Source organism: Galeopterus variegatus, unplaced genomic scaffold (assembly GCF_000696425.1).
Source record: "Galeopterus variegatus unplaced genomic scaffold, G_variegatus-3.0.2 Scaffold1650, whole genome shotgun sequence".
NCBI lineage: Eukaryota > Metazoa > Chordata > Mammalia > Dermoptera > Cynocephalidae > Galeopterus > Galeopterus variegatus.
In genome coordinates, this window is record NW_007727761.1 from 154,291 (window position 1) to 225,969 (window position 71,679).

At 46.7% G+C, this 71,679-nt stretch overlaps 1 protein-coding gene and 1 pseudogene across 1 annotated transcript in view; one reads left to right on the forward strand and one right to left on the reverse strand.

The window, feature by feature from the left end:
* Window positions 1–41,144: 41,144 nt before the first annotated feature.
* Window positions 41,145–49,507, reverse strand: LOC103594949 (annotated as a pseudogene).
* Window positions 49,508–71,676: 22,169 nt separating this feature from the next.
* Window positions 71,677–71,679, forward strand: part of NKD1 (naked cuticle homolog 1 (Drosophila)) — an 85,058-nt gene continuing 85,055 nt past the window's right edge. Inside the window, exon 1 of the mRNA XM_008578252.1 lies at window positions 71,677–71,679. This exon is cut by the window's right edge and continues 340 nt beyond it. Coding sequence (XP_008576474.1) covers window positions 71,677–71,679 — 3 coding nt within the window.

Sequence of the window (71,679 nt, forward strand, 5' to 3'; positions counted from 1 at the left end):
GGGGGCGCGCGGGCTTCCTGCGCTGCAGCCGGGCCCCAGGCCAGAGGGGGCCCCCTGCCCCGCCGTCCCCCACCCCCGTGGAGCGCTTTGTTGAGCGCCTACTGTGTGCCAGGCGCTGTGCTCCGCAGCTTCACGTGTGTGATATGACCTCCCACTACAGCTACAGAGGCAGGCGGTGCTGTGATCTCCACTTTACAGGTGAGGAAACTGAGGCTCAGAAAGGCCAAGGACTTGCCCAAGGCCTTCTGGGCCACCTGACTACCAGGACCTCTCTGCAGCCCTGTCTTTAGCCGCCCTTCCAGCGCTCTGGCATCTTCCTAGGGTGCCTGTGGCCTTTCCGATTCGAGGGCACAATGGTTATAGTTTATTATAAACGTAGTGGCTGGCATGTCTTGAGCCCCAACCGTGTGCCATACATATGCCAGTGCTCCATCTGCTCACACGACCCTGTGAGGTGGGCGCACCCATTGTTATCCTTGTTTCAGGGAGGTCAAGAAACTCACTAAGGCCACACAGCTAATAAATGCCAGCGTCAGAACTTGAACCCAGGGCCAGCTGGCTCCAGAGTCCTTCCTCTGCCCATCTGATTCTGCCCCACTTCCTACAAGGAGCCCTCCCAGGAGGCCCGAGCTCAGGGCTCTTGCCCTCAGCAGACGAGCCAACAGAACTGTCATCTACACCCTCACTACATCTCATCTTGCTATGCGGACATCAACAGCACTGCCATCACTCAGGATCTTGTTAGAAATGCAGAACCTCAGGCCCCTCTCCAGACCTGCTGAATGAGAATCTGCATTATAAAAGCTGGCCACTGATTCGTATGTACATTAAATTTTGAGGAGCACTGTACAGTACGGACATTTTGACTAAAAGCCTGCTATTGTCACTGTTTGGGAAGCTGTACCTCTCTCATCAGACTGGGAGCTCCTCAAGGCAAGAGCTGAACCTTCTCCATCAGATCAGAAGAGCTTCCAAGACAGTAGCTGTGTTTCCCCCAACAGACTGGGATCTCCCCAAGGACAGGATGGGTCTCCCCCACCAAACTGCATGTTTGGCCGAAGCAGAGATGGTTCTAAGGTCCCAGACCAGGGTCTTACTTGATGCCCATGGTGGCTCTACCTTGTGAGTGGAAGCCTCCGCAGCCAGCAATGGGTCTCCTCCCTCAGACCTGGGATCCCCTGTGAAGCATGGCTCGCTTTGGGGTAGGGAGGCACCTATAAGGGGTGGCTGGTGTCCTTTTTTGCTCTCCTTGCGGGTGGAGAAGCCCAGGGTGGAGGCGTGCCCTCAGCATTCACCCCAGCACCCTCCTGACCCCCTTCCTGGCCCCGGGTGTGCCTGTTAGAGGCACCTGCAGGGGTGAGGGTGGGCCAGAGGGCAGATGCCACAAGCTGGACCATGTGTGCTGCCTGACACCAGGCCTCTCAGGGTAAACATTTGTCCTTGTGTGTCACCAAGGGACCATTCAGGCGGCAGGAAGCCCGCGGGTGGGCGCAAGAGTGAGCCTGCTGGTGTTACGAAGGTATTTTTAGAGCTTTGACTGACGACCCTTTATTAAGCTGTCGCTGCCTCCCCCCGCCCCCCCCCCCAGCCCCTTCTAGCCTGGACAAAAAAGAAAGTGCATTGTCATTTTACTAAGACACGGGTCCTGGCAGCCCTTCCTTGGTCCCTCGCTGACTGGACAGGTTATTTCTTGCTGTGTCTGGGGTCCAGGCGCCCCTGCTGGCACTCCCAGAGTGCCCCGCAGCCTGACCCTTCACACATCTGGCAGTGATAAATGGCTTCAGCGTCACCGCCATCACCTTGCACACTCTGATCCCGCTCACTTTGTTCTCTCTTTAATGCCAGTGGGCGGGTGGGGGAGGAGGGGCTCTCTCTCTTCTTTCCTGCTCCATCAGCCGTCTCCTGGATACTTGCAGGCCTGTGCTCTGATACCACTTGAAAGGGACCGAGACACTCAGTTATCTGGTCTGGGAAGTCCGGCCTGGGAGTTGTCTGTGCCGACTGGTGGAGTTTGGAGGGGAAGAGGGAGGCAGGAGCACACGCCTGTGTGTGGATGTGTGTGCGTGTGTGTGTGAATTTGGGGGTGTGTCAGTATGTGTGCCTTTTACCTACTATAGCTTTATAATTTATTTTGATCTCTAGTAGGGCAAGACCACCTTATTCCCACTCCCTGCACAAATATCCTCTGTTCTTTTCAAAAGTTCTCTTGATGACTGAGTGGTTGCACTCTTAAGAATATGCCCAACAAAATTTGTGCATAAATGTAGACCAAAAGACAAGTACCAGAATGTTATTTGCAACAACTCCAAACTGGGAAAGGATCCAAATGCCTGTGAACAGTAGAATAGATGAATATATGGTGAGATAGTCATATAGTGTGATACTGCACAGAAATAAGAATAAATGATCAACAACAATATGCATGGATTGCACAGTCATGATGTTGAGTGAAAGAGCCAGACACAAAAAGAGTATGTATGGTATTACTCCATGTACAGAAAGTTCCAAAATGGGCAAAACTAGACAATTAAGATAGAGGCCAGAGAGCGATTAATTATCCTTAAAGGGGAGAGTGACTACAGGCAGGTACAAGGGGGGCTTCTGAGACAATATGCTGTTTCTTGATCTGGGTCCTGGTTACATGGGTATCTTCCTTTTGTAAAAATTCACTGAGCTGCACATTTATAATTTGTGTACTTTATGTATGTTATTCTTCAATCGATGGTTCAAAAACTTATATTTTGTTCTTCTTGTGTTATAGTCCTCCACAGGATTTTTTAGAATCAGCTTATTGAGTTCAGTGAAAATTCTGTTGGGGTCTTGGATGGAATTGCATCATATTATACATTAACCGGGGAATTTTGCTTACTTTATGATATTAATTCTTTTTCTCCATGGACATGGTATACTGCCACTTATTCAGATCAACTTTTATATCCCAGTAAAATTTTATGATTTTCTCCAGAGTCCTGTGAATTTCTGGTTGGGTTGATTCCAAGGAAGCTTGTATTTTTTTGTTGTTGTTGTTGCTGTTATTGTGAAGGGATTTTTCTTCCTCTTATGTTTTCAAAACATTTTTTTTATTGTGGTAAAATATACCTAACATAAAATGTGGCATTTTAATCATTTTTAGATATACAGTTCAGTGGCATTAAGTACATTCACATTACTGTGCAACTGTCACCACCTTCCATCTTCAGAACTTTTCATCTTGTACTGAAAGTATACCCACAGGCAACAACTCCCAATTCCCACCTTCCCTCTGCCTCTGGAAACCACCTTTCTACTTCCTGTCTTTATGAATTTACCTAGTCTATGTAGGCCATATAAGTTGAATCATACAATATTTGTCCTTTTGTGACTGGCTGATTCCACTTAGCATAATGTTTTCGAGTTTCACCCATATTGTAGCCTGTGTGTGAGAATTTCATTCCTTTTTAAGGCTGAATAATTCTATTGTGTGTATGAGGGTGCTTCAAAAAGTTCATGGAAAAATAGAATTAAAAGATAATACAAATCTTTCCATGAACTTTTGAAGTACCCTCTTACATATCACATTTCGTTTATCCATTCATCCATCAATGGACATTTGGGTGGTTTCCACCTTTTGGCTATTGTGAATAATGCTGTTATAAACATGGGTGTACAGATGTCTGTTTGAGTCTCTGCTTTAATTTCTTTTGGGTATATACCCAAAGGAGACTTGCTGGATTCTATGCTAATTCTGTTCAAGTTTTGAGGAACTGCCATACCATTGTCCATGGTGGCTGTACCATTTTACTTCAAATTGGTTTTTTGCTAGTGTGTAGGGAAGCTATTGGGTTTTTGAACATTGGCCTTGCAGTTGAGCACGTTGCTGAGTGAGCACCTGCACGAGTGTGGGTGTATGTGTGTGTATGGAGCAGTGACGCTAATAGGTGGTTCTGACTGCATGACATAGAAACCCCACCTCAAGCTGGCTTAAGCAGTGAAGAGCTTTATTATCTCACCTGCCCAAGAGTCTAGAGGTAGGTGGGCTCTGGGCATGATAATCAGTAGTTCAATGGTGTCATTCTTTGTCTTTCTATTCTGCCACCCTCTAAGTCAGGTGGTTGTAAAACAGCAGCCTGGAACAAGAGGGGCCACAGACATCCTTGACCACATCCAGCAGGACAGAGCAAACTCCCCAAGCATGGACTGTAGCTCTCTGCCTTTACAAGCCAATGACTCCAGTAGCCCAAAGGCAGGCCTCAGAAGGAAGTTGCAGGTTCAGGCCATTAGAAACAAAGCACACAGAAGCAGGGGACAGCCGGGCAGAGAGGTGATGGGCGTCCGGGGGGCATCTGTCCACAACAATGGTGTCAGTGAACTCAGCGGCTGCACTCAGGTGGCACTCAGAGTCCACCTACCTATTGGTGTGCATGCGCAGGCTGGCTACTTTCACATGCACAAGGGAGCAGTCCCAGCTCCTGGGTCACTTCCAAATCATGACAGTATCTGGCCCATAGTACATCTGTACATCTCATTTATCACAGAAGCCGCAGCCCACTTTTACTCATTGGCCAGAATTGTCCTACAGGCCGATCCTGAAACCATGGGGAGTGAGCTTACAGTGGTTGGCCTATTAGTCAGTTTTCTGTTGCTTATAACAGAAGACCCCAAACCACGTAATGTATAAAGAAAACAGGTTTATTTCTTTCAGTTTTAGAGGCTGGGAAGTCCAGGGGTGAGGGGTGCATCTAGTGAGGACCTTCTTGGTGGGGGATCTTGGCAGACTGCCGAGGTGGTGCCAAATATCCCATGGCGAGGGCTGAGCAAGAGCACATTTCCACATGCTCTCTTCCTCTCCTTATAAAGTCCCCAGTCTACTGCCTGATAACGTATTAAATCATTAACCCATTACTCCATGAATGGACAAATCCATTCATGAGCACATAATCCTCATGATCCAATCACCTTGTAAAGGACTTTCCTTTCAAATGCCATATTGGGGATTATCTTCCCACATGAGTTTTGGAGGGGGCACACATTCAGACCATAGCAGTTGGTTAGACTGTCCTAACTGGACATGGGGAGAGGACACCTTTCCTGGGCTTGTGGTGACATGGAACTCAGCCTTAAAGGAGGGAAAGAAGGAGCATGTTCCCAATTGGGGGGAAATGTGGAGCCAGAATGAGCAGAAATATGGCCGCATCTGGCAGAGAATGTGTACATTTCATCTGTATATTTCTTGATCAGAGAAGCAGGCCTTAAAACATGGTTCAAGTCTGAATCCAGTGATTCATTTGCTCAGCAAATACATTTTGAGCACCTGCTCTGAGCCGGTCCCTGTGCCAAAATCAGGTGATACTGAAGCAAATAAGACCTAGCCCAGGCCCTCGTGGCACTGCTGTTCAAGAGGACAGGATTGCCCGTCTGCAGGTATTGTTGACTGCCCAGCTCAGATGGTCAGGCCACGTCTGTCTCCAATACCATTTGTCATACTCCAGGGCAGGGACCCTCTGCATGGAGTGCTGGCGGTGGCTGGCTCAGGGGGAGGCCCTCCCAGGGATGGTCTTGGCAGAGGGAGCTGCCCTGGCCAAGGCCTTGCCTCTTTTCTGAGGCAGTCCACAGTCAATGAGTGGTCCAGGTGCAGTACAAAGGTCAGGACCCTGCCTCAATCTGGGACAACTCTGTAAGGTCTTTGGGATTTCCAAGACTTCTGTGGGGTTGGCGGAGGCCTCTGTTCTAACTGCGTCACAGTCTGACTTCTCCCTCTGCCCAGCTTGGTCTTCTTATCCTCGGGCGGTGGATCTGAGAGTACTCCCCGACCATCCTCCTGGCTGCAAATCCCCTTTTCATCCTGGGGACCCAATCTAAAAGAAATTGTTAGTACTAAATCGTAATGAAAGAACTATTTTAGAATTTTCAAATTTCTCATTGTACATGTATGTGCACACACACATTGTCTTCAAAAAATTCATGGAAAGTTGAATATTATCTTCTAATTCCATTTCCCACAAACTTTTTGAAGTACTCTTGTATATATAATATATATGTACATATATGTGTATACATACATACACACACATTGGGGGCATTTATTTTTTTAAATTAAAAAAAAATTTTTTTTTTCCTTTTTGTCTTTTTTACTGACCGGTAACGGGATCGCAACCCTTGGTGTTGCGCCCGCACCGCGCTCAGCCAGTGAGCGGGAACCGGTCTCCACATGGGATCCAAACCCTCAGCGGGAGCGCTGCTGCACTCCCAAGCGGCGCACTCTCCAGTGCGCCACCGGGCCAGCCCTTAAAAAGTTTTTATTAAGTCAAAATTGATTATACAAATTTTGGGGGTTCAATGTTGAGATATGTTGATCAAATCAATATCACTAGCATATATATTGTTACAAATCATAATCATTCTTTATGCCCCTTGTCCAATCTCTCCCCATCTCCCCTCCCTCCCCCTCCCACCACTGATAACCCTAGATTTCTTTTCTCCTTCAGAAAGGATAATGATTACTCTGTTGATTTGTTGCCTAGATGATCTATCCAATGCTGAGATGTGTGATCAGGTCCCCCAATATTATCATAGAGCAGATGCTCCTTCTGTCTCTCTGAAATGGGCTTTGTGGGGAGAGACGTCCTCTTCTTTTCTTTATCTCTACTGGTGACTTTCCTTGTGTCAATGCACTCCAGTGGTTGGCGGACCATCTGCATGATGGTTGTGGCGTCTAGCCACTTTTGCAGCAGCCACGGTTATTGTGGTGGCTGTGGTGGGCCACCCACATGGAGGTGATGTTTTGGGCATGCTGCTTTGTGCTGGCGGTGTGCCTGGTTGTGGGGAGTGTCCGGTCCCTGGCTCCATACCTTGGGTCCCCAGGCAGGCCCTGAGGCGCTGGTGCAGTATGCCTGGTTGTGGGAGGGGGGTCTGGCCACATTGGGGGCATTTAAAATGTTGGAGAGTGAGGGGAAAGTATTGTTAATTTAGATGACAAAGGATCAAACTAGGTATATTCAGTGAGTTTGTCTCTTATACGAGGGTACTTCAAAAAGTTTGGGGAAAGATTCATGTTATCTTTTAATTTTATTTTTCCATGAACTTTTGAAGTACCTGCATATAGATAAATGTACAACTCCCATTTAAAAACACTGCAGTTTTATAACAGATGGCATTAATTGAGTATTTGCTACTTGCCGGGCACTCTGCTAAGCACCTTACATGCCCATCTTATCGTCACTATGGCCATATGAGATAGATACTATTATTATCGACATTTTAAGATGAGGAAGGTGAGGCTCAGAGAGGTTAAGTAACTTGCCTAAGATCACATAGATAGGGGATCAGCCAGGGATTGATCAGGGAAGCACAACCTTTATGACTGACTCAGAAAAACAGGTTTGATGGGCATTAGACCTTCTGCCATTGTGCAGGCTGTTGCCTCTGTGTGGGGGTTGAGGCTGATGTTACTCTAAGCCACCTGGGAGGGAAAGGTGCATTTAGATGAGAGCAGGACAGAGTGGAGGCAATGTCTGTCTTCACCTTCTTCAACCTCAGTAACCTGCAGGACCTGGAGAAGAAGCTAGTGCAATTCCCCACGGAGTTGCAGACACCTGGCATGGACTGGGAGTGCTGAGGGAGTTCTGAAAGGAGCTGGAGAAACTGGGTGCTGTCCCTGCCGGTGAGGTGAGCCAACAGGTCAGCAACCACGTACATAAGCTGCCACAGGCCTGGAATCCTGCACAAACATAGAGCATAAAAAATATGGCCACTGTTTCCCTTCCTCCTTCTAGATCTCACGCAAAATATCTGTTTGGGCCAACAGGAACTCAGAGCCATATGGAGACTCTGGGAAAATGTGGTTCCAGCTCAGCTAAGTTGACACCATGCCAAAGCACCATCATAAGTGAGGAGCCAGAATCCAGACTTATCTGTCTTGTGCCAGAGACCATAGAGCTTGATTGTTACTTTGTCAATCAGGGGTGGGTGGGTAAGGGGCTGATGGAGGTGTGCGGTTGCACATGCAAATGTGACCTCGGGATTGGTCAGGTAATATAAAGTGGGTGAAGTGATCTGGGGGAATGGTGGGGAGTGGTGGAGACTGTAGCATCCTGAAGAACCGTCTAAAGGGGGTGGCCATTCCCCAGCTCCAGCCAGCCAATTTTTGGCATTCAGGAATGTGGGCATGATGTAGCCAGATAACCTGTTTTTTTTCACTATTAACTGGAAATAATGAATTTGGTGTGTGTGTGTGTGTGTGTGTGTGTGTGTGTGTGTGTGTAAAATCTGCGAGTTTGAATACGTTGGCAACCAATTTGAGTTTTCTAGACATCACTCTGCAAGCCAAACACCATCTGACGATGGATTGGTTTTAGTGTCTCTGGGCTCCCAGTTTGTGACCTTTGACCTTGGAGTCTTCTATCTTCTATCTCAGCAGACCCTTCTCACCGTGCTGCCTCGACTTCTGAAATGCTGCTGGCAGAATATTCCTCCATTTTCCCAGAAGTCTGGGGGCAGCCCCGACCTATGGCTCTAGCCCCCTCTCCAGGATGGTCACAGCAACCTTCTTTTTCCCTAGTTTCCAGCCACACCTCAGTGGGGAGATGTCCTGACCAGACTCAGCCACACAGAAGGGTCTAACTGGATTTGAGGCAGGGACTGGAGTTTCTGCATCCCCTCCTGCTGCTTCTAGTCCCCTGTCTTCCGCATCCGCCAGCTCTGCGAGTGCCTTTTCTCTCTCCCACTGAAGAAGGTAGGTTTTGTTCTCCAATATGAAAACATTTTTATGTTTACACCTGCACACTTATAAATGCAGAAATGAACTCGTGTAAACTATTTCTGTGATGCTCTTTTTCTACTTTACTGCTTGGCACTTCCTCACTGTCCTTTCTCTTCCCCCCCTTGACCCGTCCTAGCAAGCTGGTGGTATCCTTCCATGTTTTCATCCATTCTCCTGTAATCATGTAAACACATAACACACCCAGGTGTATACACAGTACATATCCTTTTCTTTTTTTTTTTTGGTGGCTGGCTGCTATGGGGATCCGAACCTCGACCTTGGTGTTATCAACACTGTGTTCTACCCAACTGAGCTACCCAGACAGCCCCCCACATATACTTTCATAGAGTCTTTTTGATCATTGTTTCAATTATCAAAATGAGGTGTGTATGCTCTTCTGCATTTTGCTTTTCTCCTCCTGTGTTGTGGAAATCCCTTGGTCTAGCTCTAGTTGGTTCTTTGTGCTGTCTGAGTAATATTCTAGGGTGTGCCATGCCATCCTTCAGTCAGTCTTTTCCTACTGATGGACACTCGGCTTGTGCATTAATTAAAGTGAGTTAAGGCTATACTGTGGCCACAAGGAGATCCTGAAACTGCAGCATCTTAACAAAACAAGGGCGTTAACTTCTTGTCCCTATCCCAGTGTAGTGTGTTTGGGCAGCCCTCTCGTGGTCTCCTCCAAGTGGTGACTCAAGGATCCAGCTCCTTTAATCTCCATCACAGGGTCTCGGTGGTCTCCACAGACTGGGAAGAGAGAGACAGGGCATCTTGCAATGGCCACACATCCCTTCTACCCCCAGCCTGTTAGCCAGAAACCAGTCACATGGTCTCAACCAAACCACCAGAGAGGCAGGAAAATAAGGTGTTCCCCACGTGCCTGTTTCTGCCACACTTTATTTCATTTTCTTTCATTCTGAAAAATGATTTAATAAACATCTTATATCACTTGTCCTCAGAATGTGGTAGTTTAATTTCTATCAAATAGATTTCCAGGGTTAGGATTACTGGATCAAAGAAAACATTTTAAGTGCAAAATTTTAATGTATCTCTTTAAGTTTTAATTGAAGTTGCCAGATTTCCTCTCAAAGAGTCTGTAATAATTCACATTTTTAGCAACAAAGCATGAGTGTAGCTTTTCCCTAAATTCCTGCCAGCCATTGTATTATTGTTCTTTTAATTTTTCCTCTGTGATATCTCATTGTCCGTTTAATTTGCATTTCCCTGACCACTAATGAGTGTGAGCATCTTTTCATTTGTTTGTGGCCATTTGGCTTCATTCTTTTGTGAATCGCCTATTCATGTCCTTTGCCATAATTTCTTTTGGGTTATTTGCCCTTTTCTTTTCAATTTGTAAGAGCTCTTTGTATATTATAGATGGTAACCCTTTGTCCTCTGCATCACAAATATTTTTCCCCAAATTTGTCTATTACCTTTGCTTGTGGTATCTTTTGCCTTACAGAAGATTAACATTGTTGCGTGGCCAAATATGTCTTATTTCTATGTTCTGGGTTTGCACTCTTGGAAGATCTGTCCTTTCTTGGGTCCTTTAAGAAGCTGCTCTCCCTTTGTGGGCTGTGAAGTGTAAGAGGCTTCCCTCCTCCCCTCTCCTGGGTATTTGCCTTGTTATTCCTTGTCACATGATGACCAATGGTCCCAGACCTGACTCCTATAAAGCTTCCCAGGCCTTTGGTAGCTGAGCTTTCCAGGTCACACAGAGGCAGGTCAGGGAGGCAGGGTATACCTTGGAGGGGCCCTGGGTTTAGAATCTGAGACTTGGGTACCACAACTGGCTTTGAGTCACCTTTGTGACTCAAATGGCTGAATCACCTGTGTGACTCAAATGACGGAATCCTTGGTCTCTTTGGCCTTCAACTGCCACATCTGAAACATGGGGCATAACCCTTTCCTTACTGACGTCTTAGGGTGCTGTGAATCTCAGGTGACAGAGTGGAGTTTCAGGTGAGATTTGAAATACTGCAGCAATAGTGTGACAACTGAGTGTTTCTGAGTCTTGACAGTGAGTGACTTTACATGCATCATCTCATATAATCCTCAGCAATTCTACGACATAGATATCATTACCCTCTTAGAAGTAAAGAAACATAAGTTCAGTGTGGGTAAGTTAAATACCCCAGGTTGCACGGGAGATAAATGGCAAAGCAAAAATTTCAAAATTTGAGTCACTTCACTGTGTGTGTGTGTGTGTGTGTCTATGTTATATGGAGCCTGCTGAGGAGAACTTTACATTTTTTGAGAGAGACTCTGGGGAGCTTGAAGGTTGATATGAAAAGCATGGGAAAATTTGCAAAATAACCTGAGTATTTCCTGGGAGGACTGAAACCTGTCAAAGTGGACAGGGGTGGTGTCCAAGCAAGACTGGGAACAAGAGGGTATATGAAGTCTCTGATATAACATTGTCCCAGGCAGAAGGGGGCAGGACAGGTGGGGTGGCTGGGAGGGGCTGGTCCCTGAACTGAGTAAGTGGAAGACTGGCCATGACAGATGCTAAGAAGTCATGGGTCTGGAGCACAGGGCGCTGAGGTGGCTCTTAGGAGTAGGGGCAGGGGCTCAGCCAGACTCACATTGGGCTGTGGCTGAATACCTTATCAGTGGACAGCCAGATTGGGATGAGATGTGGCTGATGCCTCCACAGACTCGAAATCCCCAGTGGCAATGGCAGGCACTGTGATCACCCCCTCCCCACATAGTCTCTCCCTGCTTTCCTTGCTAATAAAACCCCAAGCAAGTGGCCATGTCTTCAGGGAAGACTGTTCTCCTAGTAGTGGAGGTCAGTCTTGACCAGACTAAGCCAGTCATACAGAGTAATGCCATTCTCCTAGGGAGAAATGGGCCTGTGATGCCACTCTGGACAATGAGAGGAGAAGTCAAGGGAGGGGCCCTTCTTGGCCTCTAAAACAAAGCTCAATGACAGGATATTTCCTTTTTCCAGCTTTGGCTATTTTTCTGTGAAGACGTGATTCTTGGCACAGCTGCAGCCATCCTGTGACCATGAGGAAAGGACCAGCTCTCTAAGGGTGGCAGAGCAGAAAAAAGCAGAAATGTGGTGGTTAGGAGGGACGATGCAGGTGAACCAATGGATTAACCAAACCCAGAAGGCCTGACAGCTGGACTCGTCATTTTGTAAGATGATACATTTCTCTTGTGTAGGCCACTTTGAGTTGGATTTTGTGTTAATTGCAGTCAAATGCATCTCTCTTGGTACATTTTTCAGGAGTAGAACCAGTGTCAGAGTGGGGAGGGGAGGGAGACATTATCTAGTTCAGTGGTTCTCAAGTGTTTTAATCTCAGGACCACTTTATATTCTTAGATTTATTAAGAACCCCAAAGAACTTTTAGTTTTGTGGGTTATAGCTACCAATATTCACTATACTAGAAATTAAAACTGAGAAAAAAAAGTATATATTTAATAATTTTTAAAAAGTCTTATGTTAACAGATCTAACTTTTTTTTTTAATGAGAGAGAACTAGATTTTCCAAGACAAAAAAGATTTAAAGAGTGGCATTGTTTTTCATTTTTGCAAATCTCCTAATGTTTGGCTTAATAGAGGACAGCTGGATTCTCCTATCTGTTTATGCATTAAATTTGTTCCAACATCACATGTCACATAGCCTCTGGAAAACTCCATTGTGTGCTCATGAGAGAATGGGATGAAAAGGGCAAACGATGTCTCAGCATTTGGAGTAGTTTTCTGGACACTGCTGTAACAAATCGCCAGTGTTTGGAGTAGTTTTCTGGGGACTGCTGTAACAAATCGCCATAAACTTGGTGATTTACAACAGCAGAAATTTATTCTCGCACAATTCTGGAGGCCAGAAGTCTGTAAATTCCAGTGTGGGCCAGGCCATACATCCGCCAGAGACTCTAGGGGAGATCAGCCCTTTGCCTCTTCCAGCTTCTGGTGGCTGTCCGCATTCCTTGGCTTGTGGCTGTGTTGCTTCGGTCTCTGCCTCCATCTTCAAATCACCTTCTTTTCTGTGTGTCTGTCTTATAAGGAAACTAGACATTGGTTTTAGGGCCCACCCAGATAATCCACACTGATCTCCTCATTTCAAGATCCTCACTTAATTACACCTGCAAAGACCTTTTTGCCAAATAAGGTCATATTCACAGTTTCTGGGGGTTAGGACATGGGTATATCCTTTGGGGGACCATCATTCAATTTTCTACATTATTGGTATGAAAATAAGTTTGACTGTGGAACCCTCGAAAGGGTCTTGGGGACTCCTGGGGTCCTTGGGCCACACTTTGAAAGCCAGGGGTCTAGTTCAATGGCTTCCGCACATGCATAGGTAGGTCCCAAGGCAGACAGTGGAAGGAAGCCAAATATGCCTTGCCCAGTAAACTGGTGAAAATAAAGTTTGTAAGTAGAGTCCTTAGAGGAAGGAGCCGGAAAATGGGGAAGAGAGACGTCCAGCGTGAGTGAGGACCAAGACCAGATGGAAGACTGGAGGTGGTGAGAACGATGGCAGGTGAAGGGCTTTTAAATATAGGGATGCATAATTTGGGGTTTGCTGTGTGGTGCCAAAACTGATCAAGGTTCATAAAGAGCTTTGTGTGAGTGAGGCTGGTGGAGAGAGGGGCATTCAAGAGAAGCGGCTGGGGCTCCTTTCTGGGGCAGGGCTCAGAACTGGACGTGGAGGCAGGACGGTGAAATGACCCATCACTTGACCAGGTCAGATTGGAACTTGGAGGGCAGGAGTGATGGAGAAAACCTAACAGAACCCCCACAGAGTGCAAGAGAGGGGGGTTCCCATCCCTGAGGCCCTGAGGGCTGGTGGAGAGATCAGCCTGGCTGGTTGGTAGGCAAAGCAGATGGGCTTTACATCCCAAAGGACAAGGCACCTTGACGAATGCCGAAGTTGTCTAGTTGAACAATTGGGACCAGGAACCCAGGAAAGAGACAGCTCAGACTCCTCCACATGTCCCACTTCCCCAAGGGGCCCCTCTGGAGTCTCAGGACCCCTAAGGCATGTGAACCATATTTAAAACATCACAAATTTAGTCCATCCTCTCTCCATTTTACAAACAGGGAATCATAAAGAAAATAATTGATGGTCATCATATCAAACAAATGCAAAACAAACAAACAAACAAACAAAAAAACCCCCCAAACCCCACAAACTCTTTTATATCACAAAAGTCATTTTTAGAATGGAAGAAAACAAAACTGGAAAATATCTGTGGTATGTATGAAAGACAAGTGGTGAATATCTTTAACATGCAAAAAATAAATCTAGTAGAAAGAAAAATAGGCAGAGACATGAATAAACAATTTAGGAAAGAAATACAAATGACTAATTAATATGAAACAATATGTTCAATATCACTGCTATGATCCAAATGTTTGTGTCCCTCCAAAATTCTTATGTTAAAACCTAATCATCAATGTGTTGACAGGAGCTGGGGTCTTTGGGAGATGACATTAGAAAGGAGGCTCTGTCCTTATGATCAGGGTTAGTGCTCTTATAGAAAAGGCCCCAGAGAGGTGACTTATGCCCTCCGTTCTGTGAGGACACAGCAAGAAGGTGCCATCTTTGAACCAGAAAATGGGCCCTTACTGGATACTGAATCTGCTGGTACCTTGATCTTGGACTTCGCAGCTTCTTGGACTGTGAGAGATAAATTTTTGTCATTTTTAAGCTACCCAGTTATGGCATTTTGTTATAGCAGCTCCAATGGACTAAGACTCACTAAAAATTGAAATAAATGAACAAATATCTATAATGAGCTGTACTTTTTCACATATCAGTTTGGTCATGACTAGCAATTAAAGTAATCTTTAGTATCCAACTTTGGCCAGTGTGGAAGGGAAATTGATCCTTTGGATTGTTGGGGTGAGAATTAATTGGTATAGTCACATGAAGGGCAGCTAAAAAATGTGAATCAAGGTGCTAAATGTGCCTGCCCTTTGATCCAGCAGTCCCACTTTTAAAATATGAATGAGAATCCCGATTTCAGTGGATTGTTGAGAGGCTCAAGTGAGCTAACCCATAAGGGCCGACCCCGTGGCCCACTTGGGAGAGTGAGGTGCTGGGAGCCCAGCAGCGCTCCCGCCGTGGGTTCGGATCCTATATAGGGATTGCCGGTGCGCTCACTGGCTGAGCGCAGTGCGAGCGACACCAAGCCAAGGGTTGCGATCCCCTTACCAGTCACAAAAAAGAAAAAAAAAAAAAAAAGCATTTAACACAGTGCCTGGCAGAAAGGGCTTGAGAAATATTAGCTGTCCTTCTTAGGAATTTATCCTAGGATATAAGCTCCCATGTGGAAAATGATGTGTATACAGGGAATGTTCCCTGCCGCATTGTTTTCAACAGCAAAAAAATTGGAAGTAAACTGATTGCTCACTAAGAATTAAAAAGGCTAATGCCGGGAGGGCAGTGCTCTCTGCTAATGCCGGTGAACCTGAAAAGGTCTGAGGGTCCTTGGCCGACACCTCCTCTTTGCTGCTGAAGTCTGATTCCCTCTCTTATCCCTGGCAGATCAGCTGCCAAAGGGAGTGCGTTCTCTGCTGCCTTGCACTGTTACTCAAACCTTTTTTTTTTGGCTGCTGGCCGTTACAGGCGTAGAACTCTGGACCTTGGTGTTATCAGCACCATGCTTTAACCAACCGGGCTCACTGGCCAGACCCCTTAAACCTTTTATTGTTGGCTTTTTATGTTTGTTTATTGGTTTATTCAATATTTTTTTGAGGTACAAGGATGTCCATCACGGCGTTTTTTTAGAAAACATTTTTTTATTGAAACATATTGATTGCACATATTTATGGGGCATAGAGTTATATTTCAATACCTGTATACAATGTGTGATGATCTAATCAGGGTAATTAGTGTGCTCATCATTGCAAACCTTAATCATTTGTTTGTGATGTGAACATTTGATCTCCTCTCTTCTGGTCATTTGATAACATGCAGTGAATCATTGTTAATTATAGATTCCTGGGTGGAGTGTGCCCCAATAGGACTGATTTTTTCCTATCCAGCTGTAATTTTGTGTCCATTAACCAGCTTCTCACTATTTCCCCTCCCACCTCTCCCTTCCCCACAGTATTGTTGATAATAGCAAAAAATGGGAAGCGGCCAAAATGCCTGCAACAGGAGATTGAAGTCAAGAATGATTCTTCCATGTGAGAAAGGGGGGTTAGAGAAGAATAATTAAAGACAAAAGAACATGTTCAGACTATGGGAAAGTGAGAAAAATGGGTTACAAAACAGTATTCACGGACAAAATGCCTAGAGAAAGAACCCTGAAACCGAAGAGCTCCTTCTATATGATTCCACATAATGTTAATGTTAAAAAACAGGCAACATCAATCTATGCTATTAAGAGTCAGGATGGTGGTCACTTTTGGGGGGTAGTAATAATTGGGAGAGGACCCAAGTCACTATCTTGTGAGATGCTAGTAATGTTCTGGTTCTTGATCTGGAAGCTGGTAACACAAGTGTGTTTGCTTCGTGAAATGTTCAAGCTGTCTCCTTGTGAGGTGTGCCCTTTTCTGTATGCATACTCTGCTTCAATAAAGAGTAAAAAACACCCACGGCATTAGACTATGATGTCATCTAAATACATATGTACATATATATGTATAGAAACAAGTCTAAAGGGACATTTACTCTATTATATCTAAAATTGTTTCTGATGGTGGAATTAAGTCATTTTTATTTTCCTGTATGTGTTTATCAATATTTTCTACTTGTCTTCAATGAGTATGTATTATTTGTATAATTAGGGAAAAATACGCATTGTTAGGAATTGGTTGTAAGGGTCAAAAACCCAACTCAATCTTATATATAAAAAAGTGTGATTTGTTGGTGTATGTGAATTGAAAAGTTTGGAAATGGATTTGGTTTCAGGACTGGAGTCTATATAGTGACCCAGGCTTTAGGCAAATCTCTTTATGTTGTAAGTGACAAACAGTTCAAATTGATATAAACAAAAATGGGGAATTTGTTGCCTCTCATATAATTAAAAAGTCTGTGGGAGTATTTTGTTTCAGGTATGGCTGGAGTTGACTGCTTAAAAGATGTTATGAGCTCTCTCTCTCTCCCGCTCTCTCTTTCTCTGGCACCCTCCACATTTTTCTTTCTTTCTTTTTTTTTTTTTTCCTTTTTATCTTTTTTTCATGTCCGGCAACGGATCGCAACCCTCAGTGTCGCGCCCGTACCGGACCGGGACCGGCAACGGGATCGCAACCCTCAGTGCTGCACCCGCACCTCGCTCAGCCAGTGAGCGGGAACTGGTCTGTATGTGGGATCCGAACCCTCGGCGGGAGCGCCGCCAAGCGGCGCACTGTAGCAGTGCGCCACCGAGCCGGCCCCATCCCTCCACATTTTTCTGATGCTTTCTTCAAGTTGGCCTTATTCTCAGACAGACTCTCCCCGTGAGGTGGCAAACATGGCCCTAGCAGCTGCAGGCTGACGTGCTTCTGGCTTAGCAACCCCAGTGGACCAAAATCCTGCAACAGAGTCTTATTGGCCCAGTGTGGGTCACATGACCCACTCTAAACCAATCATTGTGGCCAAGGGATAACACTCTGGCCAGTCTAGATCATGGGCCCTCCCCTAGAGCTACAGGTGGCTGAAGCTGGTTCTCCAAAGAAGATCAAAGTTACTAGAATAATGGAAAATGGATATTATCCAAGTCAAACTAACAGGTGTGCTCTCTGCCCAGGGATGTTTGCTACTGCCCATATTGGCACCACCCCTTTGGGTTTCCCTGACTTGAGGACCAAGCAGGGCCAGCAGCTCTGAGCACACAGTTAACATCCTTTTTGGGGAAGACCCAAGGCTGTCACCACCAAAGACTCACCCTGAGTGGGGCTATGAGAAGAAAGAGCAGAGGAAAACTGGCCATCCTTCCCCTCTGGGGTGGCTGGTGCCAAGTCTCTGGCTGGAGTTTCTCTTAGAAGACTGGATCACAAAGCTCTGAAAATGGGTGTTTGGGATGGAAACACAGACACACAGTTAATTACAGCATCATGGTTGGCGCCACCCTAATTAAGGCAGCTCCCCGGTGGAGGCCAAGATTTAAAGTTCTCTCTTTTATAGTGTTTGGTGGCAAGCGGGAGGCCCTGTCCTCTCCCCTCCCTCTGATGCATTCCCTTCTGCCTGGCCAAGAGCTGGGTGGGGGAGAGTGGCCAGGCTGGCAGGCAAGTGAGAAAGGCTGTCTAGGCCCCAGTGGAGGAACCTCACTGCCCTCGCAGGACAGGGGGCAGGACGAGTGGGGGCGGTGTAGGGGGCAGAAATGTCAGTCCTGGCTCTCTCCTGCTGGGAGGTGGTGGGCAGGGCAGGCAGTAGTGTTTCATCTCGAAAAGAAGGGTTAGGATTATTTTGGCTCTGGGACCTTCCAGAAAGTGGGAAATGGCTCCCAGAGGGCATTGGTGACCTGACTGGCCAGGAGCACAGTCAGATCCCAATGTCTGACTTCACGAGAAATGGGGAACCTGGTGTCCTCAGCCAGACTCCCGAAGTCCTTGGAACCCAGCATGTTCTGACCCACCCTGATGTAAATAAAATAGGAGGGCACATTTATTGCCAAAAAATATATTAAAAACACCATAGAATTTTTCTTGAAACTGACAGAATTTCCCTCCATTATCCACAATATAGAGTTGTCCAGTTCTATTATGGAGTTCATTGTATGACAGAGCTGGCAGGGACAAAAAAGTTATTTTATAGGTGAAAAAACTGAGGCCAAGAGAAGAGAAATTTCCCCCCATCCCAGAGTGTGTTAGATTAGCGTTAATGACACTTGACGAATAGATCTCATCGTGAGTTCCAGTGCGGAATGAGTGGACAGCTGGAGGTGGTATTGATAATGATTCTGAGGTCTTTATCTTGCTCAGTGGGGAATAGACTCTTGGTTGATTAGTGATGTCTGCCATGGGCACTGGAAGGGACATGGTGATGCACATGCCAAATTTTTGCCATCTCTGTCTAAATGTCAGAGGGGTGCTCTGACATAGGCCGTGAAAGTAGGCAATCTTGGATGCTTTTGGCTAGAGAAATGGAAACAGATTTAAACAGAGAGGATGAAATCCACGAAGCTCTTCAATGAACTGCTGCCAAGTTGCTATGAGGGATTTATGCTCAGGATTACAAAATGGGAACTCCCAAGGATTTTCACTTTAAGGAATCTTCTGGTGAAGCTTAGGCTGTGTCTTTGTAATCCTCCCTAGTCCTCAGAGCTGTGAGTCCTCTAGGCCTGTCCTCTTTGAGGGGCTGTGGGTCTGTTAGGATTACAAAATGGGAACTCCCAAGGATTTTCACTTTAAGGAATCTTCTGGTGAAGCTTAGACTGTGTCTTTGTAATCCTCCCTAGTCCTCAGAGCTGTGAGTCCTCTAGGCCTGTCCTCTTTGAGGGGCTGTGGGTCTGTTATCCTTTGGTGGGTCCTGGGACTCTCAGAAGAGCTGGGCCTTGCATGAAGAGATGAATCTGGGATACCAGGTCACCGAACACAGAGGGCTTGAGTGGAAAGGCCAGTGCTGAAGGCCTGAGTGTCAGGACACCTAAGTCATCCCTGTGTAACTGGAACAAGCCACCTCCTCCACAGAGCCTCATGTACACAATGAACGAGGGTCCCAGCGGTCTCACAGATTCCTATAAGCTCTTACACCTGACCAAACAAGTAATCTAGTTTTTAAAAAAAATTGTGGTAAAATACACATATAAAATTTACCATTTTAACTATTTTTAAGTGTGCACTTCTGTGGCATAAATATATTCCCCTTTTTGGGCAACTACCACCACATCCCTCTCCAGAACTTTCTCATCTTCCCCAACTGAAACTCTGTACCTATTAAACAACGACTCCCCATTCAACTCTCTCCCCAGCCTCAGGCAGCTACCATCGTGTTGTAAATGGAGGAGTAAGTCCCCCTCGGAGGGTCTTTAAGGATCGCTCCAGCACAGCCACAGAGATTACACTCAGAGAGGCATATGAAATGAAAGGATTATTACACTCACGTGTCCTAGAGAGGGAGTTACAGCCTGCAATTCAGGGGGCCATGCTGGAGACATGACAAGGGAGCAGGCTCAACCAAGAAGGTGGGAGCAGGTGGGGAAATGAGAGAGAGAGAGACAGAGACAGAGAGAGACAGAGGCAGAGACAGAGAGGGGACCCATCGGCAAGTGCCTTTATTTGGGGTCACAATGAAGTACACAAGCGAAAGTCATGAGGGGATTTCATTGGTGCATTTGAATGTCACTAGGTCACAGTCAGGGGAAGGCAAGAAGGAGGGAAACCGTGGCAGGGACTAGACCTATCACACTGATGCACATGGTCGCCTGGGCAGGATGCTCACAGCCTGCTTGTGGAGATGTCAAGGCACCAGGAAAATATGAATTATTAAAAATTTACAGTACAACCATTCTACTGTCTCTATGAGTTTGCCTCTTTTAGGTACCTCATTTAAGTGAATCACACAGTATTTGTCTTTTTGTGTCTGGCTTATTTCACTTAGCATAATGTCTTCAGGCTTCATCTATGCTGTACGTAGCCTGCATAAGAATTTCTTTCCTTTTTAAGGCTAAATAATATTCCATTGTATGCACCACATTTTGTTTCCCCATTCATTCCTCGACGGACACTTGGGTTGCTTCCACTATTTGGCTATTATGAATAGTGCTGCTATGAACATGGGAGTACAAGGATCTGTCTGAGTCCCTGCTTTCCTTTTTTTGTGTATTTACCCCAAGTGGAACTGCTGGATCATACAATAATTCTACGTTTAACTTTTTTGAGGCATTGCTTTACCATCTTCCTCTGCAGCTGCAACATGTTATTTTACCAACAGTAATGTACAAAGGTTCCAATTTTATTATATCCTTGCTAATACTTGTTATTTTCTGCTTTTCTTAAAAAAAATGGCCATCCTAATGGGTGTGATTTCTCATTGTAGTTTTAATTTGCATAAGGACTAGTGATAAGGAGCATCTTTTCATGTGGTTCTTGGCCATTTGTATATCTTTGGAGAAATGCCTATTCAAGTCCTTTGCTCTGTTTTTAATTGGTTTGTTTGTTTCTAGTTTGGTGTTAATCTCCTAGCAGGGCCCTGTAAGACTGGTACTAAGGAAGGGTAATTGTTGATGGAAGAACAAACGCAGGAGGAAAGGCTCAAGGCTGCGATGAGGCCTGGGTCTGGCTGGTCTCAGGTTGAGCCGTCTCCTCATTCTACCTGACCTGGTGTTGGCTTCATCCTTGGGCTTCCAGTCATCCCTGCTCCTACCTGGCCCTTGTTGCTGCAGGGCCTCCTCTTGTGACATTGTGCAGTAGATGCATATGCTGAAACAACACACAGTAACCCACAAACCTGTACAAGTAAATGTTAAAATAAAAATTAAAAAAAAAAAAATAGCGGGAGCAGCACTTGGGTGTATAGCTTCACACCACACTTTGCACACCACACTCCTTTCCTGACTGCCCAACCTAAATCCAGGGCCTGGCTCTTTCTGGATTGATCCAGAAGCAGGGAGTGGAGTCTGGGCGACTCCCTTTCTTTGCACAAAGCTGTTCTCATCACAAGGAATAGAGCCCCTCAAATAACCTCGATAAAATCGTCTGAGACTCTGAGAATAGGGATGATCATTCAGAGTGCCAGGAAATTGTCCCCACAGGGCTGTTTCACTGTCCCCTCAGTGTGGAGTTTGGCTTCCTCCGCTCAGATGCAAGATCCTGAAGGGGACCCTTCTGCTGCCGGATAGAGCCCTCACTGCTGTGGGGTGTCTCCCCACCGCACTCCAGCCTTCTCCTAGCTTCTGCCAACTCGAGGCCCCACTCTCTCTGGGCTCCTATGGCTCCTGCTCCCTCACGGCCTCTTCGCATCTGTTCTCGCTCCTCACAGATGCTCCCCTCATGTTTCCCAGTGCAGAGAGGAGAATTGGACTGGCTCAGCATACCAGACCTTGACCAGATCCAAATGGCCTGATCTGCTCCTGGCCCTTGCCCCTTGCTCTGTTGCCAGCCAGAGTGGCCTCAGCAATGGCCGTGCTGTTCCCACGGTTGGAAAGCCCTGGCTGCTGTCACTGTCACCACATCTCTTAGCACTTCAGGCTGTCTCAGTCTTTCCTGGGAGGCAAAACTTGGGTTTTGGCACGGTCTCCTCTGTACCTGCTCAGGTGGGAGAAGTAGCAGCTCCAGCCTTCGGGATTGATCTGACTGGGGCGACAGAGCTTCTGGCTTCCCCAGCAGCTGCCTGGAGGGGCCGTGGGACACATGGAAGAAAGTTAACACCCTGTGAGGCAAAGCTGGACAAGCCAGAGTCAGGAGATGGATGTTTCTCACCTGTCTTCCTTCAACAGCCTCTTCTGAGAGGCAGTGTTTCCATGGGTCCTCTGTGGAGCTGTCCCACGGAGATGTCAACATGCTGTATTTTCTTAGGAAGCTGGGACCAGCTTGGAAATGCTTACACTTGAGTCGTCCCTCTGGGTTTCCTGGGAAGCAGTGTCTGTGATGGATCTTAGCATGCAAGAGGTTTATTGGGGGGTGCTCTTGGGGTCATGGCCTGTGGAAAGGCAGGATGGAGGCAGCACTGGGCCGAGGGAGAAGTGAGTTATGCTATAGTCTCGTTGGGGAGCCCTGAAGCTGGGATGGCCCTCCACAGTTGTTCTGAGTTGGTGTGAGGGTCGGGCCTCTATGGCCCTGTGCTTCCCAGGCATTAGGTGGGCTGCTCTGGGAAGCAATTCCAAAGAGGACAGGCAGCGGGAGCTGCCTGCCAGCTGCACTCCCAGGAGCTCAGGAGTACGTCCTTTGGCTCTGCAGGAGAATCCACTATGTCTTCCTTCCCTGCCACACTTCCCATTCCACTCACTTTTGTTTCTCTGGGATTGTATGTACCAACAAAGTGTTAGCAGGTGCGTTTGACCCAGGCTCTGCTTTCTAGGCAATCTGGGTTAAGACACCCACTGAACCAGCACCATTCTGAATGGGGAGATCTTTGCATCAAGATGTATCACAGGCTCTTGGCTGGTCTATGACATAACTTTCCTTAGGTCAGGTGACCAACTCTTGACCAATTTCTGGCCAGAGGTAGGATTGGACAGACATCAGTCCCCTGGGTTCCAGAAACAGACTGTCCCCTCTCCCCTCAGCAGTGGACTACGAGCATGGCAGGCCCCAGAACTGACCTGTCCAGTACAGCTGGGTGCCCACCATTTGATGGGCCTTGACTAGGCATGGGGGTCAGGGGGAGCAGGACTTAGACATGGTTTCTGTCTAGGGAGTTCATGGTCCAGTGGGTCACCCATCTCTTCCTCTCCTAGCCCTTGCAAGGGAGCCCCAGCCAGTGACAGAGGCAAACATTCTTGACTGTCTCCCCAGCAGCCATTCCAGCCCGTCCTTGCAGTCTCAGGGGGTGAATTAGAAATGTTCTAAGCCCATTATGGTTGCCAAGGATTGGTTTGGGTCTGAGCTTGGGACTCAGAGTGGTCAATGGCCCAGAGGGGAAGTCCGAAAAGTAAGATGTGGGAAAGGATTGCCTCACCAAGGAAACGTGGCACATGAGAGGAAACGCTGCATTTTGCCTAATTGCATGTGATTGCCTGAAAATGCTGCAAATACAATATGACTACGAGGGTGGGGGGACAGGTGGACAGGGTGAGGACAGTACTGTTCATGGTGTCACTGAACTGAGAACTCACCCACCCTGCAGGAGCCCTGTCTCTGGTCCTGTAGTTGTGTGAATAATTAGCATTCTCATTGTACAGCAGGTAAGAAGGAGGTCTCTGAAGCCCGATTGCTGCCACTTACTAGATGTGCAGCCCTGGGCAAGATGCTCCACTGCTCCTGCCTCATTTTCCTCATCTGTGAAATGGACACAGAATTAGACCCACCTCATGAAACTGCCGTGAGGTATGAATGTGTTTGTATGTGTGAAGGGCTTAAAATAGTGCCTGGTACTCAGGAAATGGGGTATAAGTGTTGGCCATTATTTAGTTCCCCTTTAAAAATAGATCTTACGTAGACAGAATTGGATTAATCACAAGCCTCAATTCATGACGTGCCTCTGGTATACTTATTAAAATAATGAACACGTGTGAGCCCATCGCTCAAGATCTAGAATATTGCCAACAGTGGTCACTCCTCCACGTGTGCTCCTCTTGAACTGGCCCCCTGACTACTGCCTCTCTCTTTGCTCCACAAATAAGCACCATCCTGAATTCTGTGTCTATCATTCCCTTGTGTGTGTGCACATCTATGTGTGTGTGTGAGTGTGTGCATGTCTGTGTGTGTGTGTGTGTGTGTGTGTGTGTGTGTGTGTGTGTGTGTGTGTGTGTGTGTGTGTGTGTGGTTTTATTACATATGTGAGTCCAAACTTTCTCATTTCTTATACTTGATTCGGCTGTGGAGTTGTACTGACCCATAAAACAGTCCTTCCAGAAATGCCTTCTTTCTGAACTCGTGTCTGAGGGGATTTGTGTCCTGCTGCCCAGCTGGGCACAGGGTCCAGGTGTGAAGGACCAAGGGATGTGCCTGCCCAGAGTCCTGGCCCACACGGAGAGGCCGTGGCCCCTGTGGAATTTTTCTGATGTTTTTGCATCCCCTCTGGGAATCATTTTCCCTTTTCCATCCCAAATATGGCTGGGGCTCTGGAAGGCGTGGGAGAACTAATTTGAGGCGAGTGTAAACACTTCCATGCCAGTGGAACCCTGGCCAGCAGGAATTCCAAGCCACCCAAGAATTCTGCCAACCTAGAGTTGTACTTTGGCTGGGACCCTCTGGTGTAGCTACTTTTAGCTGGGAACATTTTTTCCCAGACTCTGAAAGGCCACACTTGAAGGCTTACAATTTACTCAACAAAGACCCCACGCTGACCAGGGGACATTTTTACATTGAGTTGGCCATTTACACGCCTGCCTTCCAAGTTCACCCTTTCTGGGTGTTGGAACCTAGTTGTTAAGATCTAGGGCTCAGGAGGAAAATAAACCTGGCTCTTCCTTTGGGTCTACCTCTTATTGACTTTGGGCCAATTGTTTAATATGTCTGAGTCTCACATTTCTCATCCGGAAAATCGAGATAATAATAATACCAGGCTCTAGAGCTGTGGTGAGAATCAAATGAGATAATCATCCATATAAAAACACTTGCCTGTGTTAGTGCTTGTACCAGTCAGTCCAGGTGAGTTTGTGGTACAGTGACAAGCATCCCTGAAAGCTCAGTGGTTTATCACAACAGACGTTTATTTTCCACTTCCATAAAGTTTGCTGTAGGCAGGGCAGCTTTTCTCCACGTGTGGCACATGATCCAGAAAATCAAATTCTGGCTCCACCATTTCAATAGGAAGCCACCATGTTCACCATGACAGAGGAAGTGATTAACTACAGAATTGGCCAGAACATTTCTGCTCCCCATTAACTGGCCAAAGCTAGCCACATGGCTCCACTTCACAGCAAGGATGCTGGGATATATCAAGGGTACTTCAAAAATTTCACAGAAAGATAGAATTAAAAGATAATACGGGGCCGAGCCCGTGGCGCACTCGGGAGAGTGCGGCGCTGGGAGTGCAGCCGCACTCCCACCGCGGATTTGGATCCTATATAGGGATGACCGGTGCGCTCACTGGCTGAGTGCGGTGCGGCCGGTCACAAAAAAGACAAAAAAAAATAAAAAAAGATAATATGAATCTTGAATCTTTCCATGAACTTTTTGAAGTACCCTTGTGGTTTTCTATAGGCGCAGGAAGACAAACTGAATGAGATGTTGGGGAGCACATGTAATGTCTACCACAGTGCTCAAACATTAGTTTCCCACCTTTATTTTCTATCCTTGAAGAGTTTAGAACCTGTTCAAGGTGACAAGGCATATATAAATGAAAAGATCACCATATTTTCTTAATTCCGTAGAAGCATGAGGTCCTTTGCATTTCACAGAAGGCTTTTTCAGCCTCATTTCCACAGTCTTCTGATGAGCAATTATCCTCCTGGGGCCTGTGGGGAGGGAAGACAGGGAATCAAGCGATGGGGCCCATGTAGTGACTTGACAGGCAAGTGTCAGAACCTGCCAGCTTTGCAGGGGAGATCCAATGGCACCAAGCTTCCCAGGAGGGTGGGACATGAGGCTGGAGCCTCAGCAGTTCCTTGTGGACAGAAAGGACAGTGACAACCCATTGTTTATGGAACACTGACCATGTACCAGGCTGCATGCTGAATGCTTTATGTGTCGTCACCCCTGTGGTTGTTATGAACACCCCAATCGAAACTGAGACTCAGAGAGGTGAGCTCACCTGCCAACGTCATGCAGCCACCACGCAGGGAAGGAGGGGATAGGGAGAGTCTCTGGCTTGAGGAGTGGGTCCGGGATGCCTGGGTCCTCCCTCGTCTCTTCTGCTCATGCTATGGCTGAACAGGCAAAGCAGAGGGTGTTGTTTGCAACGCACCAAATGCGACAAATACAACGAGAAGCCCTTTGCAAAAATCCGGGGTGCTCACAGGAATTTCTCACAAATAAACAATAAGATTTAACTTCTCAGTGTAGAAGCAGCCATTGCCCCTTTTGGATAGAAGGAAATTGGGACGGGAGGGATTATGTGGAGAGGGGAGGGGACTCTTCCTCCATGTTGGGGTCTTGGGCTGGCCCAGATCAGGATCAGAGTCCCTTTTCCTTATAAGTTGGGAAACTGAGAGCCAGAGCAGGGAAGGGTTTGTCAAGGGCCACACAACCAGGAAGGGTCAGAAGCAGGTGAGGACTCTGGTCTCCTGGTCTCCAGTCCCCTCCACACCCGTACTCTCCACCAGTGCATCTGGGACTGTGAGAGAAAGGGAGATCTGTGGCACATAGACGACAAGCCCTGTGCATAGGCAGTGCTGGCCTGGTGCTGGTGGGGTTGCTGCCCCCTCTCCTCCAGGGCAGCCCAGTCTGTTCCTGTGAGAAGGAAGATGTAGGGGTAGTGACACCTCACTGCACTTCAGTCTCCCAAAGTGTCCCATTTTCCGTAAAGATGATAGGTAATATGTTGTTATGACATCTATTAGGATTCTGATGAAGTGGCAGAAAAACCAAAATTGAGAGGCATAAAGAGAAGGTGAGCAAATGACAAATGGGGGTGCACCTTTAGTTCTGTGATTACCACCCCCTCACCCCCCGTCAACCAATGCAGCAGGCCCGTCCTCTAGCTCCGCCCTGGCCCTTCCCAGGCTCACACTCCTGACATTCAAATAGGGTCTGCCCCTGGATGTGATTGCTCCCCAATGCCAGAACTTGGTTTCGCCAGGAACAGAGATTTGGAATGCTCACACTTGGACAGGCTGCTTGCAGGTGGAGGCGGGGGTGAGCTTCCCATCGCCAGACGTCCACAGTGGAGGGGGGCGTCCCACCATGCGTGGGATACTGGGTGTTCTCTGTTTGCCCCTGCAGACCCTGCTCCAGGCTCTGGGGAGCTCTATCCCTACTCCTGCCCTCTGGCATTTGCTCCGGTTTGGCAAAGGGGCAGTACCACTGGGAAGGAGATCAGAAGGGGGCAGGAGAGAGAGGTCTGGCTGTCCATTCTCTGATCCTCTCCCTGCCAGGCCACAGTTTGGCAGGGTTTGGCAAAGGGGCAGTACCACTGGGAGGGAGATCAGAAGGGGGTAGGAGAGAGAGGTCTGGCTGTCCATTCTCTGATCCTCTCCCTGCCAGGCCACAGTTTGGCAGTCGTGGTGTTCCTCCCCCAAAAGTCACAGCTCCTACAGGTGGCAATCTCCAAATGCCACCCTCTCTGGATTCTGGAAACTGCTCAGTGCCTTGTCTTTCATGCCAAGTGGTGGTAAGGGTTTCCCACTGCTGCTAGTCCCAGGGTGCCTCACCAGCCCTTTCTGGTTCCTGTCCCCCTGCAAGTGGCCCCATCATTAAACTCTCCTCAATTACCCTTGGGAAGGTGCCATCTGTTTCCTGCCAAGCCCGATACAGACAGGAAGGACTGGACATTGACCTCCTGGACCTAGTCTTCCCCAGATGCCGTGGTTCTTCAGTCCCCGTGGTCATCTCGCTGTCCTTGCATTTCAAACAGCCTGGCCCCTCTGTGTGCCAGGCCTGCGCTGCGATCCCGCCAGCCTTATTTATTTATTGAACAACGTGCAAGCATAGTTTCCTTTTGTGTTTAATGTGTCAGCGTTTCAGTGGATTCGGACTTCAAGGCTTGGATTTTGTTGACAATAATGAGATCACCCAGACAATTATCGTTTGATTTTTCAGTTTGCCAGAGAGGGGAAGATTAAAGAAAAGTTAAGAAGCTTTGGCTGTTTCCTGTTATCCATGTGCTGGGAGGGGTGGGGGTGGGGCTGAGGGGCTGGAAAGACTAGAAAATATAACTGCTTAAAAATGTCCACAGACACTCAGACTCTGTGCACCTGAGTGGGCTTCACGTGTTGTGAAGGTGCCTGTGTGGGGTGACCTTAGAGGCACCCGGGATGTTCCTCTCCCCAGGCCACCCAAGGCCACAGGACCTGAAAATTCATCAGCTTCAGTATCCAATTTTTCAGCTTAAGTCTTGGAGTGAGAGAAAGGAGACTGGAATTCAACAAGCCTTTATTATTATTATTATTATTTATGAAATTATTATTGTTGTTTCAGCTCAGCCATGAATTTATTGACATGGATGGCTTCCCTCCTCTGGCCTCAGTTTCCCCCTCTGTAGAGTGAGGAACGATTGAATGAGATGGTCCAAACCTGCCTCAGCCCTCACTTCTATCACCCACTACTCCTCCTCTATTGGTGTGGTTGGATTTAGCAGATGGGGAAGGGGCCACATTGGGGAGAGGTTTGAGGGTGCCGGAGGAGAAGGCAGGTGCTGGGGCCTCCTTGGCTCCCATCATGTGCTCCTAATGAGTCCCCAGCCCTAGAAGGACAGGCCCCCGCTGGGGGGCTTTCAGAACAAGTGCCTGGGCCCCGTGGGTGCTGGGGAGGGCAGGGCAGGGCTGTGGGGCTCTGCTCTCTCCTTCCATCCCTCCACGTGTGGTTCCTAGTGGGGCCCCTCCTGTGAACTAACCCATGACAGATGGGATATAGGTTTTATCTCAGAAAGACCCTCCCCAAAATGACTACCTTCGGATGTGTTCTCACCGCCCCCCTTTGACACCACATGCCCTTTCTAGAACACACAGAGACAGGTGAGGCTTTCCCCGTGTTCCTCCTTCCTCCCTCCCTCCCACCTCCCCTTCTAGACCTGCCTGCCTCTGTGGCATTGCCCCTGCCCTGCTCCCCATCCCCTCCCCAGCCTCACCCCCCTGCTACATCACCTAGGTTTTGACTGTCTTGGTACCTCTAGGTGTGGGCACTTTCAAACAGCCTGCTAGGTACAGAGGTGAGAAAGTGACCATCAGGACAAAGCTGTTTATCACTGGAAAAAAAAAGAAAGAGGAATGATAGGGAGATGAAGGGGTTCAGAATTTTTAAGCGAGAATAATGGTAGACAAATGAGGAAACTGAGGCCCGGAGAGTGGAGAGCCTGGCTCTGAACAGCAGCCCTTCATCTAAGAGCTTGAATCCTCCGCAGCGAAATAAGGCAGGTGAGGAGTTTTTCATTTAAGTGTTCCATTGTGAGAGTCTTTTTTACTTTTGGTTTTCAAATGTCTGTTCTTTTGTGAAATCCTGGCGATAATGAAGAGTTGCTGATTTTCTTTTTAAATGTCCTTTCTTGGCCTAAAATGCACATTTTAAAAGTTGGCAATATCGGGTCAGCCCGTGGCTCACTCGGGAGAGTGCAGTGCTGATAACACCAAAGCCATGGGTTCGGATCCCATATAGGGATGGCCGGTTGGCTCACTGGGTGAGCGTGGTGCTGACAACACCAAGTCAAGGGTTAAGATCCCCTTACCGGTCATCTTTAAAAAAAAAAAAAAAGTTGGCTATATCATATTGATAAGCCAAATTTGGGGGACATTTGACTGTTGCCTGATAGCCAATGTCTAGGCGCCTCTGCCTCCCAGCGCACTGAGAAGGTGTGTGCATGGACCAGCCTTTGCTAAACTCCTCTCTTGACAGGAGCTCCCGGCCTCCCTGAGATGTGGCTCCGGGGAGGACAGGCTTAGGGAAGCCGATGCTCATAGCTCCACTGGCCCAGGATCAAGTCTGCAGGTGCAACCTGAACCCCTACTATGGGGGGAAGTTCACAGCCAAGCCCCAGGCACTCTGGTTCCCCAGACTTCTTTTAGCCTTATATTGTGGTGGGTCAGAAAAAGGACAAGATTTTTCCTGGCCTATCAGTGATTATGGGTGATTTTTTTTTTTTACTTTCTTCACTGTTTTTTATGATTGTGTGAATTTTTACAATGAGCAGAATAGCGTTTATAGCCACCTCTTATAAATCATCTCCATATTTAAAAAAAAAATGAGCCCATAAACCTTTGCTCTCCGATTTCAAAAGTAATGATTGCTCATGGCACTAAATTGGGAAACCCAGGAAAGGACAATGAGAAAGGCTTCCTCCCATAAGAAAATGACTGATAGCATTTGCGGTCTTTCCTTTCCATCCTTAGAACCACTTAGAAGTGAAAGACGCCATCGGCTGCTACAGGGAAGGCCATTCATAGCACAGATATCAGACATCTTTGCTTTGAGAAAGCCAGTTTCCCAGGGACAGGGACTAGTCTGGTCCCTCTCAGGGTTCCCCTCTCTCCTCTGAATGGCGTACCTGCCCCCCACCAACCTCCCTGGATGCCAATGCCAGCCCAGTAGCAGCTCCTTTGATAAATATTTGTGGAGCTGAATAAAAAAGCAGCACAGAAGAGCAAACCCCTGGAGAAGTATACAGCCGACTCCCAGGCCTGCAGGAGAACTCGGCCTGATGGACTTTGACAGACAGGGGTTTGTTTCTTCATGCTGTTTAGCTCAAAACAGAGCTAAGACTCCCGGTAGTCTCAAATGACCTGAAATGGTTTTCCAAGCAACCTGGGCAGACCCTGGGGGGGCCTAGAGGGCATTCAGGGGCCCAGGGGTCTCTGGGGCTGGAGGCCTGCCTGCCCCTGCCCTGGCTGTCACAGACTCCAGAAGGGTAGCAGATGCCTGGTGCTGAAGGGCTGGGGGATTCAATGTGCATATGTGTCCAGTGTGGGGGAGGGTTGGGCAGGGAGCAGGGGGTCCCGCCTGGGCCTGAAGCATTGTCTGCAGGCAGAAGGGTAGCAGATGCCTGGTGCTGAAGGGCTGGGGGATTCAATGTGCATATGTGTCGGGTGTGGGGGAGGGTTGGGCAGGGAGCAGGGGGTCCCGCCTGGGCCTGAAGCATTGTCTGCAGGGGCAGGGAGGAGGAAGTGGCGTGGGGTGGCTGGGGACAGCGATGTGTGAGAAGAATGGGGTCATTCTTCCAGAAAGCTGAGCACTTGATCAGGGGTAACTCCCAGGGGCAGGAGGTCTGGACACTGTTTGCCCAGTCAGGGCAGCCTGGGGGTTAGGGGGAATCCCTGCAGGAGCAGCCAGTCTCAGAATGGAGGGGAAGCTGGTGCTGGAATGCCACACAGTTCTAGAATCTGGGGCTTTAGCACCTGGGCGGCCTTCCAGTCATCAACAAAATGGGGAAACTGAGGCCCAGACAGAAGCAAGGACTTTCCTAAGCTCCCTTAATAAGTTAATGGCAGAGCAGGGACCTTAATCCAGGTGACTCTAGAGACCTGGGTTTGAGTCCCTGGTAAGTCGTTTATTAGGTGTGTGTGTGCTGTGGGGCCTCAGCTTGTCCATCTGAAAAATGGGGATCAATATGGTCCCCCAAGGAGCTGATGTGGGACCCAGGGCTAATGTGTGCAAGGGCACATTTTAGAGGGCTGTTTATGGCTTGTCCTTCAGAGCCCCCATAACCCCCTCTCCATCCTCCAGGCTCCTCCATTTAGCTTCTTAGGTCCACTCACTCTCCCTGTCCTTGGTGTTTTGTCCCCATGTTCCGTGGAGGACAGCCAGGCTCCCCACCCTAACTCAATTCTTTGTGGTTGTCCTTTCAGAAGATGTGGCTGGGGCAAAGCCCTTTCATCCAGTTCTGGGCATGGACCATCAGCTCAGGAGAGCAGGAGCAGAGCTTCCCTGGGATCTGGACAACTCGTTATCTGAGTTGATGGCTGCTGAGAGTGGGGCGAGTCTCAACAAGGAAACCACCGTCTCTGTGCACTGACCATATTCCTGGCATATTAGAGTCATTTAAGCCTTACAAAAGCCCTGTAATGTTGATGTTATTTATCCCCATTTTACAGATGAGGAAACTGAGGCCTACATTGCCAAAATCTCTTTCCTCTGGTGTTCTGCACCTATCTACCCTGAATCCTCCAGGCCTGGGGCTAGGGCCCTGACCTGTCTCTCACCTTGACAGGGCCTGGGTGCCCTCTGGCGTGGGGCTGAGCAGGCATTGGGCTGCCACCAGCTCTGTGGGGTCCCCAGTGGAAGGGGACCAGGAGGCTGGGGCATTTCCTTGTTACAAACTCCAGTGTTCTAAGCATGTGGAGGCCTGGAGCCCAGAGGAGGGGAGGTACCACTGCTGATGCGGTTTAGGGCTGATGTCATAGCAGCCCTGCCCTCAAACTGGGCGGCCCTCAGTTTCCTTACTGAGTCTGAGTCTTGAGGTTACCCATAGGGTATTTCTACCTTCCTGCCAGGTCTGTGAGGTCAGAGGAGACTTAAACTACTCTTGCCTCACCCTCAAGAGGGTGGGGCCTCTAGGAGCTCTGGGGTTTCTCTCACCTGGAAGCTCCCAGGAATACCTGGGAGGCTCACCCAAGATCACACAGGGAGTAGAGGCAGAGGTGGGCTCACATTGGAGTCTTTATCCTTAAGTCCACCTTTGTTTACAGGACACTTTTCTTTTCCAAAAAATTTTAGATAAGGAAGTCTTTGTTTGCTTCAAGTGGCATCTTACGAGTAACCCCAAGTGGAAAACAGAAAAGCAGCAGTCACTGAGGAACAAGGTTAAGCCTCTCTGCCACTCTGCTCCTTGAGGCCAGGGCGGCGTCTTTCCATCCTTCTCTCTGTCCTTCGGGAGGCCCAGCACAGCCCATCCACAGGCTGGACTCCACTGGTAGTGCTGTGTTGTTTGGCCAACAGGGTGGTTTTTATTTTATTTTATTTTTTTTAAGGTATAATTTTATTATATAATTTACATGCAGTAAAATTCACCCTTTTTAGTGTACAGTTCTGTGAATTTTACAGATCACCACCATAATCAACACACAGATCACTTCTATCAATCCTCCAAACGCCCCCCCATGTCCCTTTTGGTCAATCCCTGCTCCCATCCCCAACCTGTGGTAACTACCGTTCTGTTTTCTGTCCCTATAGTATCATCTTTTCCAGAATATCTTAAAAATGAAATTCTACATTATGGAGTCTTTTGAGCCAGAGCTCTTTAACTCAGCAGAGTGCACTGAAATTCAGCAGTTGCATAGAATGTATAGGGAGTTTGTTCTTTTTTTTATTGCTGATCAGTGTTCTGTCGCAGACATACCACGATTTGTGTATCCATTCCCCACATGAGGGACATTGAGATTGTTTCTAGTTTTTGGTCATTATGAATTAAGCCATTATAAACATTTACAAACAGATTTTTGTGTGAACATAAATTTTCATTTCTCTTGGGTAAATACCTAGGAGTGGGATTGCTGGGTCACATAGTAAGAGGATGTTTAACTTTGTGAGGTCATCAATGTGGTGGAACGATTTTGGATTACCACTACCAATGTAAGAGAGTTCCAGTTCCTCCACATATTCACCAGCGCTTGGTATTATCATTAAAAAAAAAAATTTAGCCATCCTAATAGGTATATAGTGTTACCTTATTATGGTTTTAAATTGCATCAAAGATGTTGAATATCTTTTCATGTGCTTATTTGCCATCTGTATGTCTTCTTTGGTTAAGATTCCAATTCTTTTGCTTATTTTATTTTTAATTGGGTTTTAAGAGTAATTGATATATTCTGGATACAATATGAAGTGGGATTTTTTTTCCTTTTTGTCTTTTTTTGTGACCGGTAACAGGATCGCAACCCTCAGTGTCGCACCCGCACTGTGCTCAACCAGTGAGCAGACCGGTCTCTATATGGGATCCAAACCCTCGGCGGGAGTGCCACCGCGCTCCCAAGCGCCGCACTCTACCGAGTGCGCCACCGGGCCGGCCCTGAAGTGTTTTTAAAAATCAGAATCTATTTAAAATATTTAAAGAGATTCCAGGAGATTTCATGTAAACATATGGGTTTCTGTTTTTGTTTGTTTTTAAAAAGGAAGATCTTACAAAGTTGAGCTCAGTATCTGGTGTGACAACAACAGCAGGAGTTGGGTAGTGTTTGCATCTTTACAAGGGCTGTGTCCTCCAGTCTTCTGCCTCTTTACATGCCAGCCTGGCTCCTGTAGGCATTTGAGTTTGAGACCCCTCTGAATAATGCATTCTGCCTTTGACCTGTGATGTGTGGAGTCCACATATACAGCGCCCCCTGGGGCTGAGTTCAGGTTTTGCAGTTTTTCTTCCCATGTTTCTAATGGCCCCTTGCTGGGGACTGAATCCCCCAAACCCACTTACATCAATGCCCACAAGAGCCCTCTTTATGTCCCTTGCTTCCTTGATGTTCCCACCCATTTCCCCATGTTGTGCTATTCACATGGTGGTTTATGTGGATGACAGCCCCTAGAATTGTGCAGTGCACAACCCATGCTGCCATCCACACCAACCGGGTCCTTTGTCTCTCCCTAGCCAAGGGTTGTGGTACTTGTTGTTTGTTCTTCAGGAAGGAAGATGTTATGTAGCAGAGACCAGAACCCGCAGTTGTCTCAAGACAAACCCCCTTCTTGGCTTTTGGTTTTAAAAGTATAATTTCACTGTGGGGATTACACTGGACCAGTGGCTTTCAGACTTAACTTACATCAGAATCTCCTGGAAGTCTTGTTAAAACACAGATAGCTGAGCTCCACCCCCAGAGCGTCTGATTCAGTAGGTCTTAGGAGAAGGCCAAGAATTTGCATTTCTAACAAATTCCCAGGTGAGGCTGATGCTGCTGTGCAGGACCACGACTTTGAGGAGCACTGTATTAGATCATCCCGAGGGGAGGAGGAGGAGCATGACTGAGTGGGGGAGGCTGATTTAGGGGGAGGAGGTGATGAGAGGAAAATTAAAGTCCCCGAGAGTGGAAAAGGGTGTGCGGGTTCTGTGATTACTAAAGTAACAGGACAGTACCTGGGGAGAGGAGTGTGTTAGTCCCTCTGAAGGAAATGGCTACACCTGGGGTGGCTGGAATGAGGCCCCAGACCTTAGCAAAGATCCTATACCCTGGTGCTGCTGGAGGCATCACAGCTGCAGCCTCCGAGGGCCCCTGTGTGGATGTCTGGTTCTGCTGTGGGATGGGGACCTCTCCACAGTGACCAGGAACAAACTTCTAGTCAGGCTGCTGGGAGGGTGCTTGGAGTCATGTTTAATTTGGTTTTATTATGTATTTATTTTGCATTTTTTCCAGCTTTACTGAGGTATAATTGACAAGTAAAAATTTTAGATATTTGTGGTATTCAGTATGATGTTTTGATATACATATGCGTTGTGAAATGATTATCACAATGAAGCTAATTAACATACTGTCACCTCGCACAGTTACTTGTGTGTGTGTGTACGTGTGTGTGTGTGTGTGTGTGTGTGTGTGTGTGTAGTGAGAACTTTAAGATCTACTCTCTTAGTACAAGCTAATTAACATACTGTCACCTCACACAGTTACTTGTGTGTGTGTGTGTGTGTGTGTGTGTGTGTAGTGAGAACTTTAAGATCTACTCTCTTAGTAAATTTCAATTACACGATATGGTTTTATTAACTATGGTCATCGTGCTGTACATTAGATCTCTAGAACTAATTCATTCTGCATAACTGAAAGTTCGTACCTTTTGACCATTTTTTCTCACCCGTCCTCCCCATCCCAGACCTGGAAACCTCCATTCTACTCTCTACTTCTCTGAGTTTAACTTTTTAAGATTCCACACATAAGTGAGATCATGCAGTATTTGTCTTTCTGTGCCTGGCTTATCTCACGTAGCATAATGTCCGCTAGGTTCATCCATGATGTTGCAAATGACTGAATTTGCTTCTTTGAAGCTGAATAATATTTTATTGTGTGTGTGTATATGCGTATTAAATTTTCTTTATCCAGGTATCTATCATTGCACACTTAGGCTGGTTCCATATCTTGGCTATGGTGAATAATGCTGCAATGAACAAGAGAGTGCAGATGTCTCTTCGAGACTAATTTTGTTTACTTCGTTCAGATATATACCGAGAAGTGGGATTGCTGAATCATATAATAGTTCTATTTTTAATTTTTTGAGAAAGAGCCATAATGTTTTCCATATTGGCTGTACCAATTTACATTCTCACCAACAATGCACAAGGGTTTCCTTTTCTCCACATTCTTGCCAACACTTGTTATCTTTTGCCTTTTTGATTATAGCTGTTCTAACAGGTGTGAGGTGATATCTCATTGTGCTTTGATCTGCATTTCCCTGGTTAGTGATGTTGAGCGTTTTTTCATATATCTGTTGGCCATTTGTATGCCTTCTTTTGAGAAATGTCTATTCAGGTTCTTTGTCCATTTTTTAATTGGGTTATTCATTTTCTTGCTATTGAGTTGTTTGAGTTCCTTATATGTATTCTGGATATTAACCCATTAACATATGTACAGTTTGCAAATATTTTCTCCCATTCCATAAGTTGTCTCTTTACTCTGTTGATTGTTTCCTTTGCTGTGCAGAAACTTTAGTTTGATACAATCCCATTTGTCTATTTTTGTTTTCGTTGCCTGTGCTTTGGGGGTCATATCCAAAAAATCATTGCTCAGACCAGTGTCAAGAAGCATTTTTTTCTATGTTTTCTTCTAGTAGTTTTATAGTTTTAGGTTTTATATTTGAATCTTTAATCTATTTTGAATTGATTTTTGTATGTGGTGTGAGATAAAAGACCCAATTTCATTCTTCTGCATGTGGATATACAGCTTTTCAAACACCATTTATTGAAGAGGCTGTCTTTTCCCCTTTTTGTGCTCTTGGCACTTTAGTCAAAGATCTATTGACTGTAAACTTGTGGACTTATTTGGAGGCTCTCTGTTCTGTTCCATTGGTCTATATGTCTTTTTTATGCCAGTATCATACTGTTTGATTATAGTAGTCCCCCCTTGTTCATGATTTCGCTTTCCAAGTTTTCAGTTACTTGTGATCAACTGAAATCTGAAAATATTAAATGAAAAATTCCAGAAATAAATAATTTATAAGTTTTTAATTTGTGCGCCATTCTGAATATGTGATGAAATCTGGTGCCATCCTGCTCAGTCCTGCCTGGGGTGTGAATCATCCCTTTGTGCAGTGTGTCTGTGCCGTAGTCGCCACACGCCTGTCAGTCACTTAGTAGTTGTCTCGGTTATCAGATCTACTGTCATGGTATCCCAGTGCTTGCATTCAATTAACCCTTATTATACTTGATAATGGCCCTGAAGTTCAAGAGTACCGAAGCTGGCAATCCAGATATGCCAGAGAGAAGCCAGAAAGTGTTTCTTTTAAGTGAAAAGGTGTAAGTTCTTGACTTCATAAGGAAAGAAACATAATCTATGCTGAGGTTGCTAAGATCTACAGTAAGAACGAATCTTCTGTGAAATTGTGAAGAAGAAAAAAAAAACATGCATAGTATACATAGGGTTCGGTACTATCTGCGATTTCAGGCAACCACTGGGGGTCTTGGAATGCATCCCCCGTGAATCAGGGGGACTACCATACAAACCAGTGTAGTCAGCACTATAACCCAGGCTTGAATGAGGCTGTCTTTCCATCCAATGATGAGTGCAGAGATAGTTTTATTTTTTATTTTTTTTTATAAAAAGATGACTGGTAAAGGGGATCTTAACTATTGACTTGGTGTTGTCAGCACCACGCTCTCCCAAGTGAGCAACCGGCCATCCCTATATGTGTGATGAAATCTGGTGCCATCCTGCTCAGTCCTGCCTGGGGTGTGAATCATCCCTTTGTGCAGTGTGTCTGTGCCGTAGTCGCCACACGCCTGTCAGTCACTTAGTAGTTGTCTCGGTTATCAGATCTACTGTCATGGTATCCCAGTGCTTGCATTCAATTAACCCTTATTATACTTGATAATGGCCCTGAAGTTCAAGAGTACCGAAGCTGGCAATCCAGATATGCCAGAGAGAAGCCAGAAAGTGTTTCTTTTAAGTGAAAAGGTGTAAGTTCTTGACTTCATAAGGAAAGAAACATAATCTATGCTGAGGTTGCTAAGATCTACAGTAAGAACGAATCTTCTGTGAAATTGTGAAGAAGAAAAAAAAAAATTCATGTTAGTTTTGCTGTTGCACCTAAGACTGCAGAAGTTATGGCCACAGTGCATGGTAAGAGCTTAGATAAGATAGAAAAATTTGAGGGTGAAAACATGAACAGAAATATGTTCCAATTGATGGCAGTCAGGCTCAGTACTATTTATAGTCTTAGTCATCAATTGGGGGTCTTGGAATGTATCTCCCACGGATAGGAGGGGACTACTATACTATAGCTTTGTACTGTATTTTGAAATCAGGTACTGTGATGCCTCCAGCTTTGTTTTTCTTGCTCAAGATTGCTTTGGCTATTCAGGGTATTTTGTGGTTCCATATGCATTTTAGAATTGTTTTTCTATTTCTGTGAAAAATACCACTGGAATTTTGATAGGAATTGCATTAAATCTATAGTTCAATTTGGGTCATATGGATATTTTAACAAAATTAATTCTTCTAATCCAAGAATACAGGATATCTTTCCATTTACTGGCATATTCTTCAGTTTCTTTCATCAGTGTTTTATAGTTTTTAGCGTACAGATCTTTCACTTCCTTGGTTAAATTCAATTCTATGTATTTTATTTAATTATTTTTTTTCATGCTGTTGCAAATGAGATTGTTTTCTTGATTTCTTTTTTCAGGTAATTTGTTGCTTTGTGTAGAGAAATGCAACTGATTTTTGTATGTTGATTTTGTTTCCTGCGACTTTACTAAATTTGTTTATTAGTTCTAACTGTTTTGTACAGTCTTTTTAGAGTTTTCTATATGTAAGATCTTGTTGCCTACAAACAGAGACATTTTACTTCTTCTTTTTTGATTTGGATGGCTTTTGTTTCTTTTTCTTGCCTAATTGTTTTGGCTAGGGCTGCCAGTACTATTTTGAATAGAAGTGGTGAGAGTGAGCATCCTTGTCTTGTTCCTGATCTTAAAGGAAGAGCTTTTAGCTCTTTGTGATTGAGTTTAATGTTAGCTGTACGTTTGTCATGTATGGCCTTTATTTTGTTGAGGTACATTTCTTCTATACCTAATTTATTGAGATTTTTAATCATAAAAGAATGTTGCATTTTGTCAATTGCTTTTTCTGCCATCTATTGAGATGGTCATATGATTTTTATCCTTTATTCTGTTAATGTGGTATATCACATTTATTGATTTGTGTATGTTGAACCAGCCTTAAATCCCAGGAATAAGTCTCGTTTGATCATGGTGTATAATCTTTTTAATGTGCTGTTGAATTTTTTTTGCTAGTATTTTGTTGATAATTTTTGCATCTATGTTTATCAGGGCTATTGGCCTGTAATTTTCTTATCTTGTAGTATCTTTGTCTGGCTTTGGTATTGGGGTAATGCTGGCCTTGTAAAACGAGTTTAAAAGTGTTCTCTCCTCTTCAATTTTTTGGAAGAGTTGCAAAAGGATTGGCATTAATTCTTCTTTAAATATTTGGTAGAACTAACCAGCAAAGGCATCAGATCCTGGGCTTTTCTTTTTTGCAAGGTTTTTGATTACTGATTCAATCTCCTTACTTGTTATTAGTCTATTTAGATTTTATATTTCTTCATGATTCAGTCTTGGCAGATTGTATATTTCTAGGAATTTATCCATTTCTTCTAGATTATACAATTTGATGGTATATAATTGTTCATGGTAGTGTCTTAGGATCCTTTGTATTTCTGTGGTATCAGTCATAATGTCTCCTCTTTCATTTATAATTTTATTTTTATTCTTCTCTCTTTTTTCTTCATTTGTCTAGCTAAAGGTTTGTCAGTTCTGTTTATCTATTTAAAAAACCAACTCTTAGTTTCACTGATCTTTTCTAGTGTTTCTGTAATCTATTTCATTTATTTCTGCCCTGATTTTTTTTTCTCTTGTGAGGTGGGGTATTTTATTCACTTGGGCAATTCAAAATTGCAATCTTTCTCCCCCCACTCTCCTTGATTCCAAGGTGACCTAAGAACTGGTGATAAGCCTGAACTATTTTACCTCTTAAATGCTGTATTGATATAGGAGGTGCTCAATTTCCCTGGGTTCAGGTTTCAGGACATGCCTCTGGGTTTCCAGCCACTTCCTGAGGTCTCAGGCCCCCTCCTCTGGGCTCTCCCCTGGAGGAAAGTTACTGTTGCCAGGTAGGCCTATTTTCAGCACCAATTGGGGGAAAATGAGACCAGGAGGGGCTGGCTTATGCAAATCTGGTGGCTGGGCATGCTCAATAGAAAGCACAGACTATTGAATATGCTTGTGATAGGGTCTGACCAATGAACATGCTCCAGGAAGAGACCGACTGAGCATGTGCAAATCTAAATGTGACATAACTGGGAGCCACCCCCTTAATTGAATATGCATTAGATAGAGAAATTATAAAAGCCAAATCCTAGCAGAAGGCGGGATTGTTGCTCACTTTCCCGGAGGCAGCTGCACTTCACTGGCTGAGGTGTGTAGATTTTACTTTGCATCAAACTTACTTTCAGCAAGGGGCTGCTCATTCTGTTGAGCCAGCCTGTACTCTGTACTGAACTTAAAGTGTGTATTTCTTGCTTTTGTGTTAGACTTGATGTTTGTATTGAACTTACTTTTGTGTTAAACTTGGTATGGGCCCTGCTCAGTCTCTGGAGCTTTGCTGCACTGTCTCTGTGGAACATGTATTTCCTATTTTATTAAACTTGTTCTCACTGTCTACTGTGACTCTGCCCTTGAATACTTTCCTGTGGCAGAGTCAAGAACCTGGTAAGAGGATAGGGTGGGTTGCTGGCTATTGGCCACCCCCCTGCCCAGACTCTACCTCCAGCATCAGTGTTATAGACCACAGTTGCCTAATACAAAATACCAAGCCCTCTGCTGAAGATGATTTCCTGTCTTGCAGATCACTTCTTCACCAGGTAGTTGACTGCAGTCATTGAGGAGGTGGTGCGTCCTGTGCAGGTGTTTAAATCATTCCATTTTCAACTCTTCTGTCGGGAATGCTCTTTCAGCCAGTATCACGTTGGTTCTCATATTTACAGGCACCCCTTCCAGGCCAGGTGTTTAGTGCTGCTACCAGCCATCTAATATTGATATGCAACAGTCACCCCAGTTCCTGCCAACCAATTCCTGGTGCACATAATAGTAGGATCCCTTCTGGTTATGGTTCATGATATAATTTCTTAAAAAAACTGCTCTTCCAGAGATATCCCCCTTAAATGATGGGGTCCCCAAATGTACAGTTCTCCTGAACAGCAAGGTTGTAACTCATACCCTTCCCGTACTTATAAGTGCTGGTCATTATCCTCATCTGGCCTCTCTTGTCCCATGGTTCACGCATGAATTCCAAACAATCCAGTACTCAGTCCCATTGCTGAACCCCACCCACCTATGGAAATGACATGGTTTATGTAGGTCCTGTCACTGTATTGGCACAGATGCCTCCAGTGTAGTTAGCCAGGCTTTCTGTTGCCATTATATCACAGCTGATGGGACCATTTGTGTAAATTTCTGACATCATCTTTTTCCTTGCAGACCGGGAGCCATAGTTGCCCACTTTCCAGAGAGTGTGGTTCTGGATGGCATGGCACTCTTTGAGTTTGGTGAATGTCCCATATTGGTTAAACTTGTTACACTCCTGGTCCTTGGCCTGGTACTTGTTGCAGGTCTCGCTGGGGATGCCGTGCTGGTGGGCATACTTCCAGACTGGCAGATTGTGGCCTCCCTTGCAGGAGCCTGTGTTGCCACAGTCGATGATATGCTGCACCAACAGCAGGGTGGAGGGCCGTGTGCCCTGCCCTTCCTCTCAGTGTTGATCTGAATTGTCATGGCATTGGTGCTGCTGTGGGCCCGGCAGGAGCTGCAGTACTGGGGGAAGTGCTGGTTCCTGGTGATGCTGGCATAAGATCTGATGGGGCCAGGAACTTGTGAGGCTGGGGGTATGTCCTGCACCCTGACAAGGGTTGGTGAAAGGACTAACCTGAGCAGAACTTGATGCTGACTTATGCAGTGCCCACCAGCAGCAGGAGCAGCGGCAATGGACACAGCCCAGATGATGTGATGGGGCCAGGAACTTGTGAGGCTGGGGGTATGTCCTGCACCCTGACAAGGGTTGGTGAAAGGACTAACCTGAGCAGAACTTGAGGCTGACTTATGCAGTGCCCACCAGCAGCAGGAGCAGCGGCAATGGACACAGCCCAGATGATGCCATGGCTCCTGCTCTGGATCCTGTTCTGGCTTCCACACCAGATTCTAGATCCTTCTCCAGATCCTACATCTTGCATAGGTCCCATTCCAGCTTCCACCCTGCACCTGGTAGGCCCATGGTGATCTGCCCTGATATTTATTATTTCCTTCCTTCTGCTAACTTTGGATTTATTTATTTTTTCTAGTCCCTTGAGGTATGAAGTTAGGTTGTTTATTTGAGATTTTTCTTTTTTCTTAATGTAGGTGTTTATCACTATAAACTTCCGTCTTAGAACTGCTTTTTCTTCCTGTTATTGATTTTTAGTTTCATAGCATTGTGGTTGGAAAAGATGCTTGATATGATTTTGATTTTTATAAATTTGTGAAGACTTGTTCTGTGATCTAACATAGCCTCTATCCTGGAGAATGTTCCATGTGTTCTTGAAAAGTGTTTATTCTGCAACTATTGGATGGAATGTTCTCTATATGTCTGTTAGGTACATTTGGTCTGTAGAGTTGTTCAAGTCTGTGGTTTCCTTATTGATTTTCTGTCTGGATGATCGATCCATTGTTAAAGGTGGGGTATGGAAGTCTCCTACTGTTACTGTATTGTCGTCTATTTCTCTCTTCAGTTCTGTTAATATTTGCTTTATGTATTCAGGTATTCTAATGTTGGGTGCATGTATATTTATAATTGTTATATCCTTTTAATAAATTGACCCCTTTATCATTATGTAATGACCTTCTTTATCTTTTGTGATGGTTTTTGACTTAGTTCTATTTTGTTTGATATAAGTATAGCCACCCCTGCTTTTTTTGGTTACTATTTGCATGGAATGTCTTTTTCCATTCCTTCATTTTCAGCCTATGTGTGTCCCTAAAGCTAAAGTGAGTCTTTCATAGGAAGCATATAGTTGGATCTTAGTTTTTAAATCCATTCATCCCCTCTATGTCTTTTGATTGGAAGATTTAAACCTTTTACATTTAAAGTAATTACTTAGAGGTAAAGACTTACTATTGCCATTTTGTTAGTTGTTTTATGACTGTTTTGTAGTTTCTTTGTTCCTTTCTTCCTCTCTTGCTGTCTTCCTTTGTGATTTGAGAAATTTTTGTAGTGGTATGCTTTGATTTCTTTCTCTTTGTCTTTTGTGTATTTACTATAGGTTTTTCTTTGTGGTTATTATGAGGTTTACATAAAACATCTTATAGTTACAGCATCCTAATTTAAGCCAATAACTTAAATTTGACTGTGTTAATAACTCTACACTTTAAATTCTCTCCACCACATTTTATGTTATTGATTTCACAATTTACATATTTTATGTATTATGTATGCAGTAACAAATTATTGTAGCTATAGTTATTTTTAATGCTTTGTCTTCTTTTATACTAGAGTTAAAAGTATTTTACACACCATCATTATAGTACTAGAGTATTCTGACTTTGACTATATTCTTACCTTTACAGTGAGTTTTATAGTTTCATATGTTTTCATGTTGTTAGTTAGCATCCTTTAATTTCAACTTAGAGAACTCTCCTTAGTATTTTCTGGTGAGGCAGGTTTAATGGTGATGAATTCCCACAACTTTTATTTGTCTAGAAAGGTCTTTTTCTCTTCTTATTTCTCAAGGGCACCTTTGCTGGATATAGTATTCTTGTGGCTAGCTTTTTCTTTCAGCACTTTTAATATATCATCCCTCTCTCACCTGCCCTGCAAAGTTTCTGCTTAGAAACCTTGCTTTCTCACCTGCCTTACTTAGAAATCTGCTGATGGTCTTTTGGAGATTTCCTTGTATGTGATGAGTCAAGTCACTTTTCTTTCACTGCTTTCAAAATTCTTTGTCTTGTCTTTTGAGAATTTGATTATGTGTCTTGGTAAAGATCTACTTATAGTTAATTGATTTGGGGCTTTCTAGGCTTCATGGCTCTGGCTGTTCTTTTTCCTATTCAGATTTGGGAAGTTTTCTGTATTTCTTTAAATAAGTTTTCAGTCCCTTTCTCTTTCTCTGCTTCTTCTGGTTATCCTATGATGTAAATATTAGCTTGCTTGATGGTGTCCCATAATTCATGTATACTTTCTTCACTGTTTTCACTATCTTTTCTTTCTGTTCCTCTGACTGGATAATTTAAAATGACCTGTCTTCAAGCTCACTGATTCTTCTGCTTGATTGAGTCTGTTGTTTAAGCTCTCTATAGAATTCTTCAGTTTAGTCATGTGTCCTTCACTTTCAGAATTTCTGTTTGGCTCTTTATTTTAGTTTCTATATCCTTGTTGAACTCATTTTGTTCATTTGTTATTTTTTCATATGTTATTTAGTCATATATCTGTGTTCTCTGTGGCTCACTGAGCTTCTTGAAGAAAATATTTTGAATTACTTGTCAGACAGTTTGTAGATCTCCATTTCTTTGGAGTTGGTTACTGATGTTTTATTGTGCTCCTTTGGTGGTGTCATATTTTCATGATTATTTGTGATTTTTGTAGTCTTGCATTGGTGTATGAACATTTGAAGAGTTAGGCACCTCTTCAAGTTTTTACAGACTGGCTTTGGCAGGGAAAGCCCTTCACCAGTCAGCCTATACAGACATTCTGGGCAGGCTGTCTGGTGGGGTCTGTGGGCAGGCTTGCTGCTGGAGTCCTCAGGCAGGCTGGTCTGGTCCCTAAGTCTGTGGGTGGGTGGGCCTGGAGCCCGAGTCTGTGAGGGCCAGCCTGGTTATATGATGGGCTTGGTCCTGAGGAACTGGCCTGGTGCCAAGGTCCACTAGGGTAGAGCCTAGCACTTGGGACCACAGGGGCCAACCTGGTACTGGGGCAGGACTTAAGCTGGAGTTCAGGGGGAACAGCCTGGTGTTGGGGTGGGCCTAGTGCCTGGGTCTATGAGAATGGGCCTAGTCCTGAGCTGCAGAGGCTGGCTTGGTGCTAGGGTCCAATGGGGTGGGCCTAGAGCCTAGGTCTGTGGGGCTGGACGGTCCTGGGTCCATGGGGGCCACTCCAGTGCTGGAGTTTACGGACACAGGCCTGGCTGGCATTGGGGCCAATCTAGAGCTTGGGCCACAGGGGCAGGCCTGGTGCTTGGGCAGGCCTGGAGCCTGGGTCTACAGGGGCCAGCCTGGTGTTGGCCCAGGCTTTGAGCCAGTCCAGGCTTGGAGCAGAGGGCCACAGGGGCTGGCTTGGAGCCTGTGTCTATGAGTACTGGCTTTGTGCCATGGCAGGCCTGGAGACTGGGTCTGCTGGGGTGGGACTGAAGCCTGGGGACATGAGGGTGACCTGGGTTCACAGGGGCTGTCCTGGCATTGTGGTTCACTGGGACGGGTCTGGTGTTGGGTCTCTGATGAAGTCAGGTACTCCTTTCTTTTTCCTTCTGCCACGTGGAAGGTATCCCTGTCTGTACTCTGCTGCCCAAGCTTGGCAAGGGGTGATATGGGTAATGTGAAACTGTCCTTCCTGCACTCTTCAATGTGCCTTTTCTTATTTCTGTGTACCACGCAGGTGCTGTAGTCATTCACCTGGATTCTTCAGCTCTTGCAAAAGTATTTTTGTGGGCCCCACTGTATAACCTTGGCAGGTCCTTGAGCATCCAAAGCCTTAGTTTTCTCAATTGTAAAATGTAGAAAATATAACTCACCTTGTAGGATTTTTGTGTAGAGTAGGTAATGCCTACTCAGCCCCTTACATATAATAGATCCCTTGTCAAGCATCTCTGGGTCATGGGAAGGTAGCTTTGTTGTGCTTTTCTTTTCTTGACCATAATATCAAAATAAGAGAGGACAAATATGTGCTAATTCCTTTTGTTTTGTTCTTCTTGCTTCTTGAATCTATCACTAACCTCTGTGTGACCTCAGGCCAACTATTTGAATGCCCCAGGGCCTCAATTTTCCCATTTGTAAAATGGGCACAGTCATTTCTCCACCTGCCTCCCTCTGTCTCCAGTGGCAGGGGTGAGGTTCTGGTGGGCCCAGGATATGAAAGCAGGAATTTCAAGGGAAACAATAGTTCACAGCAACAGTTAAAAAAAAAAAAAAAAGGCTGAATAGGATTGAAAATTCAAATATCCCAAGGATTAGAAAAAACCTTTAGAAAACTGGTTAGCTCATTCTCTCCCTAGAGAGCCACTATTGCCAGATGTTCTGATTTTTAAGGAGAAATCAGAAAGGAAATAATCTATTTCTTTAAGAAATATTTAAGTATCTGATTTATTTTTTCAATCTTTTAAAATCTTTTAATATTTGAATTAGTATTTAAATAAAACATCATCATCGGGGTCAAATAAGACATACCCTGGGGCTGCCAGTTTGAGACCCCTCTTCAGAGGTAGGCAGGGAGGTTTGGAGCCTTTGAAAGCTGTTCCCCACTCAAGCTCTGGTTCAAGCCTCCAACTGGGCTGCAGAATTCCTGCCCCCCAGAGCCCCTCCCGGAAGCCTCCTCCCTGCCTGGTGCCAGGGATGACTTCAGCTGGAAGACAAAGGGGCCTTCATGTTCAAAGGCCGGCAGGACAGTTCATCCTCCATCCTCCACAAACAAATAGGGTGGCTTTGATCTGGGTGGGGGCGGAGGCAGCAGTTCCAATTAGGAGATCAGCCCGTGACTGGGCTAAAGAATGTTTGTAATAAAATAAAAGATCTAAGTGGCTGTAATGAAGGGTAATAGAAAAATGGTGTCACTTGGGATTCTCTCCGAGTTGCCCTATTTGAAGTGGATTAACTGACTGCTACGGGACAGGGGACAAGGGGCCAGTCCCCAGAGCCTCTCCTGGACCTCACCTTCATCCCCACTCTTGGGTGGGGTCACACTCCTGGGCACACCCAAGACGGCAGCCAGAAGAGATAGCATGACCCTATTTTCTGAAGCGTGCCCTTCTCACCTTTGCAGGCACAGCCACTTCTCCCCTCCTTCGTTTGACTCATGTCAAGTCAGGGTCATCCCCAGTGACCCTCCTGTTGGCAAGATGCCCCTGCTGTTCCTGGCCTTCTTTCTGTTCTTCCTGCTGTCAGGTGGCTTCACTCTTTGGAGCCTGCCTCATGCAGTTTAGTCCTGGATTGCAGCAGGGCTTGGGCTGTTTCTTGCTAGAAACTTTTGTTCCTTTAAGGCAGGAACCCTTATGGATTGGGGATGGCACAGTTCTTCCTCAGCTTTTACATCCACTGTACTCAGTATGGAGGAAGGTTCAAAGAAAAGAGTTAAAGGCAATGGTTTAATAGGTAAGCTTACACAGAAGGAGGCACGGGGTGGTATCTCCAACATGCCAACTGCTTTACGTTCATCATCAGGGCTGCAGCATAAGGTCACTTAGATTGTGCACTGCACAACCCTCAGGGATGCCATTTACAGCCTGCGGAATGATTCTTTCCATAATTCTATATTTCTTCATGATAATGCTACAGAGCTGTCATTTTGGTTCTCAAATGAGGAAACTGAGGCTTAGAAGAGTTGAATGATGTTCCCCAAACCAGATGACTGAGCTGGGAATGTGGAGCCTCCTGAACCCTGAAGCTCTTTTGTCACTACATCAGGACATGATACTGACTGTGTATTTAGTATTGAAATATGGATTTAGTAGACCCTGTTCTAGGGCTTTCTGTATATCAGCACATCGAATCCCTACACACCCTGATGAGGTGGTTATTATCATTTCCATTTGACAGATGAGGAAGCTGAGGCAGAGTGGACTTGAAGTAACTCGCCCAAGGACACTTAGTGAGCAGAGTTGTGCATATTTGAGCTCAAGCAGTTGGGCTCCCAAAGCCCATGATGTAAACCACTACACCGTCTTGTCATCGTTATAATACCTCATTTCAGGCTACTTGGCCTGATATGTTTTTTCCCCTCTTTTGAACTGGTGATTCTTTTTTCCTGAGAAAGCCTGAGAAGAGAATATTTATTCTGTCCCAGACCACATTTGTCCCTTTCCAGTGGGCCAGATCCCTCAGCAGGAACTACCTGGGGCAATGGAGTCTTCTTCCTTCTTGGTACCCAAATCACCCAGCATACCTCTCCCCAGGGGCCGCCTGCTGACGGGCCTGCTCCGTTCCAGAGGCAGCAGGACCCAGTCTTTCTCTCTCTCCCTCCCTACGAAGGGTGGGTGATGGGAGGGTGGGGGAAGGGCTGCTTCTAGGGAGACTGCCTGAGGACAGTCTGGATTTATCTATAATATAAAAAGTAGAGGGCAGTCCTTTCCTCGACATGGGATTCTTTTAACTTTTATTTTTAATTTTTTCTTTTTTTTTTTTTTTCGTGTCCGGCAACGGATCGCAACCCTCAGTGTCGCCCCCGTACCGGACCGGGACCGGCAACGGGATCGCAACCCTCAGTGTCGCCCCCGTACCGGACCGGGACCGGCAACGGGATCGCAACCCTCAGTGTCGCCCCCGTACCGGACCGGGACCGGCAACGGGATCGCAACCCTCAGTGTCGCCCCCGTACCGGACCGGGACCGGCAACGGGATCGCAACCCTCGGTGTTGCCCCCGCGCCTCGCTCAGCCAGTGAGCAGGAACCGGTCTGTATGTGGGATCCGAACCCTCAGCGGGAGCGCCGCCGCGCTTCCCAAACTAGCGCAGTGCGCCACTGGGCCGGCCCTTTAATTTTTTCTGTTTCTAATTATTAGCTTCGACTAATCTGGTGTAGCTTAACATCCATTGCTCCTAAATTATCAGTAAGTAGATGTAGTTGGGACATTAGCCTCGTTCCCATCTACTCAGTGACATGAGAAGCAACTTCCTTGGGAAGATGCAGAGGCCCCCAAGGAGGCAACCATCTTCCATCCTCCTTGCGGCTGGAGGAGGGACAGGGATTCAGGGAAGGGTGGATCTGGAGTCGTGACTCAAATTTACCACTTGAAACCGAGGAAATCACCAAGCCTGGGAGGTTGAGTCAGTTCTTGTCCAAGGAAGGACAAGCAAATCCAGGAGGCCACCCTGGAGGAGGCAACTTTAGAGACACATGTGTGTTTTTCTTCTCTGTGGTCACAGACTTTTAAAATCCCCTGTACTTTTGAGTTAGGTTCATGAAGTCATAGCTCTGCCCTGCTAAAGTGTCAACCACACTGCTTAGTTATATATCCAGGTAAGATGCAAAGCACATTGATGGGAGTCCCTGTCTAGCATTCTGGGGTAGTTAAGACTCCTTTCTTGGCAAATTTCAGCTGGTATTCATCTCGCACAACTCTCTAACTGCCTATGGAGCACCAGGGATAGGAGCAGCTATGGGGGAATGATAGGCCTATTTTCTTGGGTCCTCTAAGAGCTCAGACTCCAGATTTGAGACCTCGATTGAAAACCTGATTTCAGCCCCAACACACTGTGAGAACCTGGGAAAATCATATGGCCTCTCTGAGCCTCAGTTTCTTTAAAAAAGGGGGATAGTGGTCAGCACCTACCTGTGCAGGGTTGACGTCATGATCCAATGTGATAATGTAGGTAAAGAACTTAGCAGACAGACATCCTGTAAGCACTCAATGAATGCCACCTGTCAGCATCAATATTTTCAGTATTATAGATGTGGCATCTTATGTGCATTTAACTCAACTATCTGTGCCCGATCAAAGAGAAAGTGAACAGGCACACATGCACGCACAATGCAGCAGCCAGAAAGGTGCACCCCTTGAATCTCCCTTTAAGAAAAACCTTGCCACTCAGCTGCAAGAAGTGCAGTTGGGAGACAGCCTCAGCCTCAGAACCTTATGGATCTGCCGCATCCAAACCCTTCTCAGGAAGCTCATGGCCTATGACTGAGAATAGTGCAGGTACTAGAGCCTAGAAGTGGTATTCTTTTTGCCGATGTAGGGCTCCTCTAACGGGCAGCCTTTGTTTTAGAGCTGCCTGTGGAGTTGGCCGAGACTTTGTCAGCTTTGCATCCTCGTCTGAGGCTCCCCCAGCCCAATCCCACTTCCTTCCCACTTTCCTTTCCTAAGTGGCAGTTCAGTATCCTGGTCTGAGTCTTCCTCTGCTAATCCCGCAATCCCCCCCCCCTCCTTGTATCTTTCACAGGCATCACCTCTGAAAACTGTCAGCTCTCCTAACTCCATCTCAACTTCTACTTCCCAGAATACCCATCTGACACTGAGAACGAGACAGAGAGAGAGAGTTGGAGGAGAGAAAGAATGATTTAAACGGAATGGGCAAGAGATGAGGGTGTGCTCCACAGGGAGTGTGAGAACAGAGAAGAATCCCCGTCCCCATGTGCCTCTCCTCTGTGAGAATGGCTCCTGCTAGAGTGTGCTTCTTATGAGTTATGTCACACAGCTTCTGTATTGTCAGGTTCTCCAGAGAAACAGAACCCATAGGATACGTACATATGTATAAGGGGTCTTCAAAAAGTTCATGAAAAGATTTGTATTATTTTTTAATTATATTTTCTCCACAGATTTTTGAAGTACCCTTGTGTGTGTGTGTGTGTGTATGTGGAGAGATAGATTTTTTTTTTTTTTTGTAGGGAATTGCTTCATGCATTGATGGAGACTGAGAGGTCCCACCCATGACCTGTGGTTGGCAAGCTAGAGACCTAGGAGAGCGAATGGAGTAATTCAGTCCAAGTCTGAAGACCTGAGAACGAGGAGAGGTGATGGTGTGATTTCCAGCCCAAAAGCTGGCAGGCTTGAGACCCAAGAACTGATGCTTCAGTCTAAGTCTGAGGGCTGGAAGGACCCATGTCACAGCTCAAGCAGTCAGGTAGGAGCAGGGCCCTCCTACTCAGCCTTTTGTTCTATTTAGGTCCTAAACTGATTGGATGAGCCTTGTTCACTTTGGGGAGGATGATCTGCTTGGCTCAGTCTACAGATTCAAATGTTAATCTCATCCAAAAACACCTTCACAGGCATACCCAGAATAATATTTTACCAAATGTCTGGGCATCCCATGACCTAGTCAAGCTGACACATAAAATTCACCATCACGGTCTCCCACAGAAGCCAGCTCCTTCAAGAAGAGATGAAGATCTGTCCCTGTGCCCGCTGGCTTGGCATAGCTGGGGGAAAGGGGTTGTGCAGGTAGAAGAGGCATGTGTCATTCTGTGGGTCATTGGGAACTTGCCAGGGTAAATGTGGCCATGCTCTGTGTTCACTGTCCTTGCTGATGGGCCCTTAGCGCCCCTAGACTGCAACACCACACCCAAGTTGTTGAGCTCTCTCCCCGCTCTACCCTTCAGGCCTGCCCCTTCCCAACTTATCCCTCACCCTCACATCCAATCCCAGGGCCTTGGGCCTGGGTGGTCCCAGCCACTTGCACCTCACGGTTGATACCTTCTCCTCTCCTGCCTCTGGAGGCCTCTCCCTCCATCCCTCCCAGGCTGCCAGGTACCCTTCAGAAGGCTCGCCTTCCATTGTAGACACATAGGATGTTGGACTGACAAGGACTTTAGAGACAGAGCGTCCTCTTCAATCCTCCTCACCCACTTTACAGCTGGGAAACTGAGGCCCAGAGAGGGGAAAGGACTTGCCTAGGGTGGCTGCCCTGGTCCTCAGGTCCTGGTCTTCATGTGTATCCCCAGGGACCAGTAGAAGTGCAGTGTGGTGAGCAGAGGGTTGTGGGCATGATGGGTAGAGATGATGAAAATAACATGACTGGGGGGGTATGTGAGTTGTGGGTGTGTGGCAGGTGTGTGTGCAGCATGCACATAGGTATGTATATGAGCCTGTGTGGCTCTTACAAAGTGACTCTGGTAATGGAATCTGGATTGGGTAGAGAAGGGGAGCTGGGAGGGGCCAGCAGTGTTGGCTTGTTAATCAATAAAATTGATTCTCCAGGATCCTCATTAGGGGACTGAGGTCTCCACCTCTTTTAGACTCAACCCAACTTCCATGCGGACCTCACTGGGGACTTCTAGTGGAACTATTCTGCTCCCACTCTCCTGGGAGGGGTGGGTGTGGGTGTTAAAGCTTAGCCAGAGCCCTCCTGCCAGTGGGTGCTCTCTCTGGAGGCAATCCCAGGGTCCAGCTCAGTTGAACCATTTTTTAGCTGTGCATCCCTGCTGGTGCTCAGCCTTTGGGGCATAATTTCTCTCATCTGTATAAGAAGGGGTGTGTCAGGCTGGAGGCGGTCTCCAAACCCCAGTCCTCCATGCCAAGATCTGCCCCCTGGCCTTGGCAAAATCAGAAAAGTAAGACAATGCAGTGAGTTGTTCATAAAACTAAATGCATTCAGTTTAATGGACTATCCTTTCTTCTGAGATGACGTCCTTCCTCTCTTTGATATTCAAATGCCCTTTTAAAAATAAAATGATAGAAGGTCTGTGTATGTGTGTGTGCGTGTGTGTGCACGTGTGCACATTTTTATGCGTATGAAAAAAGGCAGAACAGTGAAAGGCAGTGCTTATCAAAGTGTGATCTGAGAATGCCTGGAGGTCCCCAAGACCCTTTCAGGGGATCTACAAGGTCAAAACTATTTTTGTAAAAATACCAAGATGTTATATGCCCTTTTCACTTTGTCAACATTTGCATTGATGGTGCAAGAACAGTGGAAGATTAACCTGCTAGTGCTGTAGCTTGAGTCAGGCTGGGATGCTCTTGAGGTAAAACAAAAGACAGAGTAGGAGACAGCATCACTTAAGAATGATCTTGAAGTGGAAAATTTATTAATTTGTTCATTTCTTGACCCTTGAGGACATGCCATTTTAATCTTCTGGGCGACCAGGTAGAAGTTCGCATAAAGGCTTTCTCCTGCATGCTGAAGTACAATAGTTGTCTTCAGGAAAAGTGCTTGTGCAATTGAATTGTGAACTGACTTGGCTGAATATCAATTTTACCTGAAAAAAAAAAAAGACTAACTGAGAAATTATGGTTGTTCTGACTCAGGTATTGGCAGACATTTTTTCAAAAATGAGTGGAGTGTGCTTGTGACTTCAAGGAAAATAATGGACCATATTTGTTGCCAATGATAAAATGCAAGCTTTCAAGATAATGGAGATAAATTCCTGCAACAGAGTGAATGTCCAATAAATGCTATCTTTCTCCACCTCATTTCTTTCTTCCCTTTTCTATCTTCTTGGTGGGGATTAGCTCCTCTGCCCTGGCTGGCAAGATGTCTGAGAACTGAGTGTGACACAGGAGAGGAAGTATTGGTTAGGGCACAGGGTAAGGTGCTGTACGAACAGTCCCCCAAATACTTGCACAGCAATTTATTTATTTATTTATTTTCCCTTTTTGTCTTTTTTCGTGTCCGCCAACGGATCACAACCCTCAGTGTCGCGCCCGTACCGGACCAGGACCGGCAACGGGATCGCAACCCTCAGTGCTGCTCCCACACCTCGCTCAGCCAGTGAGCGGGAACCGGTCTGTATGTGGGATCCGAACCCTCGGGCGGGAGCGCCACCGCGCTCCCAAGCAGCGCACTGCAGCAGTGCGCCACCGGGCCGGCCCTGCACAGCAATTTAAACAAGATAGAAGGTTAGTTCTTTCTTGTAAAACTCTTGAGTTAGGAGGTGGTCTGGGAGTGGAGGGCAATTTGACTCCCTGAAATGGATCAGGGACTCAAGTGACTTCCCTCTTGCTCTTTGCCCTCCACCCCACGATTGAAGCTGGATCTCTGCAGCATATCTACATTCCAACCTGCAAAAAGACAGAGGGGAGATGTGAAGGGTCAGCATGTGTGTCTTCTGCTCATATCCCATTCACACATAGCTGCCAGGGAGGCTGAAAAGTGTAGTCTCTAGCTGTGTGGCCATTCTGCTACTAAAGAGAACAAGGGGAGAATGGATACTGGAGGATAGATAACAGTTTCTGCTACAATAAGAGTTGTGTAGAATCAGGAGAGACAAATGTGGGAACAGCAAGAATGTGGCACATATGGTTCTCAGCTTCCAAAAGAAGCACAGGTGAAAGCCCAGGGAGGCCTGCATGGACTCAGCACTCCAGCAATGATGCCTCTTCTCAGCATATCAGTCTAAGCATGTGATCTAAGCCATGTGTTCTCACATTTTCCTCTAACATCTGAATATGTTAGATCTAGAAGGGACTGTAGAGAGATCCTCCCTCATTCTGTAAGGGGAGGTTGAGCCCCAGAGGGGGAAGACCCTTGCCCAATGACACACAGCAAGTGAGAATCAGGGTTGGGCCTAGAACCAAGCTCTCCCATTCCCCAGGCCCATGGCCTTCCTGCTGCATCACACGACTATTTCTATGATGATGTACAGGACCCATTCCCTCCTGGACATATCAGGTGACTTCTTACCTGAGCTGACCACCTGATTCCTTATCCTGTGTTACCTTGAAAAGTACTAACATACTTTAAATAGGAAAAGAACTGTATCACACAATCAAAAAGAAGGACAAGCACAGGGATGTAACTTAAGGAAGGTCATTTAAGGAAGGGGGTTTTTCATCCCTTTTTGTTCAAGAGTATATTACTCAAGATCCCTTTGTCTGCAGGTGGAAAAATCCCACTCAAACCTGCTTATAAAATTAAGGGGGGATTTATTGGCTCAAATACTCTTCAATTTCATATTTTTAGGGTGGGTCACTTTCAACATCCCACTCCTGGTACCAATTTCTACATCACTTGAGGTGTCTTGTTGACAAGCAGCAGCAACAGGCTCTCACTAACCTGAGCCTTTTAGGCTATTATTGGAATAAGCCTGGGGTAGCTTCAATCAGAGCATTAAAGAAAGGGCTGAAGAACCAGATCTGGAACTTATGTCTCAGAGGATGTCAGCAACAGAGGGTCTGTCACCTGATGTTTCTGTTGTAGCCACCTTCCAACCCCGAGTCTCTGTCCAAGGGCCAAGTCTGGGGAAAGAAATTCTGATTATATGCCCACCCCTTTCTAGAAGAAAATGGGGTGAAGAGGAAGAGCTATGCTTTACAAACAAAACCAATCACCATCATGCATTCAATTCCCCCATAAATGCATATTGTCATTACCCATGTTTGTTTAATGGATTGGTTATACTTTTTCCTGGGGGTTGGGTCCAGGTCTTTTCTCTATGTCTCTTATTTTGGTTTAATGGTTTTAACTTATAGATATATGTATAGACCTTATAGATAGCATCTTTCTAATGGGATGCAGTGGATATAGCAGTTAGAAAATCTTGAACCAATACTTAACTATATAACCTTGGGCAGGTTTCTTAACTTCTTTGAGACTCAATATCTTCATCTTTAAAATGGGGATGAAAATTCCTTATATGGTAGTTGAGAGAATTAAGATAGCTAATGCATAAAAGGGTCTTGGTGTGAGCATTACAATAAATGGAGGCCATTTTTATCATTTAATGCCCCTCCCTTTCTACCCTCTCAGGTTGGGTTCCCAGAAGCAGACTTCAAGAGGAGGAAATGTGCAGGGGGTGAAAAGTAGGGCAGGAAGGGAAGGAGACCAAGCAAGGGTGTGATATCAAGCAAAGTCCAACAGAGGGTAATTTTAGCTCAATTCTACAGGTAAGCTGTGGAGACGTAGTAGGCAAAAATGTGCATGAGTGGGGAGCAAGGTGGCTGGGGTATTGACACCCTCATGCTGCCAGTCATTGGCTGGGGTATCTGGCAGGCTAAGGGCAGCCTCCTGACAATGAGATACAGGTGCTGGCTGTTGGGAGTCAAAGCACACTAGGGTCAGGTAAAGGAGCAGAGAAGATACCGGTAGAGCCTTCCCCCTCCCCTCTCCTCCCCGCCCACTCCATCCTCACCAGCTCTCTCTTATTCACATAACAGACTTGAAGCGGGAAGTGGTTTTAACAAAGAGGCCAGAGCTAGAGAAGGCACAGAGGTGAGACTCAGCAGCCTCTCCCCTCTGGGTCATAGCTCACCCATTCTGGCTCCAGGACTCTCTCCTCAGAGCTGCCAATTTGCAAAGCACTTCCAAATAGAAGTGCTCAGCAGACCTGGAGGCTCGTGTATTTAGCTCTAAAACTGCTAGCATTTGCTTAAAATCCCAGCCTGAGGAATCAGGGCTTCCCACCTGACAAAGCACTTCCAAATAGAAGGCTCAGCAGACCTGGAGGCTCGTGTATTCAGCTCTAAAACTGCTAGCATTTGCTTAAAATCCCAGCCTGAGGAATCAGGGCTTCCCACCTGGAAGCCTTTTGCACTGGGGCATTTTACCAGCAGGCTGTGGGCTGGGTCAGGCTGCACATACTGGCCCAGGCTCATGGCAATAGAGAAAAACTACTTATCCCTCTTGCTGCCTATGTTTTGAGGGCTTAGAGGCAGGGGGCATTTCCCAGCTGGCAAGGGCCCACTCGCTCAGGTGTTCTCTCAGTACTTCCTGAGCACCTGTGAGGTACCAGGCACTGGCCTCAGCACCAGGGAAAACTCCATGCCTCACAAGTCCACAGATGACACCAGTCCGTGCTGTGCATCGAAAAAGACAGGAAGGTCAAGTGTATCTGGAATGCTGAGGAAAGAGACATCGCTTTCCACCTGGAGATCAGGGAAGGGTGGCTTGTGAGTTGGTATTGAAGAACCTGCATTTTCCGAATTGCGAAATGGCTATCAATTGGCCTTAGCCCCTGGTCTAGAAGTTACATATTTTAATATTCATTTGGAGAACAGTCATGGCATTTGCCATGTGCTGGAAAAAGTTCAAGAGCTTTACAAGTATGAAGTCAGTTAATATTTGTAGGGAATGGGAAGCTATAGGAGATGTTTGTGGGGATTTGGGCTGCCTAGCATGCGACCCCTATGCTCTTTAGGAGTCTTGTACCTGTTCTCTTTCTGCATAATGGCTAGGGCATGGCTAGGCCAGTGGGGTTCTTCCCTCTCCAAAAGAAGCAGGGAGAGCTGAAGACTCCCTCCCTGCCAGCAGTGGCTTGAGGGTCCAGACCCTGGTGTGTAGATAACCAGTGATAATCTCTTGAATTGTATCCATGGCCCTTCTTGCCTTGACTCCAGCTGCCTGACTTTTCCTGCTTTCTGTCCATCTTCTCAGTCTGATTTTACAGCCACCTATGAGTCCCTTTTCTGTTAGGGTTAATCAGGGTTGGGTTCTGTTTTTGCCCTGAGAAGAGGGAGCTGGGAGATGAGACCAGATAGACACGGGAGCCAGACTGAGGAAGGTCTTGGGTGCTGGACTAAGCATTTATGGCTTTATCCTTTGGTTTACTGGTTTTTAACCACAGATGTGCTTCAGAATCAGCTGATTTATTGGTTAGCTATTAATGCAATAATGCTGTATAATAAGTGACCTCCAGCCCCCAGGACATACAGCAACAAAAAAGTATTTTTCTCACTACAGGTCTGTAGATCAGCTGGGGTGACTGATGAACTTGACTAGAACTGGCTGAGCTTGGATCCTGGCTGGGGGTTGGGTTCAGGTCTGTTCTGTAAGTCACTCATTTTGGGACCCAGGCTGAAAGGGTAGTGTCTATCTGGTGAGTAGCAGGAGTACAAGACAGAGGAATAGAAATATTCAGTTTTGGGGCAAAACAAATCACATGGCCAAGTCCAACACCACTGATGTGGAACAGTCCCCTCTGCTCATGGTGACTCATGATAGAGGTAGACAAGGAAGAATTATGGACACAAAATTTAAGCTATCACACCAGGAGTGTTTTTCACAATCTGATACCCTGATTACAAGGCTTTGAGCAGAATATCTACATTTTGAAAAATTTGCCATGGTGATTCTGATGCATGTTCTCAGGGGGTAAGTACCACTGCTGTGGACAATGAGAAGCCACGGAAGGTTTTTGAGCAGGAGAACGTACTGGGCTTGGAAAATAACTTTGGGAAATAGGTGGCTGTGGAGGCTAGGAGATGAGTTAGTTATAAAACTGTTGCAGCTGACCAAAGGAGAGGATGAGGATGAGGACCTGGTGTTCTGGGCATCTATTGCTGTGTAACAAACCACCACGATACTCAGTGGCTTAAAATATGCCACATTTTATTAGCTCTTGTGACTCTAGGGGCTGATGGGGCTCAGTGGGTAGTTCTCATGTGCTGCCTGCTGGGACTTCGGTCACTGGGGGACTCATTGGTGGCACACTCCATAGCTAGCAGGTGTTGCTGGCCATCCACTGGAAGCTCAGCTGGGGCTGTTGACTGACACGCATACATGACCTCTCCACGTGGCTTTGACTTCCAGCATGGCATCTGGGTTCTGAGAGAGAATGATGCAGAAGTGAGCGTCCCAGGAGAGAGAAAACGAAAGCTGCTTGTCCTCTTAAAGGCTGCACCCAGCACTTGTGCAGCACGGCTTCCACCACACTCTGTTGGCTTGGCAGTCACAGAGCCAGCCCAGACTCAGGGGTGTCATAGGAAGAGCAATGAATAATCTGTGGTCATCTTTACTCAGTCACACCTGGGCAGTGACAGTGTAGAAGGAGGGAATGCAGATTCAAGAAAGACTTAGGAAGAATGGACAGAACTTGGCACCTTATTGGTCATGGAAGGAAGAATTGGGGATGCCCAGAAAGTCTTGCCCTGAGCATTTGTCAGGATGGACACTTCAAACCTTAAAGTCACCCGTGGGGTTCTCTCCTGGAATGGCCCCTCCGTCAGGTATTAATGTGCTCCCTGGGAGAGAAAGGCGATTGGCACCTTTGTCCAGGATACTTAGAATCACTCCATCAGGCATCAGCCAGTCAGGTTAGCTGGGCTTCTCATAGAGCACTCACCAAAGAGGACACAGGACAGGTAAGCTCTGATAGCAGACGAGGTGGAAAAGGAAAAATACTGGGTGCTCCTGGGAGAGGAGGGCTGTAGAAGCCAAAGTAGGATGTAATATGAGCAGGCCAGGAGAGATTGGCACCTTTGTCCAGGATACTTAGAATCACTCCATCAGGCATCAACCAGTCAGGTTAGCTGGGCTTCTCATAGAGCACTCACCAAAGAGGACACAGGACAGGTAAGCTTTGATAGCAGACGAGGTGGAAAAGGAAAAATACTGGATGCTCCTGGGAGAGGAGGGCTGTAGAAGCCAAAGTAGGATGTAATATGAGCAGGCCAGGAGATGGACAGAGGCTGGTGTCTGATTACCCATCAGGACTGAATTATTCCCCCTCAAGAGTGGCAATGCTGTCCTCCCTTTGGTGCTGGCTGATCCAGGGGGCAATGTTGATAGCAACATCCTTTCAAGGTCTCCCTCTATCCTTGGAGGCCCAGGCCCACCAGAAGAAGGAGGTCTTATGGTTCTTCTCAGTGGGAGAGAATCCAAAAATCATCTTCCCGAGCAGCACTGAGACCAGGCCTTGGAGTCCTGGGTCCAGTCCTGGGTCAGTGTATGGCATATATTTTTACTTCTTTTTTTTTCACTAAAGTATTTTTTCCTCTGGCTGTCTCACCAAATGGCTTTCCTTCAGATCTAGGGCTTCTGGTTTCCATGTCACTAGTGATTCAGGGCCAAGGACAGTTGTTAACTTGCTCCTCAGATTGTTTAGCCTCCCTTTCTTGTGCCTTGATCAAGAGGTCAAATTCATCCATTTAAAGACATCTCCAAAGACCAGGCTTGGTTCTGGACATGTCAGGACTGGCTCAGGCAGTACCTGACCAGATGTGGGAAATGTTAGCACCTGCACATGGCCAAGCTTCCTCTTCCTTCTGAATGCCATGCTCACGGGGATTAGATGTAAGGAAAACAATGCAGGCAGAACCTCCTGCTGAGTCCCAGGGCCATTTATAAATCATATGACTGTGGGCAAATTATTCCACAAAATGTGAGATTCACTTTCCCCATCCATAAAGTGAGATTAACATGTCTGTAGACCTTGAGTTCTGTGCATTGGAGGAACTGAGTTACGAGGACATTCTGCCTTCCTCAGGTAAGATAACATCCCCCTTTCCATCTCTCCCTTTAGCAGACTTTCTCCTTCCCATCTAGTACTGTAGTTGGGGTGGGGCTGCCAATCAACTCATCTGGCCACAGGGTTGGGCATCTGACTTAAGTTGGACCAATCAAACTCCCATAGGGATTAGTCCAGGAATATGTACATGACCCAAGCTATACCAATCAGAGTCCTTCCCCAGTATTTTTCTCACCCAAGCTAGAGAAGAATAATTCTCTTCTCACTCTCAACATGTTTGGTTATAAGTCTGCAGCTGCCCTGATCTGTTCTTCCAATACCTGGGTTATGTGACCCCATAAGTTTCCTTTTTGCTTGGGCTAGTTTCAGTTGGATGCTGTCGTTGTGCCTTATAACTAAAAAGTCCTAAAGAAAACATTACTTTGATGCTTTATAATAAAATAATGACAGCCACTTTTACTGCATGCCTGCTATTTGCTAGGCTCTGTGCCAAGCACTTCTGTACATTAGCTCGTGATTTATCTTGATCTGTGGTCATTTGTGTGCGTGGTGGCGCTCCCCCACTGTGCATAATCTCCAGGTTAGATTTGCCTCCACATTGCTCAGAGCACCAGCTTGGTGCCTGTCCTGCAGTGGGAGCATGGCAGCCTAATGATAAACACCTCAATAGGTCACCTTGAACTTAGCATCCAGTGTGAGGTGAATGGGGTACTCAGTGCATACAGTCTGTCACCACCGAGGTTCCACAGGCCACATGGAGTTGGCCCTCTGGCCAGGGATTGGCTGGGGACTGATCTTCGGAAGGTGGCTGTGTAAAAGAGGGAAGAGTTCCCAGCCCTGCTCATCCTGCAAACCCCAGTCTCAGTCCCTCCTTTCCTAAGCAGCCTTTCTATTATTATTTTAACAGCTGGCTCCAGAATTCCTTCTGGGGACTGTGGGGAGAAAGGGAGAGATGAGGAACTGTCTGCTTCTGCGAAGCCACCTGGGGTGAAGGTGAGACGTCCCCAGGGCCCCAGCTGGCTTGTGGAGGAAGGAGTGGCATCGGTGCTGAGACTAAAGGGTGGGCAGGAGCCAGGAGTCAGGAGAGCAGAGAGGGGAACAGCATGGAGGGGACCCAGATTCTGAAGAACTGGCCAGATGGTGGAGCTCAAGGAGGCCTGGGGGGCGAGACGAGGGGAGAGTGGACTTCCCAGCACTGGCTTTTGATATTCTAGCACATCTCTATATTTTTTAAGAACAGAAAAACTGGCATTTTTATTGGCACTAAAATTTTTTTGAAATCAGAATTATTTTCACGTGGAGCTAGAGATATTTAGAATGTTTACATGTTGAAAAAAAAAAAAAAAGAATGTTTACATGTTGAATTGAATGAGGGAAACATTTGTTTTCAAAGTGGCTTCAGCTCTCCCGTGTTTAAAACCCTTTCAAGGTATCTTACTGCTGTTTAGTTCCCTTTCCCAGGTTTTTGGTGAGGCTGAGGACCAAGGCAAAGGTTCATGTGTCATCTGTATGTACTCCAGAGCCATTTGGGCCCCCTCTAGTTCCAGAACCCTGATAACGTCCTCTTACAAAGAGGAAGGTTAAGGGTTTAGGGGAGGGGCATGGAGCAAAGGGGGAGGGGCTTCCAGGCCCAGTTCTCAGCCCTCCACTCCTGTCCCCTCCCCAGCCCTCCCCTTTTCTTTCTGAGGCCAGCTCCATTCTCTTATGGCCTGACCTGCCAACCTCGGATATTGTGTTGTCACCAGGCCCTCCTTCCTCCAGTGCCCTCCCTGGAGAGACCCAAGATAATGGATGGAGGGGTCTTGTCCCTTGTCCCTGCCACCCTCCACTCCTACCTGCTCAGGGGAGTAGTGTCCGAGGACGGAGGGCAGCAGGCAGTGGCGGCCCTATGTCATGTTACATTGCGTGGGAGCTCTGTCACTCTGCTCCTGTGTTGTAAATGCTACTGGAAAGGTCAACATGCCCAGTAAATCTTTAGAAGGAGTTGGCTGGTGCCTGAAGAAAGTGGGAGCAATGGAAGGTTGTGTGCAGGAGAGGGGCATGGTCCCCCCTCCTGAGCATGGTTCCACTTGTGGGAGGTCAGAGATATGATGATAACAAGGGGGCAACATTAATGATGGCTAACCCCTACTGAGAGCCCACTCCGAGCCAGGCACTGTATATCATTTTACAGATGAAGAAAGGGAGGGCGAGCAGCTGGCCCAAGTGAGGAAGTCAGAGCCACCTCGTTTAGCCTAGAATCCCTCTCCAGTTGTTTCAGGCATGTTAGATTCATTGCCTAGCAGTAACTCTGTGAGGATAGTGCTACAATCCCCATTTGCAGATGAGAAAACTGAGGGTGAATAGTGGAGCCTGGAAATGCTAATGTTCTGTGTGATCTTTGCTTCTCTCAGATATCCATAGAGGATCTGGGCAAAGAAGGGATGTGTTTCTTCACCAGAAGCAAAATGTGTTGGAAGAGGGATCTCAGGGGACGCCCAGCCTCGACATTCCTGTGCTAAGCCCCAGGGCTTCATACATACCTTGATGAAATCTTAATCTGTAATTTGTCTGTTCTACCACAGTTGTGCGTATACAGTTGTACAGATTACGTACTGCACAACCCCAGGAGTTTATGTGGCATAAGCTGGGGTGACCCATCTTGTAGCCTGTGAGTGTGAACAGTGGTGGCCACGTGCAAAGGTTCAGATGACAAGCAGGTGGGGTCTGAATCTAGCTTTTGTTTCTTTGTCCAGAGTCTCCGCTGTTCTCCTGGAGCCCATTTCCTCATCTATAAAGTAGGGATAGTAATCATAGTCCCTTCTCCCCAGGGGACTATTGGGATTGTGTGAGGTAACAAAGTGGGCACATCCTTTTGCACAGAGCCTGGCACTAGTGGGCCCTCAGTACAGTTTAATTTCTTGCCCTTCTCTTTCCCCATGTGCACTTGAGGGCAGGCAGGGGCCCTGCCTAGTTCATTCCTGCATCCTCTGTGCCCAGCACATGGCACGTGGGAGGGACCTGGAGGAATAACACTGAGGGCAGTGAGGGTATCTGGAGGATACAGAGGCAGCAGGTACCAGTTGGGCATCCCCACTCCATCTTTCACTTTTGGAGACAGCCTGGGGCCTGGTCTGAATTATCTACCCTCCCACCACCTTCCCTGCCTCCCATGATCATTTTTTCTCAGGTAGGTTCTCCCAGGCAAAGGCTGAAACTGGTGAGCACAGGCTGGATTCCAGCAGGGATGCATATTTTGTTTGGTCTGCACCATGACTTAACATTTTTTAAAATTAATCACCGATATTTTAAAATTGGGAGATTTCACCTAGAAACTTGGATTTCCAGCTATTCTTGACAAGTCAAAAGATCTAGCAACTCTGGGCCCTCAGCTGGTAGCTGGTATTCAGCAGCAGCTGTCCCTTTGTGCTGGGTGTGTGCTGTCCAGTTAGCCACTAAATCTACCTGGTTCAAGTCCCTCCCTTATGTTTCCTGCCTTCCCTTGAAGAAGCTGTGACCTATGGCTCTTTGGGGCATCTGGGCAGTCCCGCTGACCTCTCAGGTCTCGCTTTGGCAAATCATGACTGCGAGTTTCTTCATCTGTGTGATGGGTGTACATCACCAGAGAGAATCTGTGGGGATGCTCTCCAGATGTGCTGTCGCTCACAACCAAGCCTCCAGTGCAACGATCTGCCGACTTCTCTTCCTCCCCCTGCCTCCATCAAGCCAGCGAGGCTGCTGCCTTGTTTTGGGACACAAACATACACACGTTATTAGAACCTCAGATCAAAGGCGGCATCCCACGGCCTGCCTCTCAATGGTCCCTTTGTGCAGACGGAAGCCTGCGAGAGAGTTAGAATCCAGGCAGAGAGGGAGGGGCTGGGAAGTGGGGGCCCAGCACAAAGATACTTGTCACCCAGAGAAGTCCAAAGAAGATGATGTTAAAAGAGGCGCCAGGTGGAGGATGTACCCCAGCTCTCTGTTGGAAGATGCAATTGGAGAATTTTCAGTTGTGCGGAGAAGAAAACATCTATCCCTTGTGGTTTCAGAAGAAAGAGATGACAGTGGCCTCAGTCTGTCTTCCTGCTCTGGCTGGGGACTGGGAGGTGGGGCCAATATGGGCAAAGGCTGCTTGGAGCAATAGGGTGGCAGGTGGCAGTGACCTTTTCCTGGGCACTGAGACAGAAGAAACAAAATGATGTGGGAGGGGGGCTTGGGGAAGGCAAAGAGACGCCGTGGGGGAAAGTGTCACCTGAGCCGATTTGTTCAGCCATTCAAGCCTACAGTAAACATTTCTGAAGCCCCTACTGTGTGGCAGGCACGGTGTGGTGTGATGCGAGGCAGGCATGGAGAAGATTAACTTGGGGTCAGGCTGCGAGCGGAGGGTGGGGTGCCCTGCTACAATCACCACATCAGAGACAGCTGCCATCTAACAGTCCCCCTTGGCCGGTGGGATGCCCTGAGCGATTCACACGCATTGTCTCATTTCTCTCCAGGCTGGTTTGAACAAAGAAGTGCTTTGAGAGTCCAGATGTGGAGCTCGGAACCCAGTCTGCCGCGTGTGTGGTGTGTGTGTGTGTGTGTGTGTGTGGTGTGTGTGTGTGTGGTGTGTGTGTGTGGTGTGTGTGTGCGGTGTGTGTGTGTGTCTGGTGTGTGTCTGGTGTGTGTAGTGTATGTGTGTGTGTGGTGTGTGTGTGTGTGTGGGTGGTGTGTGGTGTGTGTAGTGTGTGTGTGGTGTGTGTGTGTGGTGTGTGTGTGTGTGGTGTGTGTGTGGTGTGTGTGTGTGGTGTGTGTGTGTGGTGTGTGTGTGTGGTGTGTGTGTGTGGTGTGTGTGTGTGGTGTGTGTGTGTGGTGTGTGTGTGTGGTGTGTGTGTGTGGTGTGTGTGTGTGGTGTGTGTGTGTGGTGTGTGTGTGTGGTGTGTGTGTGTGGTGTGTGTGTGTGGTGTGTGTGTGTGGTGTGTGTGTGTGGTGTGTGTGTGTGGTGTGTGTGTGTGGTGTGTGTGTGTGGTGTGTGTGTGTGGTGTGTGTGTGTGGTGTGTGTGTGTGGTGTGTGTGTGTGGTGTGTGTGTGTGGTGTGTGTGTGTGGTGTGTGTGTGTGGTGTGTGTGTGTGGTGTGTGTGTGTGGTGTGTGTGTGTGGTGTGTGTGTGTGGTGTGTGTGTGTGGTGTGTGTGTGTGGTGTGTGTGTGTGGTGTGTGTGTGTGGTGTGTGTGTGTGGTGTGTGTGTGTGGTGTGTGTGTGTGGTGTGTGTGTGTGGTGTGTGTGTGTGGTGTGTGTGTGTGGTGTGTGTGTGTGGTGTGTGTGTGTGGTGTGTGTGTGTGGTGTGTGTGTGTGGTGTGTGTGTGTGGTGTGTGTGTGTGGTGTGTGTGTGTGGTGTGTGTGTGTGGTGTGTGTGTGTGGTGTGTGTGTGTGGTGTGTGTGTGTGGTGTGTGTGTGTGGTGTGTGTGTGTGGTGTGTGTGTGTGGTGTGTGTGTGTGGTGTGTGTGTGTGGTGTGTGTGTGTGGTGTGTGTGTGTGGTGTGTGTGTGTGTGTGTGTGTGTGTGTGTGTTGGGGGGTCGCTGAGGCGGTGGTGAGCAGGTATGGAGATGGGGTTCTCTAGGAGTGGGACCCATGAGGACTGAATACAGGTTAAGAGGACACTGCAGTGCTGGGATGTGGAGGAGGCAGGCAGAATGGACGGTGTCAATTCTCTAACCTGTGCAGGGCCCAGGGCTCTAGGGCTGCCCTCTCCTGTTCTCTGCCTGCGCTCACTCCCTGCGGGATCTCATCCAGTGTTGGGCTATAAACTCCATCTATATGCTTATGACACCCAGATTTGTGTCTGCAGCTGCAGCTTGCTTCTGAACTCTAGGCTCAGAGAAGCAGCTGCCCACCTGCTCCCGCCACTTGGATACTCTGCAAGCCTCTCAGAATAACATGCTCAAAACAGAGCTACCCATCCTCCTTGCCCTGCAAACTAGCCCCACCCTCAGACTTCCTCATCTCAATTAATGGCAGCTCTGTCCTTGCAGTTGCTCAGGCCCCAAAACTTGTGGTCTTCCTGAACGCCTCTCTTTCTCTCCCAGGCCAGGTCCAATATATTAGCTAATCCTGTTGCTTCTAACTTTGGAGTACATTCAGCATCCAACTTCTTCCACCTCCTGCACTGCTATCGTGCTGGTCTAACCCACATCATTACGTGCCTGGCCTCCCACCATCGCCCCCCAATTTGCACTCTTCTCAGTGTAGCAGCCCAGCTGCTCTGGGTCACGGCTGTCCTCTAATGGCTCCCATCTCCCTCAAGTAAAGCTAAAGCCCTTGCAGAGGCCCTCAAGTGTTTCATGATCTGCTCCTGTCACCTCCAACCTCCTCTTCTCTCCTCTTCTCCCCCCATTCCCAACCCTTCACTCTCTCTGCTTCAGAGCTGGTGGCATCTTTGCTGTTCCCATAACATTCACGGTATGTCCCCACCTCGGGGCCTTTGCAGTTGCTGAATCCTCTGCCTGGATCCTCTTTCCCCTGACATCCTGATGGCTTCCTTCTTCACGTTTGAGTCTTTGCTTAAAGGTTATCCTTGTTGACTTGTCTGTATAAAATTGTTACATCCTGCCCTGATATTTTTTCTCCTCTTTCCCACTTGATTTCCCCCCCATAGACACTCCATGTGTTTAGCTGACATTGATTTATTGTCTGTCTTCCCCACTAGAATGTAAGCTTCATGAGGGCAGGAATTTTTGTCTGCATCGTGCACCTAAGAGCCTGGTATAAACTAGGCCCTCAACAAATCTTCATTGTGTGACTTAATAAAAGAAACACTTTTATTTCTTGGCTCCCTCTTCCCTGACTTCTCTCTCTCTCTGTTCTCCCCAGTGCTGCTACTTACTCTATGTAGAAGGAAATTACATAACCCAAGTTGCTGAGAAGGTTGAACTTTCTAGAGTCTCACAGTGTGTGTGAGCTATAGAACAGTAACATCAGCCTCACCTGGGAGCTTGTTAGAAATGCAGATTCTCAGGCCCCACTCATAACGCATTTTAACAAGATCCCATGGGATTCGTAAGCACATTAAATTCCAGGGAGCTCACATTTTAGGCTCTTTAACTCCAGCCCAAGAAAGGGAGACTAAGGGTCTTTCAGGGACCTGAAGTCAGAGCATATAGGCAATCCCAGGGTCTAAGACAGTCTCTGTGTGTGTCTTTTTCCACATAGTTTACTCTCTCTGCTTCTTTTTATTTATTTATTTATTTTTTAAAATTCCTTTTTGTCTTTTTTTACTGACCAGTAACGGGATCGCAACCCTCGGTGTTGCGCCCGCACCGCGCTCAGCCAGTGAGCGGGAACCGGTCTCCACCTGGGATCCGAACCCTCGGCGGGAGCACCACCGCGCTCCCAAGCGGCGCACTCTCCAGTGCGCCACCGGGCCGGCCTTACTCTCTCTGCTTCTAATTGCTTCTACTCCTGCTTCTTTCTGCTTGTTCATCAGCCAATGTGGACCCCAAGCAGCTATTCCAGCCCCTGGGAGTATGGAGCCCTCCACCTTCAGAGACCATCAGCCAAAGGATCCCAGGTCCTGGGCCTCTCTGTTCAAATTCTGCAAAGACATCCTGATTGGTTAGGCTCATGGACCAGGCATGCAATCAGCTGTGGCCAAGGAGTGAAGGGTCATGTGTTACTAACATGACAGCAGGGGCCACCTGAAGCTGTGCTCAGTGGGATGGGAGGAGAAGAAGCTAAACTGTAAGGGAAGGCAGGTGATACAGGCAAATCGACCATGACCTTTGCTACAGTGGCCACTTTTCCTTCACTCCCTGAGCTGTGGCCTTAAGCAGCTGAGGTACCAGCATGGAGCTGCATGTATAGTAAGTGTCCAAGTGCTCAGGGGCCTCAAAGTGGACAAATATGTCCTAAACATGTTAAAGGCACACCATAGACATGTGGATTTTCTCCTTCAGGGAGCCTTTCCACACTGGCTCTGTCCTCACTGAGCTCTCCTTCCTACCATGCTCTTAGTCCCTGGAGTTAGTACTTGGAATCTAAGATTAGAAGGATCCTGAGAAGTTATCTGGTCCAGAATTTTCCAAAGTGTGCTCCATAAACACTTGTTTTTACTGGAACTTCCCAAAAAGGGTTCCCAGGTATGGTGAGTTTAAGAAACCCTTCTCATGATGTCTTCCTCTTAGAGAATTACAAAGCTTTTCACTCACTGAAGGCTCTGACAAGTCCTGCAGAAAAAGGAACTTGTCTCCTTTTGGCTAAGCCAGGGCTGCCCGAAGTCTCTCATGGAGCCCTTTCTTTCACATAATGATAGTATCTCACAAAACCAGTGTTTGATGGAACCCATTTGGGGAAATGCTGATTTGCCCAACCCTTTGTTCTATTTTGTAGATGGGGGTGCTGAGTAGGTGGTCAGGCCTAGGCTGATTGAATATAACTGAGCAGCAAAGGCTTAAAGAGATAGGGGTTTGTCTCTTTTGTACAAGAAGTCTGGAAATAGAGACTGGTTCCATGTCTAGGAGGGCTTCTCAGATGAGCCCAAGAAAGAGCAGAGATACGGGGGTGGGGAGAAGAGCAGGCCCCCCTGAGGAGGAGATGGTGAGGCTGGGCTGGCTTTCTCACCAGGGGTTCCCTGAACCTGCTAAAACAGCCTAGACCCGGGAGGAGTTGGTGGCACAAAAACCCAATTCAATTCAACCAATATTTAAAGGGGACTAAAGCAGTTGTCTTCTGGGGCCTCTTTAATACCCACACAGAGTGGCTTGGGAAACCCACCCCTTGTTCTGGGGGAAGCCTGGCCTCCCATCCCCAAGGATGGATGCTGGGGGCTGGCTTTCCCCCCTGACTGCCTCTTGCTCCCGTCTTTTCTCCTGCTGGACATCTCCACTCTGAAGATCGCCTGCTGACCCATTGATTACCTGAGTTGGGCTGTCTTTCTGATGCCTTCATTCTGTCTTGTGCCACTAACCCAGGGACGTGGTTAGGATTTTGCTGAGGATTTAGAGTAATGGAGGGAGACTACAGCATGAAGCTGAACATGTGATGACACCTGCCAAGTGCATGTTAGACCTCACTGTCATGAGAGTTACTTGCTGCTCCCCACCTCACTAGGTGTGCCCCTTTCTTAGGCCCTTATGGTTACTCTCTTCTCATACTGTTTCTCTTGGGACATTTCTCTTTCCTTCCCTGGTAGCTGTCTCCAAAATTCCTGTATTTTCTCACGCAGAACAGTTGAATTCTCCCCTCCTCACCCAAACCAGGCTTCCAGACCCCTTAGCAATGCCAAAGCTCACAGGGAACTGTGAAAAGAAGCAACTCCAGGGACCTACAAAGAACCTGCGGAGAGTTGGAAAATTGATTTTTTTCCCTTAGTGTATTCCAGATCACATTCTTGGCAGCCCTCCCACCCTCTGTTGACCTCAACACACCCCAGGGCTGAGGTGGGGCAAGGTGGGTTCCTCCCCTTCCATACAAGAGTACCTACTATGGGCAGGGCTGTGTTGGGCATTATAGCCAGAGATGCAAGTCAGGCGAGACCCCCTGCCTCAAGGAGTCCAGACTCTAGAAGGGAAACTTAGCTTCAACGTTAAAAAATAAGGAGTGCCAAGTGGAGGTGGGGAGGGGGGAGGGAAACGTTGCCTATTCAGAGTAGAGAAGAACTCTTCAGGCCGGAAGGTCAAGGAGGACTTCCTCTAGGAAGTGGCGTTTGAAGAGGGCCAGATCAGATGGCTTAACTTGGGGACAAGCGTGGGGGAGGCCAACCAGGGTGATGTGTGTTTTTTAAAAAAATTCTCCCAGCTCTGCGTCTGACAGATTTCACCTAAACCAGCCTCGCTAAATCTCAAGCCCCATGAAACCCGTTTCTGTTATAATCTCTCTCTCTTATCTCTTCCTTGCCTTCCTTTCCCATTCTCCTCCCCCAAAGGATGGGAAATCTTCAAAGAAAAAGATGTGTCACTGTAAGTATATACAGCCCAAGAAATGGGCCAGATAAATTATTAAAACACATAAAAAGACAGTCAGTTGTGGGGCGGGAAGCCCCTGGAGGCCAAATAGTCACCCCAGGTGGACAGTGTGCTGGTGACCTCTGGGGAGCGCCTCCTCTGAATGCTGGCCAGGCTAATGTTTCACCCACAAGGTCCACCTCTCTGGTTTCTGGCCCCAGGGCCAAGTGGGGTGGGAGGTGTCAGGACTCCAAGAGCCTGTAGGGCTGGGAAGGACCAGTCTGAAGGTGGAGGGGAGTCTTTGTGTCTGGGCTGGACATTTGGGATTTACTTCCCCTAAGACTCAAACTAGTAACTGCAGAGTTTTAATTCTTGCTTTTATCTTTTTGAACTGTAAAAAGAAATTCCCCAGGGGAAGAGGGATACTTTTTTCTCATGAAAGAAGAAAGCCATGACTAGTTTAAGGAAGTAACCAACTTTCTAAACACTGTGAGAAAGAACGCTCAGAGTTTTACTTTGATTTAGATGCAGCCTGGCACCGGTGGGGGGTGGGGGTGAGAAAGACAAATAGCACCCCCAAGGGAATGCCATTTCCTTTTGAGGGGGTCTGCAGGAAGGCTCCCCCTCTGGTTCAGAGATGCAAAACCCCTGCTCCCTGCTACTCCTGACCCCCTGTAGTTCTGCTCTACATTTTCATTTTTCTACAGTTCAGGGGCTCTCACTTTGCCTATACTGACATTTGGGGCCTGATAATTCTTTGTTCTTGGGGGCTATCCTGTGCATTGTACAATATTTAGCAGTAACCATGGCCTCTACTTGCTGGATGCCTCCAGACATTGCCCTGGGGGATAAAATTGCCTGCTATAGCTGGTGGCGTTGTATAACTTACCACACTATTTACTGATTCATTACGTTTATTGTTTCTTGCCCATCTTCACTCCAGAAAAGTGTCAGTTCCATGAGAATGGCAATGTCTGTTTTGCTTGCTGATGTATCTTAAGCTCCTAAAACATTGCTTGTCACATAGCTGCCACTTAATACTTGTTTCCAGACAGGGGACTCTCTCTCTAATGGTAGGATGTTAGGTTGGGACTGTGTTGGGACAACCTGACGTAGTGAAAACAAGCATGGGCAATGGAATCAACAGACTTAGGTTCAGTTCCTAACCAGGTCACTGACTAGCTGTGTGGCTAGGGAGTTCACCTCTCTGAGCCTAGTAGGTTTCCTCCTTTCTAGAACAAGTAAAACTCTGCATCAAAGAGTGGTTGTGAGGGCTGTACATGACATGGAATAATGACTGGCACATAGTAGGCATTGGATAAAGAATTGCAATATAAAAATGACATTAGTAATGTTTTTTGTGATCCTGGCACTCCTCAAATGAAACCACCCTGCCAGCAGCATTAATATACCTGCTTATAAGATTAGCTTTCATTTCTACCAAAAAGGGTGTGTAAAAAAGGAAGCTTGGAGGATGGAAGTAGGATATGGTTGGACGAAGAGATTTATGACTCTGGACACCATGCAGTTCCCAATGTCCTTTTGAGACATGTAGGTGCTGCAGAGTTGTGCTGTCCCTTATAACAGCCACTAGCCATGTGCTGATGGTCAATTGCAATGTGGCTAGTCTGGGTTAAGATGTGTTTTAAGTGTAAAATACACATCGGATTTTAAAGACAGCACAAAACAAAGAATGTAAAAGTATTATATGTTGAAATTATAATATTTTGGATGTATTGGGTTTAATTAAATATGTTATTAATATTAATTTCACCTGTTCCTTTTTACTTTTTTTTAAGAATGTGGCTACTAGAAAATTTAAAATTACACATGTGGGTCACATATTTTTACAGGACAGTGCTGCCCTAGAGCGTCGGCAAAAAGGGCAGAATTGGGCCTCCATTTTACAGATCATAAAACTGAGGCTTACACAGAGAATTCAGTCAAAAGGGCAGAGATGGTCTGAGCTTGGGGTTTTCTTTTCCCACATCCAGCTGCCTGATACCAGGATG